This window comes from Pygocentrus nattereri, chromosome 8, assembly GCF_015220715.1.
Source record: "Pygocentrus nattereri isolate fPygNat1 chromosome 8, fPygNat1.pri, whole genome shotgun sequence".
NCBI lineage: Eukaryota > Metazoa > Chordata > Actinopteri > Characiformes > Serrasalmidae > Pygocentrus > Pygocentrus nattereri.
Genome location: NC_051218.1, coordinates 43,412,050 through 43,473,149, shown reverse-complemented (window position 1 = coordinate 43,473,149; position 61,100 = coordinate 43,412,050). Strand labels below are relative to the sequence as shown.

Here is a 61,100-nt window from a genome sequence, read left to right as displayed (position 1 = left end):
AGTCAACACATGGGCAGCAGAGATAGCAGATGTCCTGCTGATGCGTTGAAACCTTTTATCTTGTTTCTCTCTATATCTCAGAAAAGCTTTGGGCCAAAAATATAACATAGTGAAGGAACAGCTTGAATATATCCACAAAACAAAGTAGGTTAGCCAGGCTTAAAGGGCAATTCCACCCATTCTTTGACATTTCTGCATTATTCAGTTAGATGGAGAGGTAAACAGATATAAACAAAGTCATTCAGAGTGGTTTGTTATGAAATGGATCACTGTAGAGAAACGAGGCGATTCAGATTTCTCCACAGTGGTGGTGATAGGAACCAGGGATCACTTTGACTACAGCACAAATACAGCCATTTTATTTACTATCCAAAACCACCAGTGAGCCTACACATGTCTTCTGAGTTGTATACACTATATTGCTAAAAGTATTCGGACGTCTGGCTTCACATGCATTTGAACGCTTTACACCACTGCATTCCACGCTTTGCATTGCGCTTGGTGATGTAGGGCTTGGATGCAGCTGCTCGGCCATGGAAACCCATTCCATGAAGCTCTCTACGCTGTTCTTGAGCTGATCTGAAGGCCACATGAAGTTTGGAGGTCTGTAGTGATTGACGCTATGTCATTTTACGCGGCCGACTTCGTGGCTGAGTTGCTGTCGTTCCCAATCGCTTCCGATCACGGTCCCACGCTGGAACTCACTGAGCTCCTGAGAGCGACCCATTCTTTCACTAATGTCTGTAGAAGCAGTCTGCAGGCCTAGGAGCTCGGCTTTATACACCTGTGGCCATGGAAGTGACTGGAACACCTGAATTCAATGATTTGGATGGGTGAGTTTTCAAATGTAATGTTCTCAGAACAGATCATATTTGTGAGGGAGCTTTTAGAGGTGGACGTCTGGTTCCTATCACCACCACAGTGAAGAATTCTGACCCGGTAAATTTCATTTTACGCCAAATCATTCTGAACAATTTCACTGACTTGTTAACCATTTAATTATGCAGAAATTTTGAAGAATTGGCAGAGTTCCCCTTTACCTTAAACACAAGGGCACCACTTGTATGTACAGTGGTCAGAAAAAAGTATTAGGACATTAGCTGGATTTGGAAACTGTAACGAAGTTCTTTAGTTTATTTCATCATTTTTAAAACAAAAATATGTTTCAGAGAAAAACACTCAGCACAATATCGGATGGATTTCAGCATAAAGGCCTAGAGAGTCCAGCTATGCTGTCAAGCACAGAGCTGGAAATAATCATTTTAATAAAATGAACTTAACCTAGTTTTAAGTATGGCCCAAACGTCCAAATACTTTTTGGGGCTACTATACATACACACACACACACACACACACACACACATATAACGACGCTGTGACTCTTTTCCTGCTCAGTGGTGGACAGTAACTAAAGTAACTTTACTAAGTAAATGTAATGAGTTTCTGTACTTTAGTATTTTTGGTGTATCTGTTCTGAAGTTTCTCCGTTCTGGGCGACTTTTTCCTTTCACTCCACTACATTTCAGAGTCTAATATCCGACTTTTTCCTCCTACATTTTGAGAAATCTGTCGTTCCTTTTGGTTTCTGTGTGTATAAAAACGTAACACGTCAAAACGAAAGAAGCGCAAAGCCAGAGCACCAATCAGGGCCCAGCGGTCACTTTGTTCAGAGCTGGTTTTGACCTGTTGGTCATACCGACCCAGTGCAGCACGCGGTTCAACGTCAGCGCAGCAGCGTAAAACTTTGGGAGAGTCTGTTCAACATAAATGATGAACTAACCTAACTTTGTGTAAATAGAGCTCAATATAGAAATATGTCCACATATGCAGTCGAGACTGACGCGGCTTTTTTCTGAATTTCTACAAACACTTTCATTTTATAGTAAATGAGTTTGGGCTGGTTTATGTTTATGAACAGAGGCCGACAGATCAACATAGTAAAGGAGCTCATCTGTGATCCTGAGTTTAAAGCCAGTTTTTATTCAACTTAAACTTGGAACTAAGTTGTAAATAAATCTGAAACTGAAACTTTGCTTGTGTGTAAAAAGTGATTTCAGAGCCACTCGGTTCTCCCTGATGGAAACTGTTTACCTTCAGTGTTTTGTGCTTCTGATCATTTTAATAGACGTCAGCGTCACTAATTAATGACGTTCTATTAAAAGACTGGTTTACCAAGAGAGACGCTGGAGGACTTTCACCTGAAATGAGTTCATGAAGCGAAATGATAGCAGAACATCAGAGCCAGAATTACTCTTTCAGTACTTTTACTTTCGATACTTAAGTACATTTGAAGGTAAATTACTTTAGTACTTTTATTCAAGTGGAGGTCTAAAGGGAGGGACTTCTGTGTGTACTGGGAGTGATATTTTACTTTTTACCGCTGAGATATTCTTCTGAGGCGATGTGGTGAGACGCCGGGAGCTTGCTGGCTGTACTGAGATGAAATAACTTGAGCATGAAGTGTTTACGAAATGAATCAGTCGCGACGGCGAGTTTCAGCCAAGGCTTTTTCTACAAGGCGTAGTGGAATGTGTGTTTTTCCGAGGCGTATCGCGTCACTATGGTAGTCCGTCTCTGATTGGCTGCGCTCGCTGCCAATCATAGGCGGGAGGCGGGGCGAGAGGCCGTGATGCAGCGGTTAGAAAAGGAGGAGGAAAAAAAAAGAAAGAAAAAAAAAAACTTGTTACAAGATGGCGACGAAGAACTGCCACTACACTGGAAAACAATAGAAACGGCAGCAACGGAGCGGAGCTTTATCCTGTTCGGCGCTGCGGTTGTCTTTTCGTCGCCGGCCGGGGACCTGCCGCCGTGGCCCGCGGCGAGAGACGCTTTTGAGAGGCGCTTCGCGGAGCGCGAGCGATTTTCTTCCCGCTTTTGTTATGAGGCGAGTTAGCTTAGCCCGCTAGCTACATCCGTAGCTTCGCTATCCGAGCTCCAGCGCAGCGGATCAGCTGTTAGCCAGCCACCGCTACCGCTAGCCTAGCTGTTTTCACAAAAGTTTCTAAAAGTCGCCGACCTAGTGTTTTAATCCGAACGGCTGTGATATGCGAGGCTTCCGGGGGTGTTTTTCCGCTTTTCCGGGCTTTCTTTTAACGCGCTCTCCACTTCTGCCTCGGAAATGAGCCTCGTTTCAAAGTTTTGTTTGAAAGTCCGTTCGCGAGTGAGCGGCTAGCTTAGCTCGCTGAAACGAAGCTCGTCGTCCGTTTAAAAAAAACCCGAGGAGGCGAGCAAAAGCTCGGCTTACAAGCCACACGCGTTCGCCGTGGAGATTTTAGTTCAGCGGCGTTAAGTGTGTGGAGCGTGCCGCCGTTTCGAGGCCAGCTGAGCTTAGTTGGACACAAAACATCGAAGTTTAATCCGCGCTGACCCAAGTTCCCTCAGCTCCCTCAGCTCAGCCCGGGAGTGAAAGTTTTTGGAGGTCCAGTTGTGCTAAAGGGTAGTTCAGGCTAACACACGGTGCCTAAAGTCAAGCCAGTAAATCTTACTTAAGATACGGCTTTTTGTGGGCTTTCTAAGCTCCAGCGCAGACGTTTTTACGTCTCATGGCTGGTGGCTTAACTTGTACCGTCGTTATGTCCTGCTTGTTGGTGAAGTTGGTGCTGGGCCCTCACTTTGCGCTTCGTTGTTTGCGTTCCGAGTAGACTGACCGGGTAAGTTACTTTTCGGTTGTTCGTCTCTGTTTGTGTCAGGGCTGCTGTTAAGAATCGTCGTTGGTGGGGAAACAACTTTGATTTGTGGTTTTGTTGGACGGATAGGCAGTGATTTGTATAGATAACGCAACACGCCGATGTGCGTCTGGCGTAACTGAACTGGCCAGCTTTTAACGCCAGCCCGCTAAACTATGTTCGGATCTCTTTTGCTGTGGTGAAGCGCTAGTCGGCAAATATTGACAAAAATGGAGGCAGTCGAGTGTGTTTTGTAAAGGCAGAGTAGGAGGGGGTGAACAGTCGCCCACACAGCGAAGAAAGCAGCAGAATCAGCAGTACAACTTGCTTGTATCCGGAGCTCTGCTGACTTGAAAGAAGGAAAAAGAGCTTCACTACCACCACCACCACCACGCTGCCGCTGCTCCGTAACGATGGCGGATTTCGTGGTGCCGCGCCACAGCGCGGTGATGGAGCGGCTCCGGCGGCGCATCGAGCTCTTCAGGCGGCACCACAACAGCTGCGAGAACCGCTACGAGAGCACAGCAGTGGAGCGCATGGAGCTGGAGAGACAGCAGACTTTCGCGTTGCACCAACGTTGCCTGCAGACCAAGGCCAAGCGCTCCAACAAACACCGGCAGCAGGGGCCAGCGGCTGCGGCCAGCGAGCAGGCGGGGCAGAGGGCACCTGGCACGGTGGGGACGAACTCCGAGTTGCCGGAGGGCGGCGGGGCGCCTGGAGAGCAGAGCAGGAACAGCACTCTGATTGCGGTGAGTCTGGAGTACATTGTTTATTCGTGTACATCAGTGGTTCCACGTCCCGGTCTTGGAGTAATCTGCTTTTTTTTTTTCTTTCTTTCTTTTTCTCAACATCACCTGACCTAACAGTTTATTTTCCCCACTGGGATAACGTAAAGGAGAATGTTAATTCCATTTTCTCCTGCTTGCATGACTTGATTTATGGCTTATCTGAGGAAATGTCACCCTGAGCCAACTAATCAGCTAATTAACAAGAGTTGAGTTGGGTGTATTTAACACTGAAGTGTGCAGGGCAGGGCTACCCCAGGACCAGGGTTGGTAACCAGATGTGCACACTGTGAAAATAGATTAGACCTGGCCAGGGAGGGCAGCAGCTCCTTGCATGGGGCTTTTGAATGCAGCAGCCACCAACCAACGTGTAGATGAGCGCAGACAGGCGTGCTTGGTGATCCCACAGTCACATGACCTCAGTGTTGTTGACCATGCCGAATACCCGTTGATGGGTCAGGCTTTCCAAACAGTGGTTGCACACTCGCAGAGGCAGCTGTGGATTTTGAAAAGCGATAGGAATTTGCCGTTTTACCTAAAACGTTTCTCAATCACGTTTTTACTTTCACTTTAGGAGATGCAGATAGAAGTGACCTCTCACAGCAACCTTCCTGAAAACATGAGAACAGCAGTTTCTTGCGGTGCGCTCGTAACACTGCAGCCTCACAGTGCCAGCTTAGTCTGTGCCTTATGGTGACGTTTTATGCTTCGGTCAGTCAACCTTTGCTTAAACTCGGAATAGATTGAGGGAGCCCCTCAATCACAGTGTAGCCAAGCAGTACAGAAACCAGGGATTGAGAAGTTAATAGTAGTAAAATGAAATCAAATGTTATAGTAAAATAATAAAAGCAGTAGTAACTTAATACAGTACAAATCAGATCTGAATAACTAATTAATGAAATGCATTAACACTAATGCAATACATAAAAGGGTAAATATCTAAAAAGAATATTAATAAAATGAACATAAAGGTTATTAAAAGGTAGAACGGTAGTTAAGGCATGGCTAGAAATGCTCAGCTTATGGAGCTTTGCTTTGTCCCTTGTACAGCAGTGGAGTAGTTTAGTGTAGAGAACGTATTCATGTTGTCTTCTGTTTATTCTGAGTCATTTATTAAATGGACGCAGCACGTTTCTTCTCAGAATCTAGTCGCCATGACTGTTCAGTTAATTGTACTTTGAGTCGTTAGTCAGTCGGTCTAGCAGGTATGAGCACAAGTACTCGACTGACCGAATGCTTTCTGTCTGGCTAGTCAGGATAGGATTTTGAGTGGCTTTTGCATTGCCTATGCCCATATAGAAAAAACGAGATGGCATGATGCAGCTTTTTCCTCTGAAACTGGTAGAGATATTGCATGCCAGCAGATACTGATCCAGGATTTTTCTTTAAAAACCACAGTGCGTTAAAATGAGTTACTTTTATTGAAGAATTTACTGAGATAATCATCTAAAACTAGGCTGTCTTGCTCTTCACTACACAACCACTCAACTACCTCACAGAAAGAAATACACCACTGATGTCACTGTGTGTGTGTGTGTGTGTGTGTGTGTGTGTGTGCTATTTCAGGCTAGATTTGATACAGGACTGTACCGGATTCATTCTTCATAGACTGGTGCAGCCTTTCCAGGAAAAAGTGATTTAATTAGCATACAAATCAACCAATAACAAAACAAAGTGATTTACCTTGTGCCCACATTTAAACAAAACTCTTGAATAGCTTTCAGTGCAACGACTGTTTTGCTCCGAAAGGTTTATTGATAAACAAGATATTTATTTACCTAAAACATTAGTTTTTAATAAGTATTATTCATTTTCAAAGCAGCAGTCTAATTAGTTATATGACAAAAGGCCAACTCTGGTTGATATTAATTTCAAAATTAATTTTGTACAAATTTCAGGCTGTAAGTTTTTGAGTGCCTGTTTTGATTGCAAGTTGTTTTTATGCTCAGTCTGATTATCTGATGGGCATCTCGTTAGACTTTATTAGTAGTAGGATCTGTTTGTATGTAAAGCTTGTTGGTAGATTATGGCTTTATAGATTCTGGTGAATATTTTTGACAGTAGCAGAATTGATCATGAAACACTTCATCCAGTGAAGAAAAATCTGACAAGGCACTGATCCCTTAAACGTCCGAGTCAGCAGTATTGTTAAAATACAGAAACGTTCAGGCAACGGTCTAAAGGGCATCAAGGCTAAGGCCAGAGCAGTAGTCGCAGAACGTGATCAGTGTGACTGGTTGACAAAGACCAGAAATGTAAGACGTAAAATGCATCACGACATTTAGGTTTCACATTGCAATGATGTGTAAAAGTTACGTGCGGATCGTAGTCGAGTTGATTGGGTTTGGAGGGTGGCTGCAGAGCTGAACTCTGCAAGCCAGTCTGTAGGACATCAACCTCAATCAGCTTTCATGTACACCATGCTTTGTTGTGTTATGGCCTGTGAAACAGGTGGGCTTTGCAGAGCCATGGGGTTTAGGCCCAATCCCATTCCACTCCTGCACACCGAAATTGAAATGAAGCAATGGGCCAATAAGTTTTGTCAGTTCAGTATTTACAGTAGTCATAGTGTTTTTTTATACATAGTCCCCCATTTCAAATGACCGTTGTTTGTTGGTTGTTACTAGGGCTGATCAGCCGAGTCAAGTGAATCAGGGTCTGAGCTCATCTTGGTAAAATTACCATCAATGTATTACAAAATATCAGAATAATTTGATCAGAGCCAGAACATCAATTAGGTCCCAGTCAAATGTTTGGAGCATTGTTAAGAGCTCACCAGCTTAACCACAGAAAAACCACAGTACTGGATAACAGGAGACTGCTTTGTCATTAAGACAAGCTGTTGAACATGTCAAAGACTTTTTTGGTATATGGATTAAAAAAAATAGATTTAAAGAGAACAAAGATCTGCACAACCTCGGATGATTTACCACGAGACATAAACCTCTCTGAAAACCTCAAGTACTGAAAGGCCAGGATGCAGCTTGATGGAAAGAACATGAAGTGTGTAGAATTCTGGGACAAGATCTGGTTGAGAGGTCAGACAAATATTAATCTGTACCAGAAATTAATAAAGTCCAGCAATTTGAAGAAGTGTTCCATATCATGCCGTGTTATCTCTGGAACATGATGGCATTGGTATATGTGGCTGCAAGTGGAACTGGCTCACTCATCTTTATTGATGTGACTTCTGACCGTCCCGTAAAAGACATCTTAACTCTTCCCATCCAATCACATGCTTCAGATCCTAGTGGATGGCATATCACCCTCCAGTAGGGTGAGGACTCCATGCGTCCTGCTAAGGGAGCCATGGCTTCTTTTAAGGTCAAAAATGGTCAAGTTCTTGACTGGCCTTGTGAGTCACTCAGTCTGAACCCACTGGACCATGCATCTTACCGAAAACGAGGCTGAAGCCAAAAGAGTGGAAAGTGGCATTGTAGGTTTGTCAGGGCATCGGTACAAAAAATACCAGTCACTGATTTTAGACCAGGGATCGGTAACATGCGGCTCTTTTACTGACCTGTTACAGCTCGACAGCAGAATTATATTTGTAGGTAAAAATAAAATCGTCTTTACAGTGAAATTAAGCTTTGCTGATTGTTTTTTGTTTTGATTGTTGCCCTGCGATGGACTGGCGACCTGTCCAGGGTGTATCCTGCCTTCCGCCCGATGACCGCTGGGATGGGCTCCAGCGCCCCCACAACCCAGGGGGAGAAGCAGCTTAGAGGATGTGATTTTAACAGTTTTAACAAGAAATGGTCTGAAACGCTGGAGTTAATGTAGAACTGCGGTAAAGAGAAAGATTTAAGGAGATCATTGATAATTTGGAGATGAATAGACTTATCTGCATTTATAAGCACTCAGATGGTTTCCTGATGCATTTAATCTGCACTGCTGAAGTCAGTCTCTTGTTCGAATTTTCGAACACAAAATGAGCGAATGAGAAGCCGATTTAACCATCCTTTAAAAAATAAAAAACAAATGTTAAGAGATTTAACGAGAAACTGTTCTACTTCTGTGGAAAAGTTTCCTGCTGGAGATGCGAGAGAAGTGGCTATAGCTGAGCTGAACCTTAAAGCAGAGCAAAGTGAGTCTGCATTTTCATTTATATTCTGTTATAAGCCTGTACTAGACTAGTATATTAGCATTTACTGAGACTCATTTACAGCCAAGATTGTAAAATGGACAATAAGTTTTGTTTGTTTTTTTGGTGAAAGAACAAAACGACTCTTAACATTTGGGTTGCCGACCCCTGCTTTAGACGGTCATCCAAGGCTGTGCTGATTTAACCTTTCTCTCTGCTTACATCGATTCTGACATCTGAACCAAGTTCTGATCCAATACCAGTGCTCTGATAAAGCATGTTTTGTAGTCGTAGGGTACATACATGTACAGTAGATGTTAACATACTACAGTGGAGACAGTCATACCCTTAAATTGTGCTATTACAAGTTTACAATGCCTGTCATGGAAGCAGTGTCTGACAGATGTCCGGTGTGTTTATTAAGGCCAGTGTCTGCTCATAACAACCCAGTATTTCTGGTTGGTGTGTCATAAACTAATGCAAGAGTCTATAATAGCAAAGTGTTACTAAGTTTTTTGACTGTCTATAATGCCAGATCAGCAGCTTCAACACATTTAGAGGGGAGTACTAGGTAGTCTGTAGATATATCACCAGTCCAAACAGATGCCCACCAGGCTTGTACCTTTAGAGGGGTCAGGCTGTCTTGTTGTCTTTTTGTATAATGAACAGTAGCCAGGGACGCTTGGCTCTCTTTTGTGGTATAGAAAAATAAATGGAAAACTATTAAAAACAAAAAAAAAAAAAACAGTCCTTCTCCAATCATCAGTTTCATTGGTGGAATCTGCTTTAACTCATTGAAAACTGTTAGCACTCAGTGAATTGTCGAGTGTCTGCTGTAGACAGAAAGGCTGTAGTAAGAAAGGGGGTGATTGCACAGGGCATTTAGGATGACTCAGGTTTAATCTCACCCCTCCTCCAGCTCGCCCACACAGTTGACTCATCATTGTTCCCAGTGGCCCAGGACGGCTGTGTATGTGTGTGCATGTGCACATGCATGTCGCCATACTGGACCCTCAGCGTAAAACAGGAAATATTTGTACACTGCACATAACTTAGTCAAAGTTCATGGCTTATGTGGTGTTTACTTTGTCTTCAGCTCTTATTTAGCACAGCTCACAATGTGTTCTGTGCTCTCAGCATCTTAATTTTACAGTGAAACCGGAAGGAAGGTTCAGAAGTTTCCTCTTGGTCCAGTTCTTTAATGCATAAATTTTAGGTCCTGTATAACAGTGGCAACGCGGGCTGTCCCCTCCCTCGGAGAATGACTCAGTATAACTCATCCACCCTTTTATGCGCTTGGCCTGCCTTCGGTCGTTCTCAGCCACTGTTCTGTTGATACGGTATTCAAATTAGCACCAAAACTGGCATATCTTATTGCTGGTTCTAACAGTGTGAGTAAACTTAAAGGGTGTTCCCAACTGTTCCTGACTAATAACATTTTAAAATGAGAGCTTTCACAGCTATTTTGAGAAATGAAACTAGTTTCAAACATTTCTCAATTTGTAATTACAGGTTTGCTGTTAACCACACTGCCAGCAGAGGTTCATGGATCATTATCATGTAACTTGGAGCTTAGATTATTGTACCATTAAAACTCTAAAAGTGTAGAAGGTGTCCTTGCTGTGTGTTAGCCCAGGCTGGAGGCTCTTGGCCACGCTGGGGCAGCTCTTGCCTGGCCCCTGGGCCGGAGCCGTAGTCCCTCGGCCGCGGGCCTGGAGGGGGCCCATTGTACCAGTGGGAGCTTCAAAGGCAAGCTGCGCCTGGGCAGGAATTCGGCACGCTCTCGCAACCCTCTGCAGCCGCGGCACTGCCTCTTTTGTTGTGGTCTGTACATCCATACACATGGTAATTAGTCTCATGTGGCTCGGGCCTGTGGTGATGGTGGTTGTGAAGAGGGGGAGTCATGAAGGCAGGCAGAGAAGGGGGGGAAGGGGAAGTGAGAGAAAAGGAAAAGGAGGGGGTGAAAAGTGAGAGAGATTAGGAGACGCGAAGAGGCTGAGACATGGTTTGGGAAAGTTTGAGCCCAATTGGGTGCATGAGAGTGAGAGAGAGTACATGTGGGTGTGCATGCGTAACTCAAAGGACAGTGCTGGAGAAAGAGAGTGTGAAACGAGAGACGGGTTTTTCTGGTTCACAAAGCCGTGCAATAACTCTCCTCTCGTGTGTGTGTGTGTGTGTGTGTGTGTGTGTGTGTGTGTGTGTGTGTGTCTGTTGAAGAGGGTGCTAAGATCAGACAAGCCAACTTACTTTACCCACAGCAAGCCCCTAGCTCAGCTCAGTCTGTTACGATGAAACCGCCACCACTGCTTGCTGCTGTTAGTGGTAGAAAGAGCAGACTAAATGGCCCCTTGTTCACTGTGCTCACATGCTAAATTAAGGCTGCGTGATAAAGCGATAACGATAATTATTGCGATATAACTGACCTCGATAGAAGTATAAGAAATATTCGATAAGTCTTTGATATACAGACCATTCTCGCACTTCTGCGTTCTAGCAGCAGCCCGGGTGGCGTTTTCTCCTCACCGGAGAGCGACGCTACTCTGCTGTCGCCACAAGAGGGCGCCCGTCTGAGGTTTTTTTTTTTTTTTTTTCATGATTAGAGAGGGTGTCAGGAAGTGAAAGTGTCATCAAATATACTTTAACAATGTCTGAAACATGGGGTTATATTTTCCCTGTTTGAGTTTGGTGATCTGCAATCTGTTTTCCCTGTCCTACAGCGAACTTGCCTCTTTCCTAACGTCCTAACCAGCTTTAGCAGTGTTAAATCACATCTACTCCTCACAACTACAGCACTGTTATAGTGCTCAGTCATATTTTAGTGGTGGTGCATTCACAAATCAAACAAGACTAATTTCAGTTTAGGCGCACCTAAAAGGCGGACTCTGTCGTTTGAGAGAGATTCACGCTGCAGTTAAAGCTTTCATACAGCGAGTATCAGATAACATTGTGGTTCACCCACAAACTACTGTGATAGAATAGAGAAATACAGACGTCTGTTAGCTGGTGTCTGAATACTGTGAACTGCTGTGACAAGGATGTGGTAGGACTGATGGCACTGAGGCAGCGGTGTGATCCATCATTAACCTAAACAGTTTAGCACTTGTAACGAGATAGCCTAGCACTCCTCACCAGACAGCTAAAAATAATTTTCTTTCTTAAATTATGAATATTATAAAAATTGAGGCTGCGCTTTTCCAGCTGGTAAAAACAGCTCACCAGAAGCTTTCTCCCACCGTCCCATGACAGATTTATAAATATTCCACTGTTTGTCGTCTTCCGACCATAAAGGATGCTTTAAAACAGCGATTTAACCACGACAGAGCAAAAATCAGCCTTCAAACTTGAAAGAAATAATTTATTGTGATGTGTATTTATGTCGAGCGATATGATGAGTGTATTTTTTTTAGTCATTAACGTTTTTGGTCATATCGCCCAGCTCTATGATAAGGAGATTGTGCCATTGCTGCAGTGTTATTCTCTGTGCTCGGTTGTAGTGAAGTGAAGCAGGGCAGGTATAAAGGTGTGTACTGTAATAGAATCAATCATTTCAAACAATCCAACATGAAGGTGTGAGTTCATTCAATGTGGTACGCTGCTTGCTGAACAGCGCCTCAGTGTGACTGGTCCTAATCATTGCATCGTTCGTTTGGACACGAATGATCGGGACTGGTACGCTGCATGGAATGAGCGGCTAACGGGGCTGAGATGTACTTCTTTTGAAGTATGTTTACAGAATTTTGTTTAGCCATAGTTTTTGTTTTTCTTCTTCTGTTGTTAAATGTACTGCCAGCTTAATGAGAAGTAGTACATTTTAACTCTCTCTCTTATCTAAGGCTGTTACACGTGGACTATCCAGATCATTTTGATGAAACTGTCATCTTTAGCCATCATCTTTTAAAATAAATAAATAATTAAATAAATAAAATAAATACAAGCCGTTAACATTATGGCATTGGTCTTAACATCAGAGGCAGGATTTAGCGCACTCGTTCATTTTAGGGAATAAAGTGACACTTTCTGACCACACAATGTTAAGACTTAATGCCACTAGTTTTAAAAAGCGCAAACATCAATTGTTTGATTGATTTTACAATTTTCAATAATGTCTATCAACTGTAATGCATTATTTGGTACAATACATGAATAAAGCACAGTATCTGATTGTTTTATTTGGTAATTTGAGAGGTGTGTAGATAAAATGAGAACAGCTATAATAAAAATTATGATGCTAATTTATTTTTCTTTTAACTCCATCAGTTGCAGGAAACTGTGAAGAGGAAGCTGGAGAATGCAGGCTCTCCACAGGGTCGTGACCAGGTGAATGGTTACAGTGATGGCTATCCCCCTTCCAAGAAGTCTTGTTTGGAAGATGCTTTGGGTGGTCTCAACGGGGCTTCGAATGGCACTGTGCTTCCCCTCTCTCCCTTGGATACCAAGCATGGCGTGCTGAATGGCACACATGCAACAGGCAGCACGGAGCAGAACGGTGTGGGGCTGACGGATGGATGTGGGGTGCGGGGCACTGAATCAGACATCCGCCTGAAGGAGATGAAGCAGGAACCCATGGAAGACATCCTGCCCACAGGAGGAGGCAATGGCAACATCATCCTCCCTGACCTGAACCTGAATGAGCAGGAGTGGACTGAGCTCATGGAGGAGTTCAACCGCTCTGTTCCCTACGAGGAGATCCAGGAGCTCTTTAATGACGGCTTTGAGGACCGGAAGGACCCTGACCTGTCGTCTGGTGGAGCGCCTCCCAACCTCCTGCCTCCAGACCATGCCACTACAGTCAAAGCAGAGTTTTCTCCAGCCCCGGCTTCGTCTTCCGCTTACGAGCAGGACTCTCGCACTGCCTCCCCGCATGTTCCACCTTCCTCATCTGGGCCTATGCTGCACACTGGCTCTCCAGTCACAGCTCCCTCAGCTGCCTCTTCTCCGGCGCTGCCTGGGCCCCAGCATTCACAACAGCAGCAGCAGCAGCCGGGCCAACCATCCAGACCTCTCCAGAACCACCTGCTTCCTGGGCCATCCAAGGACCTGTCGCCAGCTCAGCAGCTACAGCAGCTAGCTGCGAGGGAGCAGCAGAGGGCGCAGCTAATGCAGAGCCAGCACCAATCACAAAAACAACAGCAGCAAAAACAGCAGCAGCAGCAGCAGCAGCAGCAACAACAGCAAGCACCCAAATTTCACCAGCAGCCCAATCACACCTCCACCTGGCCTCAAAACACTCCCAACCAGAGTCCTCTAGGAGGCCCTTTTGGCCTGGAAAAGCCCACCAGCCCCTCCCTTTATCCCCCAGACTTTCAGAACAGCAAGTCTCTGCTTATGCCTGGCCAGCAGCCCAACAAAGGCTCGCCCAAAGCGGGCGCCCCGGGCGGGTACATGCAGCCCGGTGCACACCCAATGCTGGGTCACCCGGCAGCACCTTCAGGCACCCTCAGCCACCCGCCTAGTGCAGGGGGTCAGGCCATGTTGGACTATAGAAACACAAAGCCTCTGAGCCATTTCGAAGCCAGTGCCCCTGGGCCACCCAGAGGCCCTGCAGCCTCGCAGACACAGAACAAAGCAGCTCTCCTCAACCTCATCCGGCAGCAGCAGCAACAGCAGCAAATGAAGCAAAGGCCGACTAGCATGCCCTTCAGGCCGCATCTACCACTGACGCAGGTATGGCCGTGCAATCCAACTGCACACAGTTCTTGTGTGAGCTTAATCACTGCATCTACTACATAAGCAACTTGACACACATTCGCAGCTGCACTTTCTTTATCTACGTCAGTTTGTCCTGTGTGGTTTATAAAGGGCTATAGAAGACGAGGGAGTGTGTTTTCGCAAAATAACATCACGCCTTGGTCATAGACCATAGATCACTGCCATGATGTTATTCGCGATAACACACGACCTCGAGTGTTCTATTGCTTTTATACGTTAGTTAAGTAAAGTCACAAGTGAATAAATTGGGCCCTGAACATGGCATTTAATGTTTTAATGTTCACAGTTTCTTCTGCCAAATTATAGTTCCTTAACAAGTGGCTTATTGCTGCATCAGAGTGACTAACTCCACCCACTCACAGCCATAAAACTGCCGCAATATCAGGTTCAGCTCAGTTTTCAGTTTTTCCAGATCAGTATTAATGTTGTTTTGTTCCAGCCGGTCTGTAAAGCTTCTTACAGCACGTTTAGTTTGGCGAATGGTGTTGGGTTCATTTCTGGCTGAGCCCAGGTTGTTCAATTGTTCTTCTGTCTCGGCTGCCGACTGAAAAGCTGCTCAGTGGTGACGACAGTTTGGGAATTTAGTGTCGTCTCATCTTTAGAGTCGGACCAAATCGGCTGTCCGTCAAACGTGATCTTAAGCGTCCGTTTTATGTTTGTGCCAATGTAAGAAGTAAAAACATTCAAATGGCTTGAGCGTCTCCTAGAGCTGTCAACTCAGTGGAGTGATGGTGTTTATTTCACCATAACAGCAAACTTGGAACACTTCTCAACCAATCGGCTTGCGTGGCCGGAACTAACTGTTATATAATTATTTTAAAATAAGGAATACTGGACGAGTGTTTCATAATCAGCCATATTCACTCAGACTGCGAAGTCTAACTGGTCACTGTAAACATCTTAACTATTACCTTATTTCAAAACCACCCGAAGAGCTGACGTTTAAGATTTAGCCTGAATGAAATCGATAAGTCTGAAGTCGATATTTGCTGCCGCAAAGCAGCAATTAGACAATTAAACAGAATTAGAAAAGTCCTCCTTCACAGCGGTCGTTATTCTAACGCCCTGTCATGTTTTTGGGCTTTTATGTTGATGCCCTGCATCACTTTGTAGGGAAACACAAGGTTATTAGAGGGAGTTATTTTACCAGCGTTTATCACTGGTGAAAGTCTGTTCTCTGGTAGCTTTTAATAAAAAAGTAAATCCCAAATATTATACAATTTTTTTTATTTATTTATTTTTGTGCCTTTTTTGTTTTTATTCGTGTTTCTGTTTTGGTTTTTGCATGCGTGTGGGGAGGGGGATGGTATGTTGTCTCTCAGAGTCTGGCAGCAGGCCTCTCTTCAGCCCTCGGGATGAACAGAGTTTGTCTGGGTCAGGCAGCTGGTTGCTAAGGAGCAGAGTGCTGGCAGGCGTTTATACAATCTCTCTCTCGCTCGCTCGCTCGCCGTCTCTCGCTCTCTTTCTCTCGCTTACTCGCTCTCTCTCTCGCTCACTCGCTCACTCGCTCGCTCTCATACACCCTTAGGCACGGGGATGGGGGCTGGGATGAGCCATGAGTTTGCAGCCCTGTGACAGAGGAGTCAGTGGAGAAAGGGAGAGACAGAAAGCGGGTGGGAGAGAGGGAAGAACAGAGGGAGAGAGAGGGAGGGACAGAAAGAGACGACAAAGCAGTCTTTCATGCGTTGGTCCTCCCCCTCCTCTGGCTTTCGTCCCTCTAAGAGTATTTTGGGATCAGCCCCCTCCCTCACTGCTGTCCCTATTTAAATATAGCTGCTTAACCCACTTGGGTTTTTTCCTCTCTTGCAAAATGAACTTTTTGCTCCTTCTCCTTTTTCCTTCGATCCCTTCCTAAAGTACCGAACTGGATGTTTCTTCTCTTTCTCCTTTTCTTATCTGAGTACAAATGGTCCATCCTGGACTAAGCTCTGGAGTCTTGCTCTACACACAGTTTGGCTGCTTCTACTTTGCTATGTAGAGATGAGAGAGAATGTGAATGAATGGAAAGTGACCAGGGGTGACATCTTTAGTTTATTTTTAAAGCAGGTTTGTGCTGTGCTGTATATCTGGTCAATTCAAAGTGCTGATGTAGCGTTTTGGCTGTCATACTGAAAGCATAGGCTTTTAAACAAACCCCAGATTATAAATTACAGTCGGTTGCAACTCATCCTGCTATAATAAAGTGAGATTGCTGCCTTTTACAATCCTGTAGAGGTGTGTATTCTGAAGGACTCGCATGATTTAGTTCATTTACATAGATTTTCTTTGTTTTAACTTTCCTGGCTTTTACTTTTCAGCACATGGAAAGCAAAAACATCACTGCTGGTATTTGTGTGTCAGATGGATGTATTACTGGAGTTTAGGCCTGTACGTTTTGGGGAAAATATCTAATTGCGAATGTTCTTACTAATATTGCAGCTACAATTTAAATTGCGATTTTATTTATTTATTTTTTAATAAATTAAGATTCAGGTCTGATTTATTTTGGCCAAGAAGAATATCCACTTTTTTTGGGTCGCGGCTTGAAACCTGAAGTAAGTTGTGGCTGTGATGTCACAACACGTGGAGGTTTGGTTGCCTCTGATTGGTCTAACACCTCTATAGGCATTTCACAAACCCTTAACTTCAATTTCCCCTCTTAAAATGACATTTCTGCCAATGTACACACTTAAGACGGTTCTTCAACAGTTCTTTAGTAAAGATAATGGTCCTGTATAGAACCATAAAGACTCGGTGACTCACTTGCATGCTTAAAAAGGTCTTTGCGTGATGAAACGGTTCTTTAAATGTATGGACATGTGTTGTATATGGTTCTATATAGCACATTTTGGAAATGGGTTCTATATACAGTACTATGCAAGGGTTTTAGGCATCTAAGCAAATTTTTAAACAGTGTACCTCAGCAGTGAGTTTATCACAATATCCATTAGAATAAAGTCGTATTCATAATTCAAATAAAGATAAAAACAATAAAAAGTAACAAGAATTTCTTGGGACCGTATTTTTCCTGGACACCTTCACAGCCGTTAATATCAGAGACTCGTTAATATCAATTACATCATGAGCTCAATTTACTGAAGCACTGATTGGTCAAACCAGGAACTGCTTTTTAACTACATTTTACAGTTTAAGTTATGTGAATGAAGAATTGCTGCACTCATGTATGCTAATATACAGTTTTTCTCCCTGCTATCTCTCAGCAGGAGCCAGGTACTTTCCCTTCAGGTCCCCATGTCCCGGGTCCTGGCAACGGCATGGCAACGCAGCCAGGTGGCAGCGGCATGGCGACTAACCACGGTAACGTGCCCTATCTGAGTGGCCTGCAGAAACAGCAGATGCAGATGATTTCACAGCAAAAATACCTCCTGGGACAGCAGAGGCAGATATTGGCGGAGCAGGTCAGAGCTTCATTGGCATTGCATTGCATTGCAAGTGCATTCATGTGGTTTAGGGGTGCATCTCACTTAAGTTGTGCTTCTTCATATCCATTCCTTGTGTTTCGTCGTTGTCTTTACTTTTCTCTCTCTCTTCAGATATAATATAAAATGCAAGGATGGGAGGAGTCAGTGCCAAACATATTTAGGAAATGATCTGTCCTTGCTATCAGTCATTGCTTTTACTATCTGCTGAAACAAGGCACTGTTAAACATTTTATGAAGAGAAAATGTCATACATTTGAATGACATACAAAATTTTACCTCATTTCCTTTCCACAGACGTGTTTTACTGAAGTCCAGCCACAAACATTTTAGCTGACTTCAATTCTTAGCAAAAGCATCGGTCTATATTATAAACTACAGCAAAGATTTCAGAGCCGGATGCAGATGTTTATCCATACTCGGTCCTTTGCGCTTCTGGCTATTTCTGAGCATGTTAACTATTGATTCGTCTTCAAAGATGGCAGACTTCAGTTGGTTTTCAGGCCATTGTAGTAGTAGTAGTATTATTATTAAGCCACCAGTGAAAGTAATGATATGATGTGCACCTTAAGTGTTTGGGGTAAAAATGTATTGGAGCAAAACCAGGTTCTGTACACTCCTAAGGACCAGTCCCAAAACTGTTTTTCCTCATAGTTTTGGGCTGGTCAGAGATCAGATGGAGAATATCCGGTCTCACGTTAAAGACAAATTAGCTTGGTGGTGGTTTTCAGCTGAGTGGAGAAATCCCGACCTTCCTTCTGTGAAGAGCTGTAAGTTTTAAGACCACTGAAAGATTAATTTTTTTTTTGTCATTTTTGCCCCATTTCTTTTGCCCAGGATTGTTTTTTTTTTTTTTTTTTTTTTATCTTATCAATTTTTTTCAACATTTTAAAAAACTAAATAGGATACATAAGGTACAGACTTCTGATTTAGCAGAAGGAGATGCATTGCTTTGCTTGTCCTCTGGGAGGCGCCAGCCTCATGAAGGAGAGGATATTGATGTTGCATTTGCTTCATGTATTAAGTCACTGTATAGCACTGATAGGAGGTTTCCTCTAATGCTTGGTGTTTAGTAAGAAGCATGTTTGTGTCTCTTCCTCAGGAGAAGCAGCGGCAGCAGGAGCAGCAACTGCAGAGGCACCTGACCCGTCCGCCACCTCAGTACCAGGACCAACAGAACCCCTCTGCCCAGCAGAACCCATTCCAGCAGCAGCAACAGGTCTCACAGTTTCCAGGTACAGCCTCAAAATCCTACTGTACATGTGGTGTCCTAAGAACCATTGGCTTCTTCAAACGCTGAAGTCCTTCTCTCTGTTTATTCGTTCGTTCTTTCTCTGTCTGTTCTTAAAGGGCTTGTGTGTGTGAAAGGCCTGTGGGCCAGTATTTCCATACAGGCATGGTTTTGTTCCGTTAAGCTTTTGGCCCACCTGATATGCAAAGCGTGCTTACTGAGTCATTTGAATTGTAAACAAGCAGTACGGTTAGTGAGTAGGCACTGCTCCTGTTGGAAGATTAGTAGTTAGTCATTAAATCTGAGACAGTGCTCGTTTCAACTTTTTTCTGAGTTAATTTTTGCGACAATGATGATTGAGTGCAGGAACCGCACTGGATTATATTGTACTTATACGATTCTGTTTTGAGACTTGTGTGTTCAGCGGTTCTTCAGGTAAAAACACTTGTTTGAGCCTTTCTGGGAATTTTCTGAAGATGCACACTGACCTCTAGTGGTTAAGACTAGGCATTAGTGCTCCAGCACTTCCCTTTCTACCTTTCTGCAGATACACTGATCAGGCATAACATGATGACCCCCTCCTTTCTACGCTCATTGTCCATTTTATCACCCACTTACTGTATAGCTGCACTTTGTAGTTCTACAGTTACAGACTGTAGTCCATCTGTTTCTCTGATGCATTGTTAGCCCCCCTTTTCCCTGTTCTTCAGTGGTCAGGACCACAATTGACCCTCACAGAGCAGGTACTCTTTGGGTGGTGGATCATTATCAGCACTGAGGTGGTGGTGTTGGAGTGTGTTGCGCTGGTCTGAGTGGATCAGACACAGCAGTGCTACTGGAGTTTTTTTAAAACACCACTCACTGCCCACTCTATTAGATGCGCCTGTGTTGTTGGTCCACCTTGTGGATGTAAAGCCAGAGATGATGGTCTCTTCCTACAGTATGAGCTAATCATCCTCTGGTCCTTCATCAGTGGTCACAGGGCGGTGCCCACAGGGCACTGCTGGCTGGATATTTTTGGCTGGTGGACTATTCTCAGTCCAGCAGTGACACTGAGGTGTTTAAAAACTCCAGCAGCACTGCTGTGTCTGGTCCACTGAGACCAGCGCAACACACACGAACACACCACCACCACGTCAGTGTTACTGCAGTGCTGAGAATGACCCACCACCCAAACAGTACCTGCTCTGTGAGGGTCCATGGGGGTCCTGACCACTGAAGAACAGGTTTAAAGAGGGCTAGTAAAAGTATGCAGGGAAACAGATGGACTACAGTCTGTAATTGTAGAACCTTTCCTCAGGGCCCACTAGCTGGTCCATGTTTATACACCAATCTTACTTGCTGCGCGAAAGGATGGCGGACTGGTTCTAAGGCCATGTTGAGGACTAGAAAAGTATAATCGTTTTATCCGAAATTCCTCAACTACATATTATTGAAAAAATGGTAAAAATTTTTGTATTAATCTTATAAGCACCCAGGCGTAGTGCCTTGCATTAATAAACTAAATGTTCCCTTTCTGTTTTACTCTTTGCTCATTAGGTTCATCTCAGCCTATGGGCAATGTGAACTCCCTCGGTGGCACCGCCCCCAGTGCTCAGCGTCTCTTCACACAGGCACAAGGTATGATGGGGATGGGTCAGGGCGGAGGCCCCACTCCTGGTGCCCCTCCTACTGCCAGTCAAGCGGACATGAGCCTGCCATCCTGCGCAGGTGGACTTGATGTGCAGCAGGTTCTGTATGGCAACATGCCCATGCACCCATCCCACCCTAACCAGCAGAGACTGCCCGTGTCAGCCATGTCTGCGGCCTACAGACAGACTGCTCTGGCCCAGCAGCATGCCCATCTGAAGAGTCAGCCCAATGCTGCCTTGCTGAAACAGCAACAGCAGCAGTTAGCTCGCCTGCCCAACAGTATGCCCAACACACTAGCGAACAACATGAACTCAGCCATGTCCAGCTCCATGCCCAGCAGTATCCCAGGTGCGATGGCACCACAAGCCCAGTCCTGGCAGCAGCAGCAACAGCCTCATCCTGCTCTACAGCAGGGCATGGCAGGTCAGCCGAATCCCAGCAACAGTGGCATGCCTTCTGGCTTCCCCACCTCTGGATTCCACATGCAACCACGGATGCCTAAGCTGCCCAACAGTGCTCCATTCACACAGGCCGGTATGGGGAACAGTGCGGCCAGCAGGGCCATGACGGGCATGAACCCTGGGCAGATGATGCCCAACATAGCCCAACAAAGGACCAACAGTGCTGGCATGGGGCAGCAACTGCCTCCTCCCAACCAGCAGCAGCAGCAGCCACAACAAGGACAGCAAGCGCCATCTCAGTCGCAGCAAGTGCTTCCTGACTTGGGGGCTTTCGGGCAGCCGCAGGGCACTCAGGTGCCCAACCGCACTGCAGGCATGCCGTGCAACCAGGCCTACCAAGTCAACCAGTCAGCCGGTCAGCAGCTGCAATTTGGCTATAGCTCCCAGCCGGGAGGCAGTTTACCAAGCTTCCCTGGGGAGAACGACCTCGTAGACTGGAAGAACCAATCAACCCAGGAGTGGATGGACGATCTGGATGCGCTGTTGGCTAATCAGTGATTTTGTGATCATACCAGTCAGTCACAAACTTGCATTATCCAGTCAAGGGAGTGCTAAAGGCATTGCCAGTGAGTTCTCCAGACAGTTGTCACAGTAGAATGAAATTACTGGAACTGCTGTTTTGTTTTTTTTATATTGCGTATATATACGTGATATGTATATAATATAAGACGCGTGTGGGGCACAGGACCAAAAGCCTGTGTATATCGAGTATTCCCAGGGCTGGAATGAAATTGTGGAGGAAAAAAAAAAAGCCTACTACTGAACCTGTGGCTCAGTACTAAAACCACTGAATCATACCCAAATGTGATGGGTATGGGTCAACACACACACACACACACACACACACACCCTTAACTCGCTCATTCACTGCTTTTTTTGCCTTGTTTTGGTGTTAGGCTGCAGCCAGACTACCTACTTTTGCCTGAATCTGTTTTCCATTGCTTGTGTGTCAGCACAGGGGCCAGACTGGCAGAGGTCTGAATATTCCCTGTTTTTTTTTTTTTTTTTTTTTTTTTTTTTTGCTATGGACATGGACTACATTTGATGTGATAAACTGACAGAAGAGATACTTGGAGACCCTTTACGTGTAGTCCCACAAGCCTTAGTCCTGCATCAGTGGCCTTGAGGTGAATATCTTCGATGAACACATTTAGGACTGATTTTAAAGGTAACAAGGAAAAGTAGAGGAGGAATTTTCCTTTCTCCTCGTTTTTGTGTTTTGGCACCAGAATCTCAACAGTTGTACTGATTCCTTGCTTACTGAACGTGATGAGTTAACATGTTCTGTGGATCAGCAGCGAGGCTGAGGCTGGCGAATAAACAGAGTCGAGGCCCCACAGGCTGAAGCATTACACTACAACACTAACATGAAAACACATAGGAGATCGTTTCTCTTTAACATGTTACACTAAAGCAGAATCCTCTGCCATGTTTCCGAATTACGGGACAGTATCCCGTAGATTAAGATGGTTAACCCCCCCACACCCCCTTCCCTTCCCGCATGTTACATTGGGGTAGGTGGGTCCATCCAACCTGAGAAATGAGTGTTCGTTTGTTCTGGGTCTCAGCTGTCTGCATCTAAGAAGCGTGCTCATTTCAGTATCTGACAGGGCTTCTGGTTTATTTATATATATTTTTTTGTATGTATGCGTTTCCTAATGTTCCGGAGAAAATAGATCTTATTTTTATATGTACATTGTTGCGATTTTTCTTTTTTTCTTTTTTTTTTGTAAGTATTTTATACTTTTTATTATTGTTCTCTGCAAAAACAAGAGTATTATGTAAATATAGTTCTTTAGAAACAGTCGTGCGTGGTGTGTTTTGTATATCCTGTTCCTCGGGACTGCTGTTTCTGTTTTGTGATGCTTGTGGTTTGAAAGATACCAGCTGGTTCATTAGAGCGATGCTCTATGCGCTGCCGCAGGTACTGTATTCATAAAATTTGTGTTTCACAGCAGATCGTAATGGCTCTGTAGTGGACATGCTGATATTTGGCAATTAGTTCTGAGGTTTTGGACACAAAAAAATAAAAATTTACATTGACTACATTTCCAACAGGTGTTTTTAGATCTGCGCGGTAACTCTCGTCACATTCTTACGTTTTATGTGCAAAATATTAAAAATGCATGTATGATATTTGCGACTATGACGCCGCAAACATATGTGGAGTAAGATGACCAAAACTGTAGTAAACCCCGTTTTGTTTAACAGGCAGCCTGGGTTACAGGCTAAGAGGTGCCTGCAATATTCAGGGTTAGGCATATGCAAAAGTTTGGGTGCCCCTGGTTAAATTATGTTTTGTTGATAAATTTATGAAAATCATAAGTGAAAATGGAAAGTTAACACGTCCTCTACAGAGAACACTTCTGAACATTTTAACACATCGTTGCTGTTTTTTGGCTAAATTTAACATATTGGGGGGGAAAAATGGTGATAGTTATTATTAATGGTACTACTACACCATTTGAGGTGGAACTGGAAGATTTGTACTAGAAGTTGGTGGCTAGGAGGCTGAACTTCAGCTTCATAGTTTTAATGGTGGTAATGGTGGTTTTGATGAGCTGATTTACACTAAAATATCCTTCCTAGAGTTTTATAAAGGGAACCTATAAATGTGCCTTAGTAGGGTTTTTTGGCAAGGAAGTACAGTTAGTCACTCCGGTTCTCGATAACCATGAAAGATTTGGTTTTAAGATGATTCAGGATGGGCGTTCACTAACTGCCAGACCTAAAACCTTAACCTTTTCAAATCCTTGAGACCACCGGTGGCTCCAAAACTCACCATGTTTTTCATAACGTTCATATTCCATAAGCTCCATTCAGAAGCTGGGCGTCGTGTGAGGCTGTAGCTCTTCTCTCCAGTCTAATAGACGGTGATGTCATTTTAAACCCTCATAATAAAAGAAGCCGAATTTGTTTTTCTACTGAAAGTCGACCCGTTTTTCCCCAAATCTGGGCTCTAAACTATAAACAGACGGCGTCTCTTCAGTGATCTGCTCTGGAAACATCACTTTTAGAAAATAACACAGAGTTTTTTCTTTCAGCAGTAAATCATAAGCATATAGTGAAATGTGGAGATCATAAAACACACGTTCTGTTCATTTGAGGGGCTTTTACAAAAAAAAAAATTACATTTATTTCATGCAGTTACTGAATAATTTGCCTTATTAGATTCAGATGGAGAAATCAAAATATACCCTGGTGAATAAAAGGTTAAAATATTTCTAAAACGGAGAGACTCACGAATTTCTTGTCTTCTTGTTCAGAACGTAACTGCTGCGGCGTTTAAGATGGAACGGGAGAAGTTGAACACGAAGCTGGTGAATGTCCTGAGAAAATGTTTCTGTAGATGTTCAGTGAGTAACAGACGATGTAGAGCGTTCTTCTTTTTCATCTTGCCCTCAGTCTATATATGGAAATACGCTACCATACCAGAGAACTTGTAGACAGGAGAGTCATGTCTCTGTAATGTCTTCTGGACTTCTCAAACGCTAGAGGGCGCTCCTGAGTCCAAAATAAATGGGTCAATATAGTGCATTTGAGCACAGTTTAAAAACGCTTAAACGTTTTTAATGTAAAAGAATACCATAATTTCCTGAACAGCATAAAACACGTTAACACTGCTGTTGTATTTTTAAGAGCCCTTAAAGTCGAGTGATAGGAGTTTGAAGTCGTGCTGTCTGAGCGTGAACAGCCTGTGAGCTGCTCTGCTCGCCAACCAATCAGCACTCAGGAGCAGTAATGCCAGCGTCCTGCTGCATGAAACGTTGGCTGTAGAAATAAAGGAACCATGCAGGTGAGATTTCTCTGCTTTTTTAGTGAAGTCCATCCTTCTACTGTCTAAAATGAAAGGACAGTTCTGTGACGAGTGATTAGGGAGGCAGTCGTGGGCTGGAGGTTAGGGCACCAGCCCTGTGACCGGAAGGTCGCCGGTTTGATCCCCTTGGCTGACAGTCCATGACTGAAGTGCCCTTGAGCAAGACACCTAACCCCCAATTGCTCCCTGGGCGCCGTGGATAGGGCTGCCCACTGCTCTGGGCAAGTGTGCTCCCTGCCCCCTAGTGTGTGTGTGTTCACTAGTGTGCATGTATGTGGGTGTTTCACTGCACGGATGGGTTAAATGCAGAGGTCTAATTTCACAGTGTGCAAACACAGAGACGAACGGTTGTAAATTCTATTCTAGAAACTATTTAACTTCTCGTTTTTATCTCCGTTCACTCCCGCTCACCGAGGACTCGCTCGTGAGCGCCCTCTGGTGTCCTGCAGTTTTGGCGTCCTGTTTTTGATATAATGGGGGAAATAGGAAGTGGCCAGGCTCCTAATAAACCGACTCTGACTGTGCTGCCAAAGAGTGCTTAATGAGCCTGCCAGGCTAATAGTAGCAATATCCATATTTCCGCTCTTTAACAACCTCGTAATTCAGAGGATCCAGTGATGTTCGAGAGAAAATGTACTCAGGACAGAACGCATCAGGTTCTGAACATTTTTATCTACCTCAGGGTGATGGAGGCGATTCTTTTGAATCCATATTAATTCTGGCCATACAGAAATCAAGCTTAGACCCAAAGTTCATACTATGGAGATAAGAGCATGGCGATGACTACAGTGGTTTCTCCTCTCACGCTTACGGGTCCTCTGAGCACATCAGGCTTAAAGCTGGGCAGAAAGCCGTGTAGTGTAGGTCCAGCTTCAGACCTCCTGCAAATAGCGTAAACCCATTATGGAGGACTGAATGTGAACCACTGTTAGCTTGATTCCAACATTGTAAATCCCATAGGGGAGCTAGCAGATACTGGCATGATCACAGGTGTGGTATTGGGATAACGAAAGACTTCTTACAAGGTAAAAGGTTCTATGTTAAATGCTGATGTATAGTGGTGTATATAGTACCGGCTCATGTGCTTGATTTCCCAAATGAATGAAATGTCTGGAAAATACAGTGTGTTATCAGTCTGAGCACCTTCTCAGCTCTGGGTGAAGGTTGTAGTGCCGTCCTCATATAAGCTGCGTTCCAAAGCCGAGGCTGCAGCCGAGGTGGCGCGGGTCCTCGGTAGGACTGTCCTATGAAGACTTCTCCTTAGTAACCTATAGGTCACACAAATGGATCAGCACCGACGAGGCTGCAGGGTGACGCCACCAGAGCGGCGCCAAACTTTTGTGAGGGAACTGCTGAGAGAAACTGGAGCTCGTTACATTGAGATTGTTGCTTTGTCGTTTCTTCACAGAAATGCTTCTATGTTCTTCTATAGTCCGATACACTACATATATATTAATATTCTAATTCAAATCCGATACATGGGCGAATTCTTTAATTAATCAGTGATTTTACGCTTTATAAGGTAAAAGACGAATTCAAGGACACAAACAAATTAGATTTTAAAACGAGCTCCAACAGCTTGGTTTTCTGGCATTTTCGTGGTGCTGTTTTTTTTTTTTTTTCCTTCTCGCCGTTTGTGCAGAGAGAAGCGAAGGTCCGTGAAGGATACATCTGAGACATCCTTGAAATCACTCCAAGCATAGGCTGGATTTCTGGGATCCTTCACTTTGGAAAGGCCTGCTGTGACCTAGTGGCCAGGCAGCGAAGCCTACCTCAGCTGCAGCCTCGCCTTTGGACCGCAGATATACTTTGTGCTACCAAGAGTTGGAAGGGTCTACCATCTTACCCCCCCCCAAACAAGGCAAAACCAAAGACAAGATGCCCATCAGGACCATAGAAAACCCAGAATTCTGGGTGTCAGTCTGTGGAAGCCCACAAAACATATAACCAACACATTGCATTTAAAACAATATTCAGAATCGTTAATTTATACGTTCCCTCGAGTCATTTTTTAATAATGCAATCTGTTGAAATTGTGACGTCATAAAAGATCAGATATTTAATCAGCATAAGCCGACTCTGTAGTAAGCATGCAGACTATGTTACAGGCCCCTAATAGTAAAGACCCCTTACTGGCCAATAGCTTTACTCCAGTTCCTCTTCCCTGATACCCTTGACTTACTCGTGAACCTTTATTTGATTACCTTGGAACTTCTTCCTCATCAGGACCGTGTTCTTTGTGTGCATGTTTGTGTTTGTGCTTGCTCAGAACTTTTGCTTTCCTGCTGAGCTCCACCTACTCTAAAATGAGGAAGGACAGTGTGACGAGATGAAGGAGGATAGGGAGAACTGTGTGATTACACGTAGTCAGATTAGAAGTCGCATTGAGCTGGTTGTGGTTGTGTGTGTGTGTGTGTATATGTGTGTGTACCTACCTGCTGAACAATGCTTGATCAGGTGGTGTGTGTTGCTGCAGTCACGGTGCTGGGGGTGCTGGAGCAAGGTAGGAACGAAGCTGCAGCAGCTATGAAAGCAAAATTTAAAGGGAAGTCTTCTGATTTATCAGCATTTCTGCGCAATCTAATCTTTACACTGTAAACCAAGTCATTGAGGATGGTTTCCATGTAAAATGCTCTGATCTACAGGAACCAGAAATAGAACAGGGTAGTGGTGGTGATGGGAACCAGACGTCTGAAGAGCTTATTGCATTTAAAAGCTGCACCAAAGGAAGTTCTAACGTTAAATGCTTGTGAACGTGTAACTTAATGCCTGAGAAATTCATTTAAAATAGTTTTATGCCGAGTTTTCTGGCCTGAAAAGTAATTCTAAGATGCATTTACAGCCGAGAGGTACATGTAAGTAGCTGTAAGGCAACAAAAGTTCCTAATAACCTTTTTCCAGATTCATCATTATTTAATCAATTTCAACATTACATATAAAACGTGTGTGTGTTCGCTGGTTGTTTTGAATAGCAAATGAAATAGCTGTTTATATTGAGGACATGGCAACCCGTGATTCCTATCACCACCGCTGTAAAGGTCATCAACGAGGCATCTTAATGATTTATATATGCAACATTTTTGAAGAATTGTTGGAACTCCTTTTTAAAGTCTCTTTCCTTGGTAGACAAGTTTAAATGTACAGTAAATTAATGTGCAAAGAATTTTTTTTCATATTTATTGTTTCTAATATAACAGTGTAAACCGTGTTGTTACATTTCTTATAGCATAAAGTCGAAATATTCACATTGTCTCAAATTAATTTTGAAGAAAAAGTATTTTAATTTATATGCATAACACCCCTAACGTATAGTAGTAGAACTGAAGAGTATTATTATTCTCGCATTAAGATGAATATATCGCTGCTGTCTGAAGAAAACCTTGTATCTCCACTTTTTATCGTTTTTCGGTTTTTGACATAATCTGAAAAGGCATGTTGTGTTTTATATTGTCCGTAAATTTCAGAATGAATGGGTCAAAAGAAATGGCCCAAAATGACTTGGGGAAAAAGTCTGGTTCCATTGACTTACATTAAAAGTATAATAGGTTTTGTCCTTCTCCTGTAAAGTTACTGTTTTGGAGGTAAGTGATGATGTTGAAGGCATCAGGTTTTGAGGAAGCGTCTCCTGCAGTCTCAGTGGAGTTTTAATCATGTTCTGCCTTTTCCTGCCAGCGTACTTCTCCCTGCAGGTGATCTACGCTCGGCGGAAGTATTCGGTCCCCCCGCCAGCCACTACAGGACCCCCTGAGTTTGAAAGGGTCTTCAGAGCACAGTGAGTTTTTTACCTGGACCTATGAAAGATAATCTGTACACATTAATCTGCTACTGCTGTATGATATCCATGCTTGACTAAGCAGGTTCATGTTGGTTTATGCTGGTCTAGTTCTGGTTTGGCTGGTCACCCTACATGGTCATGCTGGTTGACCAGCATACCAGCATCCAGACCACATTATGGTGAGCAGCTGTGCTGGTCTATGCAGATTTGTTTACAGGCTTAGGTTTATTACAGCTGACCACAATTATGACCCCAGTTCTTACCTTTCACAATCGTATGTTTACCTCGTAAATAACAGGATGATTCATTTTTATAATATATAATAAAGTAGAAAAGGCATTTCATGAGATTGTCTTGGGTTTTACAAAAACAAAAGCTCTAAATTTGGACTTGGATCTATAGCACATTTAGAGGGCAGCAGTGAGTAATGTTTGTTTATTTGAGCTTGAATTGTGTCTGTCGTCCGTGTCGCTGAGTATTCATAGCTGGGAAGCCAGATAGCGGATTTGCGATGGTTCTTTAGTGATTACATGCAGTTCACGGGGAATTCCACCAATTTCTGCACGTTTCTGAATAGTTCAGTCTTTAAGGTGTAAAGCCGTTCAGAGTGGTCTGATATTTCTTTACAGCGGTGGTGATAGGAACCCGGGGTCACCATGCTTACAGTGCAAATATAGACATTTTATTTACTCTCCAAAACCACCAGTGAACCTACACAATTCTCCTGAGTTTGATATATTATGTTGATGATGGAAAAATAGTAGAAAAAAAAAAAAAAAATGATTTGGGGACTATTTTGCCTCACGGCGCCCCACGAGTATCCCTCCACCACGAATGGAATAAAATTAATGGATTAAAGTGCATTTAAAGCCAAAACTGTGTCAAACTTTCATGAAACAATATCTCAGGCGTCAGGCCGCATATATTCAACCAGTTCATGTGGTAACTTTCTGTGAGGGGTCTTTTAGGGGTAGATGTCTGGTTCCTATCGCCACCACTGTGAACAATTCTGACTTGGCAAGTTTGTCTAGAACAGAGCATCTTACATCAAAGCACCCTGATATTATTTTGTTTACATCTTAATTATTTAATTATGTGGAATTTGGAAAAAAAGTTTTTTAAATTATTAACTGTAATTATTTATATAGCAGTTAATTGTAAAATTCCATGATTGTGACAGTGACAACAGTTCTTTATATGGGTGTTTTGACTTTGGGAGCTGGATGAACAGAAAATATACCGTATTCTGCTTGTGGGTCGAATGCTACACATTCTGTTTCTCATTTGCCAGAGCAAACTGTTCGGAGTACTTCCCTCTGTTTGTGGTCACACTCTGGGTGGCTGGACTCTTCTTCAGTCAAGGTGAGCTCTCATAAACACGGCCGGAGAGAGAGAGATGGAGTGGACATTAGGACATTACCTCATATCACACATTTACATATAAACAAAACTGTGTGAGTGCAATGCAAGAAATGCAAAATACTGCTACTTTTACAGGCTGAGCTGCAGGCCATAAGCACGGCTGTGGTTACAGTAACTCCACTGAGCTGAACAGATGAGATGAAGAGTGAAGAGTGTGAGCGGCGTTTCTAAGCTTTTGATCTTTTGATTGACTGCTGCACGCTACTGATAAGCTTTCGAAAAGTACAGGAAAATGGTTTAGGGTGTTGCAGCAATGCAAGTGCTACAAGATCGACTAATAAGCACTAATAGATCGACATCATCTCTGCAGGACTGAAGCGTTTCGAAAGTGTGCTTGAGTTTGGGTTTCTTTTAACCCTACGCTTATAACTTTCTGACCAGCTCCTTGTTTCTGTGCTCATCGTCCATTTTATCACCTCCACTTACTGTATAGCTGCACTTTGTAGTTTTTTCTGTTCTTCAGTGGTCAGGACCCCCATGGACCCTCACAGAGCAGGTACTATTTGGGGGGTGGGTCATTCTCAGCACTGCAGTAACACTGATGTGGTGGTGGTGTGTTGGTGTGTGTTGTGCTGGTCTGAGTGGATCAGACACAGCAGTGCTGCTGTAGTTTTTAAACACCTCAGTGTCACTGCTGGACTGAGAATAGTCCACCAACCAAAAATATCCAGCCAGCAGCGTACAAATACTACCTGCTCTGTGAGGGTCCATGGGGGTCCTGACCACTGAAGAACAGGGTAACAGAGTATCAGAGAAACAGATGGACTACAGTCTGTAACTGTAGAACTACAAAGTGCAGCTATACAGTAAGTGGAGCTGATAAAGTGGACAGTGAGCGTAGAAACGAGCAGGTGGTCAGATTGTTATGCCTGATGGGTGTATCTATATGCATCAGTTGTTAAGGTCATATGCAAAAGTCTGGGCACCCCTGGTTGAGTTTTGTTGATTTGAGGCGTTCAAACTTTTGCATGAAACTACATACTTTTCAGAAAACTTGTTATATCCAATATTGTTGCCAATGGATTGACAGTATTTTGGGATGAAAATGGTCTGATATTGTACTGAAGCACCGTCACTCAGCAGAAGCCGCTGTGAGTTCAGGCCTGTTTATTTTTTACATGCTGTGTTTTTCCTCCTCCAGCTGTGTCTGTGCTTCTCGGGCTGCTGTACCTTCATGGACGGTATCGCTACTTCCATGGATATGCCAAGTCTGCACAGGGAAGGTAGGGGGCGCTACTTCATTCTGCTGAGGTCACGATGGGCCTCTGCTGTTTTGGACTAATTAGTTTCATTCAGTTGTTTTTTGTTTTGGTAAAAATGTTGTCATAGTGAATTAAAGACAATATAAACATTAAATTTCTCTTTAATTTAGTTCATTTAAAGTAACAACAACCTTTAAACCCTCCCTCTCTCCCTCTCTCCATCCCTCTCTCCCTCTCGCCATCCCTCTCTCCTCTCTCCCTCTCCCCCTTCCTCTCTCCCTCTCTCCCTCTCTCCCTCTCCCCCTTCCTCTCTCCCTCTCTCCCTCTCTCCATCTCTCCCCCTCCCTCTCTCCCTCTCTCCATCTCTCCCTCTCCATCCCTCTCTCCTCTGCCCCTCTCCCCCTCCCCCTCCCTCTCTCCCTCTCTCCATCTCTCCCCCTCCCTCTCTCCATCCCTCTCTCCCTCTCCCCCACCCTCTCTCCATCCCTCTCTCCTCTCTCCCTCTCCCCTCCCTCTCTCCCTCTCTCCATCTCTCCCTCTCCCCCTTCCTCTCTCCATCTCTCCCTCTCTCCATCTCTCCCCCTCCCTCTCTCCCTCTCTCCATCTCTCCCTCTCCATCCCTCTCTCCTCTGCCCCTCTCCCCCTCCCCCTCCCTCTCTCCCTCTCTCCATCTCTCCCCCTCCCTCTCTCCATCCCTCTCTCCCTCTCCCCCACCCTCTCTCCATCCCTCTCTCCTCTCTCCCTCTCCCCTCCCTCTCTCCCTCTCTCCATCTCTCCCCCTCCCTCTCTCCCTCTCTCCATCCCTCTCACCATCTCTCCCTCTCCCTCTCCCCTCCCTCTCTCCCTCTCTCCATCTCTCCCTCTCCCCTCCCTCTCTCCCTCTCTCCATCTCTCCCCCTCCCTCTCTCCATCTCTCCCCCTCCCTCTCTCCATCCCTCTCTCCCTCTCCCCCACCCTCTCTCCATCCCTCTCTCCTCTCTCCATCTCTCCCCCTCCCTCTCCCCCCCTCTCCTCTCTCCCTCTCCCCTCCCTCTCTCCCTCTCTCCATCCCTCTCACCATCTCTCCCTCTCCCTCTCTCCATCTCTCCCTCTCCCCTCCCTCTCGCCTCTCTTCCTTTCTCCATCTCTCTCTCCATCTCTCCCTCTCCCCCTCCCTCTCTCCTCTCTCCCTCTCTCCATCTCTCCTCTCTCTTTCCATCCCTCTCTCTATCTCTCTCTCCTCTTTTCCTCTCTCCATCTCTCCCTCTCCCCCTCTCTCATTCCTCTGTTCCTCTCTCTGTCCTTCTCTCCATCTCTCCCGCTCCCTCCTCTTTTCTTCTCTCCCTCCCCCCATCTCTCCTCTCTCCCTCTCTCCATCATATTCTCTCTTCCTCTCTCCCTCTCTCCATCTCTCCCTCTCTCTCCCTCTCTCCTCTCTCCTTCCCTCTCTCCCTGTCGTCCTCTCTATCTCTCCCTTTCCCCCCTCATATTCTCTCTTCCTCTCTCTCTCTCTCTCTCTCTCTCTCTCTCTATCTCTCTCTCTTTTTCTTTCTCTCTACTTTTAACTTGCTCTTTCTCTCTCTCACATTCTCCCCTCTCTCTTCCTCTCCTCACTCTCTCCATCTCTCTCATATTGTCTCTCCCCCTACCCCGTCCCTCTCTCTCTCTCTGTCTGTCTGTCTCTCTCTCTCTCTCTCTCTCTCTCTCTCTCTGTCTGTCTGTCTGTCTGTCTCTCTCTCTCTCAGGTTGGCTCCTCTCTATTTCAGTGCTAAGGTGCAGTGGGTGCTGATAGCAGTGGGAGGGGTGGGTGTGCTGTGCTATATGAGTCGTCTGTACGTCGGGTTCGACCCGCTCACTTCTCTCTGTAACGTCCTGGGACTAAACCAGCTCGACTGAAGGCAGCAGAGATGGAGGACTCTGTCCAGCTTCGTCCAGCTTCGTCCAGCTTCGTCCAGGTTCAGCTTAAGCCCAACATGAGCACATTCACCTTCCACATAAGGGTCGATTATCTAGAAGCAGCTTAAATTGTATCTGGAAAATGTGATTTTGTGTGTTTTTTGTTTTTTTTCATAGCCTCGCCTCAAGTCACACCTCCATTGAGATAGAAAAGTCAGTAAACAGCCGTTTACTGTGTTTTCATTTCAAAACATTTCTCTAAACATTTTGTGAACTTTTTGCTTCATTCTTGCTTTACTTGTCAGCACAAACGCCTGCTGTGGAGAATAAATCGAATAAAGACGAAATACACTGGCCAAACTTTAAAGGACAATTCCACCAATTTTTTCAAAATTTCAGCGTTATCAATAAATCGTCATTTAAAATGTAAACAAAGTCAGTCAGAGTGGTTTGGTGTGAAACGCTCCATTCAAGAGAAACTTGCCAAGTCAGAATTGTTGACAGAGGTGGTGATAGGAGCCAACCCACAGGGAGTTACTGCACAGAGTCGTTACCAATATGTAACTCATGTCTACCACATTGTTTAATGATAGTTTTGAGATGTTCATCAAGTGTTCATCAAGAAAAATGCAGTTTGGTCATTTTAATTCGTATTTGTACAGTGTGTACATTCGACAGTCACTGTATATTGATGCAGAAGCCTATTTAAAGACACTTGCTTGACTGGGATTCTGTCATTACTAATCTGCACAAACCGAAGTGGTGCGATTCAAACTATTCTGCTTTGAATTTTAAATAAGGTGTTCGCTCATTTTTGCTTTTAAAGATGTGCTGGAGGAAGCGAGTGAAGCTTTTGGCCGGCTTCATTCAAATAGCTCATGAAAACAACAATGGTGACAGTATTTTCAGTTCCTGGCTGTTTGCTCAGTTTTTAAAGGGGGATTCCACCTTTTTTCCAAAATAGCTGTATAGTCATTTTCATCATGATCATATCATGGTGTGATAGGAAACACGGTGTCCTAGTAAAACTTTCTCAGTCAGAATCTTTCACAGCGGAAGAGTTTGACACCTCCAGAAGCTCACACACAGGAAGTCAGTACACAAAACCGTCGATACTCAAACGACACGTTTAAGTTCACTGTTCATTTTATATGGCAAATAAAACGTCTATGATTGCGCTGTAGACTCTGAGACCCCTGGTTCCTACAACCACCCCTGGTTTCTCTTCAATGAACCATTTTGCATGACTGTTTTCATCTCAGCCACCAAGTGAGGGAATATGATGTTTTAAAAGATGGGTGGAATTCTCCTTTAGCACCTCTAAAAGCTACTTCACAGGAAGTTACTTAACAAAGTTGCTACAGAAATGCTGCCTGATGCCTGAGAGATTGTTTTATGATAGTCTCAGATAAGCTTTAGGCCTAAAAAATCATTTTTTTACAGTTCATGTGTGGTGGAGAGCCTGTAAAACAAAAGAATCCCCCCAAAATAAAAACCTTCTTCTCTGATTTATGATTGTTTTACCATCAATACTTCATATAAGAGCTCAGACGGTGCTGGTTGTATCAGATAGCAAATAAAATAGAGGTTGCGACGCCTGGTTCCTATCACCACCACTGTAAGGACATCAGGCAGTAAGTTTCAGTACAATGAACAATTTCACACCAAGCCACCCTGAATTACTTTGTTTACATCTCAGTGATTGAATTACGGAGAAAGTCCCCTAATTCTGAGATGCTTTGGCCTTAAATCCTTCTTCACCACCAGTGGGCACCATAGCCCACAGCAATAAACTCCATGTCTTCCTTCTTAGTATGATGGCTGGCATTTAAGTTTTTACCACATCAAGTTTGAGTGAAGGCCACTGAACGTGTAGAACAGCCCTGTGGTGGATGGCTTTGTACACAGGAACCAGAACCGCTGGAAGTCTAGAACCACTGAACATCTTGTTGCTGTCTGATTGCATTAGGCATCTAAAAGGGGCCCAGACAAGAGAGCAAAGGCGAAATGTATGTAAATATGATAGGAACCTGATATGAATTGGAACGACAACCCACCCCAAGCAGAAAGACAGTTTAGCTTTTCCTTCATTGTGAAAATGATCACAGGGAAGTCTGTCCTTTTCCGAAAGCTCTTAGGCTTCATCTCCTTCCAAGTGAGTTGCACATCTTGTGCGCGTATGCTCATTGGTTGGTGATTTGTGTAAAAAAGTATAGCAGTGGAACATCTGGTCGTTTGTCGAGGGGGAAATAAAGGCTTCCACATGGGATAAAAGGAGAGAAATAACTCCACATATGTGATCAGTTGGCACTGTCCAAGCTAATACTAGAAAAGTTGAGTGTCATCAATTCCAGGTCATTTAAATATGGAATATGGAGCGTTATAAAATGGATAGTTCTGGTCATGAAATCTGATTGGCTGGGCTGCGTTCAAAGCTGTAGCAAAATACACGATACACGCGCAGCAATGACCGCCTCACAGCAACTGAGCGCTGTATCACTGCACCACGGCACAAAAAAAACCCCCTTGTGCTGTAAATGGATTAATCTTTCACTCTATGCTGCTCCCATGGACCACTGAGTGCACTGATGAAGTAAGAACCCGTTTACCTGAAGTAAACTGAAGGGCTGACAACTTATGTTCTTAACTAGAACCAGGCTAGTGAGCTAGCTAACAGGCTAAATGGGCCAACAGCCTAAACACCTCGGTCATTAACATCACAGGCTTGATGTTAGTATAAAAGTCTAAAAACTGTCACTTGAATGTTTTACACCCTTCAGATTTTCACGTTTCAGTCAGAAGTCACGTCAAACCCAGGCTGAATCCCAAACGGCTCCCTGCTCCCTAAATAGTGTGCTAGATATGAAAGTTTAAAATTCTAGCCTCTACAGCCAAACAGTGCATCATTTATCGAGTGTGGACGTGTCTGAGTCCTGAACGACTATTTCTTAGCTGCATTTTGCTCTGTTGGGCTGCAGGATCCAGTATTTAAACTTCTAAGTAGTGCACTATGTAGGGAGCAGGGAGCCGTTTGAGATTCAGCCCCAGTGTGAGAAGTGGGACGTCACTGGATTGGTGCTAAATACGACTCGTGGTGGTAATTTGGTGATGAGAAAGTGCTCATAAAGCAAAGGTTTTTGCATTAAACAGTGCTTTGATACCAGATGTTCACTGTTATACGACAAAAAAGTGAACAATTTGCGAAAAGACCTCAAAATGCGATGGCCGACCGAACGTTCTCCTCATTCTGTGGTCCATGGCTGCTTTGCAACAATACCACACTCTGGAACTGCATTTCTGGGCTAAATACCTTTTGTCTGCAATTTCCCTGCGGGATCAATAAAGTTCTATCTATCTATCTCTCTATCTCTCTATGTATGTCAGTTATTATTATTAATAAATGATTTTCTGAAAATTTGTGTTTCATTGTATTGTATTTTATCGTGTGTTACTGTGATTTTATCACAGGGAAGGGAGTTTTAAGAGCACAGTAACGCACTGCCTCTTGTGGCTTTATTCTATGATGATCTGTATGGAATATGGGCTGGTTTATGATGCTTTGAAGCGTTCTCGGTTACCATGGTAACAAAGGAAAATAACCTTGGGAAAACATTGTAATATAGGTCATGTGAATTGAGCAGCATTCGTTTATACGTCATTTGTAATTCCTCATATGGGCACAGTTATCAGGAGTGAACGCTGCACTATATGTTCACAGGTTAGTAGATACTTGTTGATGCAACGTTTCTTCTGAAATCAGGGGTATTTGTAGGGAGTTTGTTTACCTTTACTGCAGTAACAGCCTCTACTCTTCTGGGAAGGCTTTAGAGTAGATGCTCGAACATTGCTGTGAGGACTTGATTGCATTCAACAAGAGCATTAGTGAGGTCAGGTACTGATGTTGGATGGTTAGTTCTGGAGCGTTTCACTCCAACTCATCCCAAATTATTGGATGAAGCTCCTGCTGACAATGTACAGTACTGCAGTAACACTGAGTGGTAGTGGTGTGTTGGTGTGTGTGGTGCTAATGTGAGTGGATCAGTCACAGCAGTGCTTCTGGAGTTTTTAAACACCTCAGTGTCACTGCTGGACTGAGAATAGTCCACCAACCATATCAAATCCAGCCAACAGCGCCCTGTGGGCAGCGTCTTGTGACCACTAATGAAGGACTAGAGGATGACCAACACAAACTGTGCAGCAGCAGATGAGCTGTCGTCTCTGACTTTACATCTACAAGGTGCACCGACAAGGTAGGAGTGTCTAATAGAGCGGACAGTGAGTGGACACAGTGTTTAAAAACTCCAGCAGCACTGCTGTGTCTGATCCACTCAGACCAACACAACACACCACTACCACGTCAGCATTACTGCAGTGCTGAGAATGACCTACCACCCAAATAGTACCTGCTCTGTGAGGGTCCATGGGGGTCCTGACCACTGAAGAACAGAGTATCAGAGAAACAGATGGACTACAGTCTGTAGCTGTAGAACTACAAAGTGCAGCTATACAGTAAGTGGAGCTGATAAAGTGGACAATGAGCGCAGAAACGAGGAGGTGGTCAGAATGTTATGCCTGAACAGTGTATAGTGTGTTTCATTAGTTGAAACAAATCCAATGTATCTTGCTGTCCATTTGTAGGTCGATTCAGCTACATGTGCTGCTAAACTTGGAACCCTCTGAAGTCTTTTACTCCCAGACTTCTGCCAGCTGTCGCGGCTGAAACTCCTGCTCAGAGCTAATATAGAGGAAATTGAAATCTGGGGGATTTGAACTGACACCACAACAAAGAACTCAACCAAGCGAGGGAACCAGGCATAACCAAGTGAGCCCTGATGTATTTAACCCATAGAGTCAAAAGTCAAAGTGCTAGCAAGACCACAGTGTTCTCAGCCAAGCAGTCTGTGTCTTTTATCTAATCTGTTTCCATCAAACCATCATCAGGACGGCAGCTTAACTTCACGGAAAATGTCCCTCCTTCAAGATGTGTGGAACAGGCTGAGAGTGCAGTGCCATAAACAACTCTGTGATGTCTGGAACCCTAACATGACCCCTGTCTGCCGAAAGACTTCCCTGTCCTCCCTTGGCTTCCACTCCTCTATCTGTGACCTCGCCCTCCAATCTGGACCTCCAACCCTCAAGCTTGGAAGCCACTCCTTGACCTTCAGACATGGCCAGTGGGTAAGGCATGGCAGAGCCTGGGAGAAGTCCAGGCTTCAAAGCCTAGGCTGGAGGCTGCAGAGTCTGGAGGAGGAGAACCGCGAGCTGAAGTTGAGGCTGGAGGTCCTGATAGACCTGCTGGTGGACACCACAGTCCATATGCATACCTTAGAGAGGGAAGTCAGTGAGATGGAACGAGTCAGACAGGTCAGACACCCTGAGAAAAATGTTGCCAAAGAGAAGGGTCCATCAATGACTGGGTGAATATGGTCAAGTAGGAGAGGGCATTTGAACCTGGAGGAACCTGGAGGAACCTTACCAGCTAAGCAACTTGAGCTGGTTAAAACCCATTAATAAAAAGATCTACATTTGAAGGCAACCAAATGAGTCGTGTGCCACTTACATTAAGTAGATGTATTGTTAATATATTATTTACATTATGCAAAACCAAAGCTTACCAAGCTTACCCAACACCTAACCCTCACCCTAATCCTAATCCTAACCCTAAATTTACCCCAACCCAAAACCTAATCCTAATCCTCACCCTGGCCCAAATCTTAGCCCTCATATGTTTTTGCCATGTTAATGAGAGTCTGTGAGTGTTTGTTTAATACAAAAAGCACCACTCAAACTAGTGTCTCCTTAGTTTGATTTACCATATTCAAATTTAAATTTACCATATTCAAATTTAAATTTACTTCATTTCCAGTCACAACAGATAGTAGGTTAATCATTTCATTTTCAGGGAAAAAATGAGAAAACAGAAAAGCCTCAACAACTAAATACCAAATCAGATTGTCAGTATTTCTGTGTGTCCACACTTTGTCTTTATATCTTTCTGGGAGACACTAAGCTTTTTTTTTATTTTTAAAGAAATCTGCAGGGCTATTTTTCAGAACCTCCAAAGTCGTCTTAGAAGTTGGTTGCATTTTCTGCTTGGATAAAATCCAGACTTTCACCAGCAGCTTCTTTGATTTACAAATTTTCTTCTTGACAGCTTCATGTTGTTTTGTTGTTTTGTTGTTTTGTTTGCTGCATACGCTGAAACTAACAAGGCTTACTAATATATTGTGGCACTGGTTTAGAAGAAGATGCAGAAAACATTGTGCATACCAGTGATGGACAGTTACTGAGTAAATGTAATGAGTTTCTGTACTTTAGTATTTTCCGTGTATCTGTACTGAAGTTTCTCCGTTCTGGGCGACTTTTTCCTTTCACTCCACTACATTTCAGAGTCTAATATCCGACTTTTTCCTCCTACATTTTGAGAAATCTGTCGTTCCTTTTGGTTTCTGTGTGTATAAAAACGTAACGTGTCAAAACGAAAGAACCGCAAATCCAGAGCACCAATCAGGGCCCAGCGGTCACTTTGTTTAGAGCTGGTTTTGACCTGTTGGTCATACCGACCCAGTGCAGCACGCGGTTCAACGTCAGCACAGCAGCGTAAAACTTTGGGAGAGTCTGTTCAACATAAATGATGAACTAACCTAACTTTGTGTAAATAGAGCTCAATATAGAAATATGTCCACATATGAGGTCGAGACTGACGCGGCTTTTTTCTGAATTTCTACAAACACCATTTCATTTTATAGTAAATGAGTTTGGGCTGGTTTATGTTTATGAACAGACGCCTACAGATCAACATAGTAAAGGAGCTCATCTGTGATCCTGAGTTTAAAGCCAGTTTTTATTCAACTTAAACTTGGAACTAAGTTGTAAATAAATCTGAAACTGAAACTTTGCTTGTGTGTAAAAAGTGATTTCAGAGCCACTCGGTTCTCCCTGATGGAAACTGTTTACCTTCAGTGTTTTGTGCTTCTGATCATTTTAATAGACGTCAGCGTCACTAATTAATGACGTTCTATTAAAAGACTGGTTTACCAAGAGAGACGCTGGAGGACTTTCACCTGAAATGAGTTCATGAAGCCAGTCTGGTTATAAAAATGATAACAGGACATCAGAGCCAGAATTACTCTTTCAGTACTTTTACTTTGTACTTAAGTACATTTGAAGGTAAAAACTTTAGTAGTTTTAGTAGTTGTGTGTAGTAATGTGAACATGGTTAAAATGAAAAGATGGCTGGTGATTATAGAAAAACAATTCGTTATTGATAATTCTTTGTGAAAAAGTGTTCAGTGCCTGTGTTGCTGTTGCAGTTTTGTAAACCCATGTATCTCCATTTTTGTCGTTTTTCAGTTTTTGACATAATTTGGAAATGCCTATTGGTCTTTACATTTTGTGCCAATTTTGTGATGAATAGGCGAAAACAAACAACCCAAAATGACTTTGGGGGGGGGGGGTGTTCTGGTTCCATTGACTTACATTGAAAGTAAGGTTTGTTTTCTTTCTCCTGTAAAGTTACCGTTTTGCAGATATGAGGTTTGGTTCTGACAGCAGCGATTTTTTAAATAACAAATGGCAAAAGGTTAAGTAAAAATGAAATAAAAACACAGCTGGCCCACGAACTTACTGAGATTTTTAAAATATTGCCTCTTTAGTGGTTGAGTCTGACACCCCTGCTCTAAAACTTCAGATTCTGTTGTTTTCAAAGGGAGCTCTTATGGTGAGCTCAGCCCCTCCTGGTGCCCCTATCATTTCAACTATTCCTGTTAATGTTTCTTCGAACCAGCAGATCTGATCCTGTGTTGTGGTAAAACATCTGCCGTTACTCTGACACGGTAAAGAGGAACACGTTTCAAAGTACTAGTAGAGTGCAGCTATTTTCTATAGACCTCTGCTCTGGAAGTGAGAATGAGGTGAAAACACACGGCAGTGAATAAGAAACGAGAACAAAGTGTGCTTATATCTTTTTTAATTTAAGGCTTCCTGTGTTGATGCTGTTTTTATGCTTATCAGCAATAACACCATGGATGTGGTGGATCTCGTTTAAAGAACACTCAGCGGAATTTGGAAGACATTCCGGTCTGGCTTATCACCTCAGAAGATACTAAAGTCCCCTTTTATCTTAGGCTGACTTGAATCTAATCTTAGACATGTGGAAATGAGTTAGAATAGATAGTCTGTCTTCAATGGGGTGAAGAAAGTGGCCTAGAATGAGTCAATTTACCTGGAATGTAGCTTTACATAGCTTAAAGAGTGGGACTTTCCCAATTCTCTGTGTCTTTCTCTCCGACACACCATGGCATGATGTTTTTAACCTGAGTGATGATGTGACGCCAGAGTGGAGAGCACTGTATAAACCACCATTGACTAAAAAGTGGCTGACCTGCAGTGGATGATTTTACACGGTTTGGTCTCAGTCAGCGCTTTTATTTCTGTTTTAAACCCTGAGATTTTACCACAGTGTCTGTCTTGTCCTCAGAGAGAGACTGTAGTTCATGCTTTTATGTACTGCTTTAGGCTTTGCTCTTTGTTTGAAGTTTTAAAACATGGTCTCTTAATGTGACTTTTACACTGCAGACTTTTATCCTTGGTTTTAAGTACGTCAAGAGAGAGAAATCCAAATGCCAACTGATCGACTTCATCCTTGGGCAGGCAAAGATGGCCAAATAAATCAGTCCTAAGAACAAGGTGGCACATGGTACTGACTGCGAGGCCACCAGGATTCCCTCTAGGCTGGTCAGATCCAGGATTTTAATTGATTTTAATTATTCTAAGAGCCTGTGTGACGTGGAGGCCTTTGAGGCGAGATGGTGCTGTGGTGGGGCCGTGTGCTCGGTGTGTGAGGGTGAGCTCTGCTTCGCTCCCGAGCTCAGACGAGCTAAACTGGGTTTTATTTGTGTCTCTTTGTTTTAACCTGTTTATAAAGTGTCATCTTATTTTTATTCAATCGTTTAATTTATTTCAGTGTAACATGTCACAATGCGATGGATGACTGTTTTAGAGAAAGAGTTGTTTCAATAAAGGACTGTCAAAAGTCAAAGTCTCTCTCTCTCTCTCTGTCACTTTCTGTCTCTCTTTGTCGCTCTCTGTCTCTGTCTTTCTCTCTCTCTCACTCTCTCTGTCTTTTTTTCTGTCTCTCTCTCACTCTCTGTCACTTTCTGTCTCTCTCTCTCTCTCTCTCTCTCTGTCTCTCTCTCACTCTCTCTCTCTAGCTCTCTCTCTCTCTCTCTCTCTCTCTCTCTGTCTCTCTCTCACTCTCTCTCTCTAGCTCTCTGTCTCTCTCTCTCTGTCTCTTTGTCTGTCTCACTCTCACTCTCACTCTCTCTCTGTCTCTTTGTCTGTCTCACTCTCACTCTCTCTCTCTGTCTCTTTGTCTGTCTCTCTCTCACTCTCTCTCTCTAGCTCTCTGTCTCTCTCTCTCTCTGTCACTTTCTGTCTGTCTTTCTCTCTTTGTCTCTCTCAGTGCCTCTCTCTCTCTCTCTGTTTCTCTTTCTGTCTCTCTCTCTCTCTCTCTCTCTCTCTCTCTTTCTCTCTCTCGACTCTTTTAAGTGGTCATTCATTAAGTACGCCCTTATTTCTATACTCACTGTCCATTTTCAGCTCCACTGACCATATAGTTTCACTTTGTAGTTCTACAGTTACAGACTGTAGTCCATCTGTTTCTCTGATATTCTGTTACCCTGTTCTTCAGGGGTCAGGACCCCCCATGGACCCTCACAGAGCAGGTATTATTAGGGTGGTGGATCATTCTCAGCACTGCAGTGACACTGACGTGGTGGTGGTGTGTTAGTGTTTTTTGTACTGGTGCTGCTGGTGTCCACATAAATTTACATTTATTTCATGCAGTTACTGAATAATTTGCCTCACGGTTTGGTCGTGTAAATTCAGATGGACAAACCAGAATATTCCCTGGAGCATAAGGGGTTAAAATGATCAACTGGGTATGACCAGAAAGTTATTTAATTATTGAGGTATATGTGGATCATCTCTATAAAGTGTGACCAAATATTCCCAAAATATATTTTAATGTAAATTAATCTTTTGCAACTTACTGAAAAGTAGTAGTATTAAAACTTCTTGGCCAGCAAGAAATATATGGTGTCCAGCATGTGAGTTTCCACGTACGCCGTCTCTGTTCAGGCTTCCGCATGTTTAGCTGACACGATAGCTGCTGGCTAATCTACAGATAGACCCTCACTTCTCTAAGAGAAGATTTCCAGAATTCAGGAAAAGCTTGTAGGAAGTTTGTGCTTCCTCTTCACTGAACCACTGAGAGGATAATTTGTACAGTATCTGAGTCGGCTCATATCCTGGCTGCTATAAAATGCCTCTTATATCTAGCTGCTCTGTGTGCCAAGGTCTTGTATCCTCCTGTATGTAGTGTGACCTTGTCTCATGTATAAAGGGGGAAGGGGGGGGTGGGGGTGGGGGGGGGGGTTGGGGTGCTGGTTAAGAGGTGGTTTTCTAACCACACTGCCGTTATTGTTCTCCTCGAGGATGAGCTATCTAGGTCAGCTATGCTGAGATATATCAGATTAGCTCTGTGCCAGTCGACTAATTTGACGTTACACGTTTAGCTCTGTAGGTGTGTTTGTGGCGTGTTTACGTGTTCAGTCTCCAGTCGCGGATGTTTATCTCTCAAACTGAAAGGAGACCTGATGATTAGCTCGGGATGAAGCTGGAATGTGAGAAGCAGAAGAACGTGGACACGTCACACTCCTCAAAGGCTTTAACACATTCTGAATCAAAACTCATCCAAACATTAAAATCTTTTAAATCTTCCAGAATCATCCAATTCTAATTCGTCAAATTCTTCAAGATCTTAAGCTTCTGAAGTTTCTAAATCGTTAGATGGTTTTGCATGGAATTTTTCTTAAAAATTTTTCTTAAAAGACAAATGTTTTAAGGCTTAATCTTTTAGAACTTTAGATGATTTTTTTGAATCCTAAATCACCAAATGACTTCAAAAGCTTTAGTTTATTGTTCTGAATCTTCTTTTTGAGTTGTCCAAAATGATCAAAATCACAAAATCTGCTAAATGATCATGTTTGATAATATTTAAGAATCAGCAACTCTGTAATCTAAATCTTAATTTTCATATATATATATATATAGTGTGTGTGTGTGTGTGTGTATTCTTAGATTAATCTCATGATGATTGATGCATAATCATCAAAAAAGCTTAAAGCTACACTACGTAGGTTTTGGGGATTTGGAGACCTCTCTGGTGGAAATGTGTTATTGCATGCAATGTGCAGAAGAACCCTTTGTAGCGTGGGTGCGCTTCGGAGTGGATGAGTCTGATGATTGTGAGCATGTCGATCATCTCAGTCAAAACTTGGCGAAGAATGTGTCTGTTAAGGATGTGAGTGAATGATCTGCTAAAGTCATCAGTATAATGCTGATTTTGCAGCTTAGGTGCAAAGTCCAAGAACTCCTGCAAAATCTGACCCAAAACCTCTGACTTTTATGGCAACTCACAGCAGCGCATGTCTGCCATATTTTCCCTTGGGCTCCTTTCCTGACTGAGTAGAACTGCTTAGTCTTACTTACTGTGTGCTGTCCAGTGTGGACCAGAGGAGGATGGGCTCCCCTTTTGAGTCTTGGTTCCCCTTAAGGTTTCTTCCTCTTGCTCTTAGGAAGTTTTTCTTTGCCACTGTCGCCACTGGCTTCAGGGTCATGGGGTCTCGGACCCGGATTTTTCTTTAAAGCTGCTTTGTGACAACACCTGTTGTAAAAAATGCCACATAAATGAACTTTGACTTAATTCGTTTTTGAGGAGGAATCGTCCACAGTGCAGCTCTAAACTTCCAAATCTTTAGACAATTTTGAATCATGGAAATTTTGGAATTCTTAATAACTGTAGATTTTAGAAGCTTTTGAGCTTTTTACATAAACTGTCTTTAAAAGGCTGCTAACTACCATGTCTTCATCTAGATTCACATGTGAATCAGGTCCTCCCTTTGACCAAACACAGCACCAACGGCCACTGCAAAGTTGCTTTGTCAGCAAAATAAATAATGATCAATAACAAATGTGGTGGGATGAAACAACACTGGTTTTGCTGAGTCTCTCTCTCTCTCTCTCTCTCTCTCTCTCTCTCTCCACTTCCTCTCTGTCTCAACATACACTCATGTACTATGGTTCTTTCTCTCTCCCTCTTCCTCTCTGCTGCATCTCCATGTGTCTCTAACTCTGTTCTGATCATTTGTGTTGTGATTTTTGAGGGTACATTATAATGATGCTCCAGGGTCTGAGTGTGTGTGTGTGAGATGGTGTCTGTTGAGTGTGTAATGGATGTGTGTGAGTGTGAGATGGTGTCTGTTGAGTGTGTAGGGGATGTGTGTGAGTGGTAAATGTTTCTCTTGGCGGGCTGTTATCAGAGGCAGGATGCAGAGAGCAGCTTGTTAAAGGTGGTGTGTCGACACTCTGTGACGCTGAAAGGCTTCGTTTCCTCTCATGAGGCCCGATTGCTGCCTGTTTGACCAGCAGTGGTGAGCGATAGAGCCCGAATCTGCAGAAATCAGCTTCTCTGGTTCTAATAAAAAAGGCAGGAAACTGATCCTGGACCTGCATTAGCTGCAAATTTGATGCTTGGCCTTTTACCCAACTCTCCAGCTTTTTACTCAGGAAAGCTCCAGCATGAAGAAAATGTCATTTTCTGGTTGCTTTTGTATGCTAATGATCACTGTTCTCACTGGCTGTGTCAACAGAGGGAGTGTAGACATACACAGAGTAGCAGCACACAGTATAATGAGATCTAACCTGGATCTTAAAAACGCAAAATCTTCTTCAGTCTTTAGTCGAGATTGAATCTTGTAATTCTTTAAAAATCATCAAAACCTTATTTTAATTCTTGAAAATCACATCTATGTTTTTAGATGAATCTCATGATGATTTTGCATCATTTTTTTACAACTCCAGAGTCATCAACTCTTAAAAAGCTTGAAGCTACACTATACATGGTTTTAGGGATTTAGAGACCTCTCTGGTTGAAATGTGTAACTGCATGCAACATGCAGAAGCACACTTTAGCCAAGTTTACATGCAGCCTAATAATCCGTTACTAATAGCTCAGTCTGAATAGAATGTGTCCATGTAAACACCTGGAATGGAATCGTGTAGTTCGATTGAGGCCATTCGGAATATAATTTCTATCTTATTGTGGAGCTGATAAAATGGACAATGAGTGCAGAAACAAGGAGGTGGTCAGAATGTTATGGCTGTTTGGTGTATTAATAACATTGTTTAACAACAAAGCATTCTTGTTATGTTTTCCTGTATTAGTTGTTTATGTATGCATGTATTCTAATGTTATAAGGTGTATTTATTGGCAAGAATAACAGCGGAGATAAATAGCCCTGTGTACTGTGTTGTATTTTGTTAAGTCTGGGGAAACAAAGGGGTTTTCACGCTGTCCAGTGGGGGCCAAGCAGGTCAGATATATGCAGGAGAGTGATATGAATAGAAAGGCTCAGACTTCATTGTCCTGCTCACTCACTCGCTCACTCACTCGCTCACTCGCTCACTCACTCGCTCGCTCGCTCGCTCACTCACTCACTCACTCACTCACTCACTCGCTCATTCTCTCCCTCACTTACTCACTGACACCACATTGATTTCAGTGCTGACCAGCACTGGACAGGAAATCGCGCTCAGAAAGAAAGGCCATATGGGTTTTTCTCTTCCTGCTGCAGGAAACTTGTTCAAGGATGCAGAAGAAGGTGGGGTGTGGGTGGGTGTGTGTGTGTGTGTGTGGGGGGGGGGGGTTGGTGAGGGGAGGGGGGGCGCTGTGTGTTTGTGTGTATGTGTGTGTGGAGCTTCTTGGAGTCAGAAGCCAACAAACATCCCTAGAGACGGACAATGTATGTGGGGGCCAGTTAGGTCAGTTTAGCTGACTGACTCCAGCACACTGTTGTCTGTAAACCTTAGACTATCAACACCTCTTGTTAAGATCCCATAGTCGCAGTTTTGGCCCAGAACACTGCAGAGGAGACAGCATCATTAGGAGTTTAGGTATTGGTCACTCTTGGGTCACTGAGGTAGCACTGGTGAGCAGGCCAATGCACAGATATTTTTAGTGGCAGGGGCTCAAAGAGCAACATGAACATGAATTAAACCTAATTTAACTTATCAAGATGCACTGTGTAATCACTGGAAAAACAGTATCATTACAATCAATACAGGGAGCTGAACCCCAATCAGCAGTGTGTATTACTCACTGCACTACCTAGTCACCATATGGCACTGACTGGCTGCGTTTACTTGCAAAGATTTTTGCCAATCCGATTGAATACATTCTGATTATAGATTAACACGGAGAAGTTTACACTCACCGGCCACTTTATTAGGTACAGTTGCTTTTTAACACAAACAGCTAATCAGCCAATCACACGGCTGCAACTCACTGCATTTAGGCGTGTAGAGGTGGTAAAGACAACCTGCTGAAGTGCAGGCTGAGCATCAGAACGGGGAAGAAAGGGGATTTAAGGGACTTTGAACGTGGCGTGGTTGTTGGTGCCAGACGGGCTGGTCTGAGTATTTCAGACACTGCTGATCTGCTGGGATTTCCACGCACAACCATCTCTAGGGTTTACAGAGAACGGTCCGAAAAAGAGGAAATATCCAGAGCGGTCAGTGGACGAAAAAGCCTTGTGGACGAAAAAGCCTTGTTGATGTGAGAGATCAGAGGAGAATGGGCAGACTGGTTCCAGATGATAGAAACGCAACAAGAACTCAAATAACCAACCAAAATCTCTGAGGAACGTTTCCAACACCTTGTTGAAAGCTCCTTAGAGCCATGCATGAATGCCTGCTTTTTCATGTGGAGTTATTAACACCACTTATATCATCCTGTTTGGTTGTTGTTTAAAATATTCCCAAAAGTGGTTATGATGCTTTTTCAAAGAGTTATCAGCATTTAATTGGTGGGATTTCCAGCGCTGCGGTGGTCAGCTTGGAATTATTGAAAAGATCTGCAGGCGGTCAGTACTGCACCAGAGAGGATGCCCAAGGGCAATGAATCTCATAGGCTACGTTCACCTTACCAGGTTAAAGTGGCACAAATCCGATTTTTTGCCCTAACCTGACTCAGATCTGATGTTTTCAGGGCTGTGTGGACACAAATCTAATCTTTTCCAATGCAACCTGAGCTACTTTCATATGTGGTCCTAGATTGGATATGTATCCAATTTGTGGCCATGTGACCTCAATGTGACCCTCAGATCAGAAAATATGTGCTTTTTTCCACTGTGCCATCATTCAGTGTTACCATGGCAGTAGCGCTAAACAGACGTTAAAGCCTGTAAACGGTGGAAAAGCAGCTCATCTCACCTTTTTCTCCTTCGTCTGGCTCTAATAATGAAGCTGAAGCTCGTTCTGCTCGTTAGTTTGTGCTGATGATGCAGTGATTCAGTCACGTGACGTCACTGAGTAGGAGGAGCTCATGAGGGTCATTTCAGGCCGGTTCATCACATTAATGACCGATTTGAGTCTCTTACCTAAATGAGTGTGAACCGTCGTGTCAGGGAGATCGGATTTGAGCAAAAAATCATATTTGAGCAACAAGGCTCGTAATATTAATGTAGCTATAGAAACCAAACCGAACCACAAGGTTCTGGGACAGATTTTTTTTTAATTTCTGCATTATTAAATTAAGATGTAAAAAATAAATATATATATATATATATATATATATATATATATATATATATATATATATATATATATATATATATATATAATCCATTTTATTTATTCTACAGAATCTTGCAGAGTCAGAACTTCTCAAACAACATGTCCTTACAACAGGACATCGCCTGATGCCTGAGACGTTGCTTTACAATAGTTTTGAGAAGTTTTTTGCCTAAAACATCTATTTTTAAATATGTATTCATGTTAGAGGAGTACATGTAGCTGTTATAGAGAAAATAGGGAAGTAAATGTATTTTTTCCCACATGTAGCTCTTTTTTACTATTATCTTTATTTTATATAAACACATGTAGGTTCATCTCTCATTTTGGATAGTCAAAAAAATGGCTAGATTTGTGCTGCAGACATAGTGACACCTGTTCCCGATTACCGCCATTGTAAGAATGTCAGAGGTTTTCCCATGGAAAATGATCACGCCTGGTGGTCTTTGCTACCTTTTGTTAGGAAGCTTGCAGCAGGTACAATAGATTTTTGATCAGTCTGCAGCCAATGGCAGATGCAATTTTTGGTGAATGACTTCAAAGGCCAATGGTAAATGTGTTTCTGATGTGTTTCATTAGTGTTGTGCATGTGTTCGGCTTCCAGACTGATTACAGTGGTAAAGCTGAGCGAAACAAATGAATGGCTTGAAGATAAATAGGAAAAGTGGAACCGTATGTTTTGCTGTCTGTCACCCCCGTGTTTTCTCTTTCTGTCTCTCTCTCTTTATCTCTGTCTTTCTCTTGTCTGTGCAGTGATCAGTCATCCTGTAGTTGACCTGATCTTTATCTGGCCATTAACACAGAGGTCAGTGGTCCAGCCACATCCTTCCCTCACAAACACCCTCACATGTCGAAACCCCCACCAAACACACACCGGCCACAGAAACCACTCGCTTCCTTCCACACATCACACACTGACTGCAGCAAGTATGCAATAATAGTCAAAAGTTCACACTTACAATTTTTAAATTTATGCTTCATGCTTATGGGGGAATTCCTCCTATCCGTTTAACATTTCTGCATACTTAAATAGTTAAGATGTAAACAAAGTCATTTGGAGTACTTTGGAGTGAATGCACTGTTCTAGAGAAACAGAGTCACATTGATTGTGATGGGAACCAGACATCTGGAGAGTTTTATGCCTGTAAAATGTATTACATGAAATGGTTACTAATGCATTAGCCGCAAGTTTGGGCCTAAAACCCATTCATGGCAGAGACATACATTAAGATCAAATAGTCCCCTATTTACTGCTATTTTACCACCATCAACATCACATATAAAGCTAGGTGTAGGTTCACTAGTGGCTTTAAATGGCAAATAAAATGACTATATTTGCACCGTACACATTGCAACCCCTGGTTCCAATCACCACCACTGTAAAGTAATCCAGGTCAGTAAGTTTCTCTGCAATGCAGCATTTCACATCAAGCTATGCCAGATTACTCCGTTCACAAGTTTATGATTGAATCATGCAGAAATTTTGGAAAAACAAGTGGAATTCCCCTTTATTACTAATGCTTGAAATTGGTTTCCAAAAAGAAAAATATACAGTGTAGTGCAGTGTTTCCCAAATGTCATTTGGAGGCCCATTAGCCTGCAGGTTTTAGTGCTAAACGTAAAAAAGGAGATCAGAAAAATTCAACACTTTTTGGTCATTGCATATTTCAATATGTGTTTTTACAGACTTTTTTCAGGGGTGGGTACTGTCAGAAATCTTTTGATACTGATCCGATACGTAAAATTCAATTCCGATACCAAAACGATGCTTTTTCAGTATCTTTTTTTTCTGATTGAGACAAACAAGACCTATGAAAAAGAACGAGTATTTATAATAGTAATAAGTTTCCTCTATCACTTCAGCTAAAAATGAAAAAGGGGGTGAAAATACACCTCAGATCTCCTGAGTTTGAGGTATAGTATTACTCATTGATTTAATAATAACCTGAATGTGTGACCTGATAAACACTTAATTACTAGAGACAGTTTTATGCAAAAGTTTAGACACCCCTGGTCAAATTACATGTTTTTTTATAGCAAAAATAGTACAGAGGATGCACTTTTAACGTACAGTTATCGCTTATGGGATGAATGTAACACATTGTAGTAAAAAAAAAAAAAATTGTGGTCTGTGCAACGGGACATTGTATATTTTTTCAATAAATATTTTGTCATATTTTAAACTCAGCAGGTAAACAAAAATTTGGCACTAAAATCTACAGAAAATATGCTGTATGTACGTTCTCTGTAGAGGTTATGTTCACATATTTTTATGTAGAAAATCAGCAAAACTTGAAATATGACTTGAAGCGCTCAAACATTTGCCAACGACTGTAGCTGTGTCCCAATTCAGGGGCTGCATTTGAAGGCCAGCTGCATCACAGCGGCATGACTAGGCTGTCCCATTTCGAAGGCTCCTTCATTATTATTATTAATTATTGTTAAGTGACCCTTATTACTGACTTATTAGACCAGCAATCTAACCCATCCGTGCAGTGAAACACAACATACACACTAGTGAACACACACAGTAGGGGGCAGTGAGCACACTTGCTCGGAGCGGTGGGCAGCCCTATCCACAGCGCAGCTGGGGGTAAGGTGTCTTGCTCAAGGGCACTTCAATCACATGCTGTCGGTTCAGGGGATCAAACTGGTGACCTTCCTGTCACAAGGCTGGTTCCATAACCTCCAGCCCACGAAGGCCTCCCATATGTGGCCGAGAAATGAGTATCTCTTTTCAGTGGCAATGAAGGACCCAACGGGTGGATCCGACCTATCCCAAAGACCACTGTGAGGATTTGGGATCACAGCAGCATCAGCAGAGGAGCGAACGGAGGCTGAGGAGACACTGTAAATTTAAGTACTAGGTTTGAACTCTAGTCGAATAGTGAACGATTCAAATGTTAAAAAAGCCAATGTGGCCTGAAGCAAAACGTCCACTAACATTTTTATGGACCAAAGAGGCGACAGAGAGACGCATCTCCAGCTCTAATAAACAAAAAATAAATAAATAGATATAATGTTACATAAATAGATATATAAAATAACAAATAAATATACACTCAACCAGCCACTTGCTAGTAAAAGGCTGGACCTGTCTTAATTCTTTGTGGCAGACTTTCAACAAGGTGTTGGAAACGTTCCTCAGAGATTTTGGTTGGTTATTTGAGTTCCTGTTGTCTTTCTATCATCTGGAACCAGTCTGCCCATTCTCCTCTGACCTCTCACATCAACAAGGCTTTTTCGTCCACACAACTGACCGCTCACTGGATATTTCCTCTTTTTCGGACCATTCTCTGTAAACCCTAGAGATGGTTGAGCGTGAAAATCCCAGTAGATCAGCAGTTTCTGAAATACTCAGACCAGCCCGTCTGGCACCAACAACCACGCCACGTTCAAAGCCCCTTAAATCCCCTTTCTTCCCCGTTCTGATGCTCGGTCTGCACTTCAGCAAGTTGTCTTGACCACCTCTACACGCCTAAATGCAATGAGTTGGCCATGTGATTGGCTGATTAGCTATTTGTGTTAACAATTGAACCTAATAAAGTGGCCGGTGAGTGTAAATGAATATATATTTCTGTCTATGTCTTTCAGGAACTTTAAAATAACTTTACAGGAGCAGAATTTTGCGATGCGGTGGTAAGAGCGGGAACACAAACAGGAAATCTGCCTTAGTGCAGACTGTCCATTTCAGTTAAGCCTTCATGGGTCTACGCAGCCTTCGAAGGATGATGCCCCTGAATTGGGACAAAGCTTGCACAGTCATGCAGTGGAGGAAAAAAGCTCGCTCTCCAACAAGTTAATCTACCTACAGCAAGAAGCTTAAACAGTTTAAAAAACAACAACAAAAGAAAAGCATTGTTTACAACAATGTTACTGCTCATGTGGATGACCACAGTAGATTGTGAAGAACTGGCTCTAACACAGTCAAAGCTCTCATTTACAACCCGAAAACAAAACACAGTGAGTCATTAGGACTCATTTATTAAAGTCTTGGAGTGGTTGTGCTCTTCATGCAGCATTATCAATCCTGTTTCATCAAATGTTTCTTCAGATTTGATGTATTATCTGACGAGGCAACTACTGGTTTAAAGCACTTACCGCACAAAGAACTGTTCTCTAAAGTTACGTTATCCTGGAGAGGTGTGCTAGATCAGAGTTTGAGCTAAAGCATGCAGGGTGGTAGATCTCCAGGACCAGGACTGAGCATCCCTGCTTCAAAAGTGCTCAGTACTCAATGAAGGGGAACATGGAGGCTGATGTCTAAAACGAGGTGAAGATGGTTTAAAATGAGGTGAAGATGGTTTAAAATGAGGTGAAGACAGATCTATTTATGTTTTAGAAGGTTAGACACTCACACACACACACACACAAACACACACCAGATGGGGATAGGAGGTATTTAAGTGGTCTTGCTGTTGTCCTCACAGCTAGGGTTCCTGAGCAGACAAAAGGATTGTGGTGATTGTGTGTGAGGGTCTTTCTTCACCCAAAGAGGGAAGAGAAAGGTCAACCCACAGCTTCTGACCACCAAGTTTTAGTGCAGAATTTCTGTGGCCATCTCTTAATGCCTTGTTGGGTCTTTTTATCATTTAAAGCGCACAGATGCTTTGATCAGATTGAGATCGGGGGAATTTAGATGCCAGGACAGCACCTTGAACACCTCATCATGTTCCTCAGATCATTCCCAAACGATGGCCACTTTTCCACTGCAGGGCCGAACGGCTCTGAGCGTAGAGGGTAACTGTTCCAGTGGTGCTTCCACACGGACGCAGCTCGACACAAAGCGCTTAAAAACCAGGCTCAACCTGGTTGACTCGGGTCACAGAACCGTTTGGTAGGATGATGTAAAGACGTAGCTGTTCGCTGATTGGTCCTGTGATTATATCAGTATTGTGCCACAGCATCCAGCTGCTCTATTTCAGGCCTGAAAGCCTTCAAATAAATTCAGTTTGCTTAAATAAATGAAAGCAGTGCACGATTTTATTCCACCATCAATTAAACCTCAAAGCTCCGATCTAAAAGCAATCTCTAAATGTTTAAAGCATCACCTAACCAGCTAGAAGAGAGCTGGTTAGCATTAGCTCAGCTAGAATGTTGCCAGTGCTGCTTACGACAGATCAGATTTGATTCTGACTAACTAAAGCTTTACTGACCGATTTAGATGATAACGGCTCATATCTGAGGAAGCCGAGTCGAGTGGCTGATGTTAGAGGGACTGAAAGCTGAAATTAACCTCTTCTCTGGTGTCTGAAGCTGGAGCCTGCTAGCTAAGCTAATGCTAGCCAGCTCCTCCCTCCTAGCTAACTTTAGCTAAAGAGATCCAAACACCACAGTGCAGGTTTGATTTGACCAACTGCTCTGAAATCACAAGTATAGATGATAAAAACGTATAACAGCGAGAGCAAAGTCGACTGATCGGCGTCGGAGAGACAGAACGCTGAAATTGGACGTGCTTTAAGCTGTAGCCTGCTAGGCTAAGCTAATGTGAGCGCACGGTTCCTCTGCAGTACAGGCTTGGTTCTAGCAAACCAATAATAAAAAACGCCCATTTAGAGGATAACAACTCATATCTGAGCACAAATTCGAATGACTGGTGTTGACGTGACAGAAAGATAAAAAATAGAATTGTTCTGTGGTGCTTTGAGCTGTACTCTGCTGGGCGACTTTCCTGGCTACAGGTAAAACACACCTCAGTACAGGCTGTTTCAGTAACTCAAATACCACCCATTTAGAAAATGATAAGATGAGAAGACTCTGGTGTCGGAGTGACAGATGGAATCAAATGTATTTGTGGTGGGTGGTGTGTATGTTGCTATTAGTCTGTTAGCTATTCGTGTGTGTAGTTTTCTTGAATATTTCCTAGTTCTGGTTTAATGGTACAACAGATAGAAGCAGAAACCGTAATCGATCTCACGAGTCCGGACCAGCGCGGAACAACCCAGTACGGCTATCAGTAATGGAAAAGTGGCCAATGTGTGCAATACCAGGGAATATCACTGCCGTGAAGGGGTGTACTTGGTTTGCAACAGTGTAGGTAGCACATGAATGGCTGGATCCAGCAGAACGTTGCCAGTACATCACACTCTCTCCACCAGCTTGTCTTCTTCCCACAGTGCATCCTGGTGCATCACTTCCCCAGGTAAACGATGCACACAAACCCAGCTCTCCATGTGACGTCAAAGAAAATTTGACTCATTGGACCAAGTAGCTTTCTTCCATTGCTCTGAGGTCCAGTTCTGACCATTTGAGGTGTTTTTCGACAGTGGACAGGGTTTAGCGTGGGCACTCTGACCTGACTGCGGCTCTAATGATTTGGCCCTTGTCATTAAGGCCTGCTCATTACTCTCACATCTAACATGCTGACTACAACTGACTGTTCACTTGACATCTAATATATCCCAGATCTTGACATGGACCACCACTGTTTTTAGACAATCAACGTTATTCACTTCATTTGTAAGCTGTTTTAATGTTTTGGATCACGAGTGCATGAACTGTGATTTTTGACACTGTTGTCTATAAGAATGAACAGACGTTTTAGCATAGCTAAAAGCTACAGTAGCAGCCACCTTACAGCCTTTTTTCTAGGCTAATTTTATGGGTTACTCTTCTTCTGTAACACTGAATCTGACTCATCCACGTTCTTTCTCCTGCTCTCCCTTACTTTTTGTTCTCTGGGTGTATTTTCTGTAAGTAAACAGGACTTGTTCATAACAGCGTGCCATCACACCTGTCCAAATCAAGGGCGTGTAGCTATAAATCTAAATGAGTGTAGGAGAGAAAATGAGTGTGTTCATCCTGAGGAAAAGGACAGGGCGTGTGTGTGTTTGTGTGTGTTTGTGTGTGTGTGGTGACTATCCTGCACAGTTACCAACGTGTAAATCCTATAGCTGGTCTTGCTCATTACCAGCAGAGAGAAATGAGTTAGAAAGAAGGATACCTCCGCCTTTGAGTGGCACAAGCTGTTCAGGAAAACTGTCATTTCCACTGAAATGTGTTGGACCTGACTGTAATGGAAGGGAAGTTTTGTCATTTGTATAAAAACCAGGCTCTATTAGTCATGCCATGGGACAAAATCTACCATTTTCACATGTACATTCAGGTGCACTATGTACAGTTTGGGGATTTGGAGACCTTTCTGGTGTAAATGTGTTATTATATGCAACATTGGTCTCACGTTATTTGAATAACCCCCAATAGTTTATTTAAAAACGTCCAATTCATCAGCAAACTATGTCGAAAATCAGCTGAATAGTGTTACACTTTTAAAAAAGATTCAGAGGTTCTTCAATAAAGAAAATGGTTTTATATAGACTCATTCTAGAACACTCAAAGAACCCTCTGCATGATTAAAAGGTTCTTTGCATCATCATCAATAGCAAATGTGCTATAGATGGTTCTATATATACCTTTTTTGAAATGTGTTCTATACAGCATCCAAAAGCTTGACATCATAACAATAGAAACCCTTTCGGATGCTACATAGAACCATTTTCAAAAAGGTTCTATGTAGATCCATCCATAGCCAATTGTCCAGCGTTCTGAAGAACCCTTTATATTATTGTAGAAACGACAGAAGTTCTCTACAGTGTAGGGTTTAAGGAGTTAATCTCAGGATGCTGCTTTAATGTCATGTCCCTCCAGGACACAAAAAAGCCTGTAGGTGATGAATTGCCTGCATGCAGCTGGAGGAAACTCGATCTGATTCAGTCTTGTTTGGTTTCCTTTCATATTTCTATCTTTCTAATTCTTGCTAAAGTCTTATCACTGACCCCTCCTTATCTGCTGACTACTGCTCCTTCTACTGCTGCCTCATGGGATATATACATTATATTGCCAAAGGTATTCACTCACCCATCCAGATCATTGAATTCAGGTGTTCCAATCACTTCCATGGCCACAGGTGTATAAAGCCGAGCTCCTAGGCCTGCAGACTGCTTCTACAGACATTAGTGAAAGAATGGGTCGCTCTCAGGAGCTCAGTGAGTTCCAGCGTGGTGCCGTGATCGGACGCCACCTGTGCAGCAAGTCCAGTCGTGAAATTTCCTCACTACTAAATATTCCACAGTCAACTGTCAGTGGGATTATAACAAAGTGGAAGCGATTGGGAACGACAGCAACTCAGCCACGAAGTGGTCGGCCGCGTAAAATGACAGAGCGGGGTCAGCAGATGCTGAGGGGCATAGTGCACAGAGGTCACCAACTTTCTGCAGAGTCAATCACTACAGACCTCCAAACTTCATGTGACCTTCAGATCAGCTCAAGAACAGCGTAGAGAGCTTCATGGAATGGGTTTCCATGGCCGAGCAGCTGCGTCCAAGCCTTACATCACCAAGCTCAATGCAAAGCGTGGAATGCAGTGGTGTAAAGCGCCGCCACTGGACTCTAGAGCAGTGGAGACGCTATTTCTGGAGTGACCAATCACACTTCTCCATCTGGCAATCCGATGGACGAGTCTGGGTTTGGCAGTTGCCAGGAGAACGGTACTCGTCTGACTGCATTGTGCCGAGTGTAAAGTTTGGTGGAGGGGGGATCATGGTGTGGGGTTGTTTTTCAGGAGTTGGGCTCGGCCCCTTAGTTCCAGTGAAAGGAGCTCTTAAAGCTTCAGCACCAAGAGATTTTGGACAATTTCATGCTCCCAACTTTGTGGGAACAGTTTGGGGACGGCCCCTTCCTGTTCCAACATGACTGCACACCAGTGCACAAAGCAGGTCCATAAAGACGTGGATGAGCCAGTTTGGTGAGGAAGAACTTGACTGGCCTGCACGGAGTCTTGACCTCAACCCCATAGAACACCTTTGGGATGAATTAGAGGGGAGACTGTTCATCAGTGTCTGACCTCACAAATGCACTTCTGGAAGAACGGTCAAAAATTCCCATAAACACATTCCTAACCCTTGTGGAAAGCCTTCCCAGAAGAGTTGATGCTGTTACAGCTGGAAAGGGTGGGCTGCCATCATAGTAATACCTGTGGATTAAGAATGGGATCTCACTCAAGTTCATATGGATGTGAAGGCAGACGAGTTATATCTTAATGTTTATATATTTATGTAACATGTTCTGACCACCTCCTTGTTTCTGTGCTCACTGTCCATTTTATCACCTCCATTTACTGTATTGCTGCACTTTGTAGTTCTACAGTTACAGACTGTAGTCCATCTGTTTCTCTGATACTTTGTTAGCCCCATTTTACCCTGTTCTTCAGTGGTCAGGACCCCCATGGACCCTCACAGAGCAGGTACTATTTGAGTTGTGGATCATTCTCAGCACTGCAATAATACTGATGTGGTGGTGCTTTCTTAGTGTGTGTTGCACTGGTCTGAGTGGATCAGACACAGCATACAGTATGTAGTAACTTTACAGGAGAAGGAAAATAACCTAGTTTTCTTTTAATGTAAGCCAATGGAACCGGCTCTTTTCCGAGCAATTTTGGGCCGTTCCATTTGGTCCATTCATCAAGAAATTTATACACAATGTAAAAGACAACAAGCATTTTCAAATTATGTCAAAATAGTTGTAGTTATGATAATTATTAGTTTTCCTTTTTCTTCTTGTATATAGTTACTTCTATATAGTTACTACCGTTCACTCAAATAAATGAAATCGCTTTGTTGACGCCAGCGTTTTTTCAATGAAATACAGTGAGCAGTCAGATTTACCTAATTACTAAGTGTTTGTTTGCTGTATGACACATATTTTACTTATTGGCTTTTGGCACATGATAAAAATGTAGCAATTTTTTAGGTGTTTTTTTTCTCTGTGTTGTCTTTCGCCATCTTATCTCCCCTTCTATATGTGTTTCCTTCCTACTCTTCAGTTAACCATCTAGCTTCGTTGTTGGCTGTAAAAAAGGGTGAGTGTGTGTCTTGGTTGTAGTAATAACTTATAGAAATGGTTAAATGATCTAAACGCTTCTTTTACTTTCAGTAATTGAACAGAACCATATTAAATTGAATGTAACATAAAAATGATGAATCCAGTCAATCAGAATGTACACAAATGTGTGTGATTAAGGTAAAGTATATCTTACTAAATTAAGAATCTTTGAAATGACACTACATGGCCAAAAGTATATGGACACCTAATTATTGAGTTCTGGTGTATCTGCCACACACATTGCTAACAGGTATATGATATCAAACCAATAGCCATGCAATCTCTCTCTCTCTCTCTCTCTCTCTCTCTGTCTGTCTCTCTCTCTCTCTCTCTCTCTCTCTCTCTCTCCAGGGCGCTTCATAGTGTGCGACTCGAGTAGCAGCTCGTCATATGTGACGATATGTATAGTCGTGAGTGTGGACGAGAACGCTGCAAATGAATTGCCCTTTTTGGGACTAATAACTGTGAACTGTGAACTGTGCAATCACAAACACCAGCAGCAGAATGGGTTGTACTAAAGAGCTCCTTGACTTTCCATATGACGCTGAATGACACCTTTGCAACAAGTCAGTTTGTGTCATTTTTGCCCTGCTAGACATGTAAGTGCTACTATTGTGAAACAGCAACTCAGCCGCAAACCACGCAAACTCACAGAGTGGGGCTGTACAGTGCATAAAACATATAAACTGCCTATCACCTGTTGCGTCACTCACTGCAGAGTTTCAAACTGCCTCTGGAAACAACATGAACACGAGAACTGTGATTTTGGGAGCTTCATGAAATTGATTTATTTAAGACTAAGATCCCTTTGTGCAATGCCAAGTGTCAGCTAGAGTGGTGTCAAGCATGCTGCCCCTGGACTCTTGAGCAGTGGACACGTGATCTCTGGAATGATGAATCACGCTTCTCTGTCTGACAGTATGATGGATGAATCTGTGTTTGGCGAAAGCCAGGATAATGCTATCTACAGGAATGCATAATTCTATCAGTAGAGTTTGGTGGGGGAGGGATAATGGTCTGGGACTATTTTTTCAGGGTTTAGGCTCAGCCTCTTAGTTCCAGTGAAGGGTAATGTTTATAGTTATTGCTATAGCATACAATGATCTTTTGGACTATTATATGAACCCAACAAGGGTTGGGGGAAGGCCGTTTCCTGCTCCAGCACTGATGAGTTTCATGTGGAGGAACTGCAGTTTCCTGCACAGAGCCTTGACTTTAACCCCACTGAGAGGCCTTTTGACCAAATGGGTACAGCAGAAACACTCCAAAAACTTGTGGAAAGCCTTCACAGAAGAGTGGAGGCTGCTATAGCCCCAAAGGAGGGCCAACTGGACCATAATGCTTATGGTTTTGGAACAGAATGTCCAGGAAGCTCATATAAGTGTGATGGTCATGCGTCTACATACTTTTGGCCATATAGTTTACTTAGCGCAGTTGCATTGACTGCTTGCTAACTTTATAAAGGGGTATTCAGGCCTAAAACCAGCATTTAATATGTTTCCTGTTATAAAATGTAGTATACTGTATTTCAGCATTGCATCTGAAGCCTTATTAGTTTGACAGTACTGGTTTGGTGTTTTGTCACTACTGTGGTGTTTCAGCCTACAAGTCAACTCAATATTCTTGCAATGTGTTGGCTAAAATCGTGTTGTTGCACAACTTATTAATGACACTAGAGCTGGAAGGCAAGAGGAGTACTGGAGTAACATGGTTGGTTCTGATCATTTGCAAACTTTGGCATTCAAACAGTGCATTTGCATTAGATTTGCATAAATGTGATGCATTTTCACATTTTCATTATGCACATTGTCACAGTTCCGCAGGGCAATGTTACGATGCCATGATGCATTGTTACATATGTACTTACTACAATACCCAGCATGCATTATTCAAATCCATCACACAACCATTGATGATGTCTGAGATGTCAACCAATCTGGCTTGGTAGCCTCTGATCTAGAGGCTAGTAAATGCATCTGTGGTGTTTTACAACAACCTCAGTTGATTGTTGAACTACAATTAGACTAATCCTAAATTTGCAGCCCAGAGTTTTTGTAGTCTTTCAAAATGTACTTTCACCCTCAACGAACATCATCAAAAGGGGATATTCCTTAACTTTATACCAGGGAATCTCACTGTAAAGACTTCACTGCTGTAAGAGCTCAAGTAAGCATGTTTACAACAGATGTAGAGATGGTTACAGTTTCTATTTTAGCCAAAGACTCCATTTAGAGCTTATTGACATGCATCTGTAGTATTGTGCTTGACACAATCATGCAAGTAATGCCACCTTAAACTGAACAGAACTTTGCATCTTGTACGGATTTTAAACCAATAATATTATTTGCCTTCACTGCAGCTGTTGGTGTTTCTTTGGTGGAGTTATTTCACTCTGCAGTGCTAATGATAGTGCTGCTTGTTTATCAGATGTTCATAGTTTGGGTCAGTATC

General features: G+C 43.2%; 3 protein-coding genes across 5 annotated transcripts; all 3 read left to right on the top strand.

Annotated features, from left to right (window-relative positions):
• The first annotated feature begins 2,685 nt into the window (after positions 1–2,685).
• On the top strand, positions 2,686–23,034 carry maml1 (mastermind-like transcriptional coactivator 1). 2 transcript variants are annotated; one of them, XM_017683395.2, is made up of 5 exons: positions 2,686–4,414; positions 12,792–14,198; positions 17,447–17,641; positions 18,765–18,897; positions 20,433–23,034. In XM_017683395.2, the coding sequence occupies exons 1-5, from the start codon at positions 4,079–4,081 to the stop codon at positions 21,482–21,484; spliced, it is 3,123 nt and encodes a 1,040-aa protein (XP_017538884.1). In that variant the 5' UTR covers positions 2,686–4,078; the 3' UTR covers positions 21,485–23,034. The 2 variants fall into 2 exon arrangements, with proteins under 2 accessions (XP_017538884.1, XP_017538883.1); XM_017683394.2 differs by having other exon boundaries at positions 17,444–17,641.
• A 4,101-nt stretch (positions 23,035–27,135) lies between these two features.
• On the top strand, positions 27,136–33,444 carry ltc4s (leukotriene C4 synthase). 2 transcript variants are annotated; one of them, XR_001856585.2, is made up of 6 exons: positions 27,136–27,306; positions 28,476–28,575; positions 29,870–29,940; positions 31,142–31,223; positions 32,927–33,136; positions 33,255–33,444. XR_001856585.2 is itself a non-coding variant. In XM_017683396.2 (5 exons), the coding sequence occupies exons 1-5, from the start codon at positions 27,249–27,251 to the stop codon at positions 33,075–33,077; spliced, it is 462 nt and encodes a 153-aa protein (XP_017538885.1). In that variant the 5' UTR covers positions 27,137–27,248; the 3' UTR covers positions 33,078–33,444. The 2 variants fall into 2 exon arrangements, 1 of the variants encoding a protein (XP_017538885.1); XM_017683396.2 differs by having other exon boundaries at positions 27,137–27,306; positions 32,927–33,444.
• A 4,598-nt stretch (positions 33,445–38,042) lies between these two features.
• On the top strand, positions 38,043–38,498 carry LOC108411691 (protein chibby homolog 1-like). Its single transcript, XM_017683389.2, has one exon. It carries the CDS (start codon positions 38,043–38,045, stop codon positions 38,496–38,498), a length of 456 nt encoding a protein of 151 aa, XP_017538878.2.
• Positions 38,499–61,100: the final 22,602 nt, after the last annotated feature.

Bases quoted from the DNA above. Each gene is read 5' to 3' on its own strand.
- ltc4s (XM_017683396.2), top strand. From the start codon at position 27,249: ATGCTTGATCAGGTGGTGTGTGTTGCTGCAGTCACGGTGCTGGGGGTG. The intron at 27,307-28,475 runs GTAGGAACGAAG...TTTTCCTGCCAG, and splicing joins GCTGGGGGTGCTGGAGCAAG to CGTACTTCTCCCTGCAGGTG. The intron at 31,224-32,926 runs GTAGGGGGCGCT...TCTCTCTCTCAG, and splicing joins GCCAAGTCTGCACAGGGAAG to GTTGGCTCCTCTCTATTTCA.
- LOC108411691 (XM_017683389.2), top strand. From the start codon at position 38,043: ATGTCCCTCCTTCAAGATGTGTGGAACAGGCTGAGAGTGCAGTGCCAT.
- maml1 (XM_017683394.2), top strand. From the start codon at position 4,079: ATGGCGGATTTCGTGGTGCCGCGCCACAGCGCGGTGATGGAGCGGCTC. The intron at 14,199-17,443 runs GTATGGCCGTGC...GCTATCTCTCAG, and splicing joins CGCATCTACCACTGACGCAG to CAGGAGCCAGGTACTTTCCC. The intron at 17,642-18,764 runs GTCAGAGCTTCA...TCTCTTCCTCAG, and splicing joins GGCAGATATTGGCGGAGCAG to GAGAAGCAGCGGCAGCAGGA.